Source organism: Jaculus jaculus, chromosome 7 (genome assembly GCF_020740685.1).
Source record: "Jaculus jaculus isolate mJacJac1 chromosome 7, mJacJac1.mat.Y.cur, whole genome shotgun sequence".
In the NCBI taxonomy this organism is placed as follows: domain Eukaryota; kingdom Metazoa; phylum Chordata; class Mammalia; order Rodentia; family Dipodidae; genus Jaculus; species Jaculus jaculus.
In genome coordinates, this window is record NC_059108.1 from 107,276,484 (window position 1) to 107,348,572 (window position 72,089).

The 72,089-nt window shown below is 40.5% G+C and overlaps 2 protein-coding genes across 4 annotated transcripts; one reads left to right on the forward strand and one right to left on the reverse strand.

Moving 5' to 3' along the window:
• The first annotated feature begins 570 nt into the window (after window positions 1–570).
• On the forward strand, window positions 571–37,827 carry Styx (serine/threonine/tyrosine interacting protein). The gene is made up of 11 exons (XM_004649189.2): window positions 571–859; window positions 8,277–8,309; window positions 9,974–10,027; window positions 13,233–13,330; window positions 21,340–21,400; window positions 22,227–22,263; window positions 24,834–24,873; window positions 24,957–25,007; window positions 27,444–27,516; window positions 32,048–32,141; window positions 34,211–37,827. Exons 1-11 carry the CDS (start codon window positions 803–805, stop codon window positions 34,282–34,284), a joined length of 672 nt encoding a protein of 223 aa, XP_004649246.2. The 5' UTR covers window positions 571–802; the 3' UTR covers window positions 34,285–37,827.
• A 1,840-nt stretch (window positions 37,828–39,667) lies between these two features.
• On the reverse strand, window positions 39,668–53,422 carry Gnpnat1 (glucosamine-phosphate N-acetyltransferase 1). 3 transcript variants are annotated; one of them, XM_004649190.3, is made up of 6 exons: window positions 53,275–53,422; window positions 47,952–48,119; window positions 46,524–46,586; window positions 43,006–43,133; window positions 42,339–42,400; window positions 39,668–40,831 (listed from the first exon to the last, which is right to left on the reverse strand). In XM_004649190.3, the coding sequence occupies exons 2-6, from the start codon at window positions 48,103–48,105 to the stop codon at window positions 40,684–40,686; spliced, it is 555 nt and encodes a 184-aa protein (XP_004649247.1). In that variant the 5' UTR covers window positions 48,106–48,119; window positions 53,275–53,422; the 3' UTR covers window positions 39,668–40,683. The 3 variants fall into 3 exon arrangements, with proteins under 3 accessions (XP_004649247.1, XP_045009692.1, XP_045009693.1); XM_045153757.1 differs by having other exon boundaries at window positions 53,230–53,376; XM_045153758.1 differs by lacking the exon at window positions 46,524–46,586.
• Between the last annotated feature and the right edge of the window lie 18,667 nt (window positions 53,423–72,089).

A 72,089-nucleotide genomic window follows, 5' to 3' on the forward strand; every position in this document is an offset into this window, starting at 1 on the left:
TCTCCCGCAAGTATTAAGAGGCCACCGTTTCAATTATTTGAAGGCGATAGGTGTTTCCTTTTCGGTGTTGCCTAACATGACTTTTAATTGACTACAAGGGTAGTTTTAGTGATAATTTCCCCTACAAACTGATGAGCATTCTCAACAGGGTAAAAAGTAATTTTCCTTTTGAATGCCAGTTTCTAGTAGTCTGAATATTTTTCTTGGCTTCACCTGAAGAAGGGATGAGTCCTGTCTGGGAAGATGCGAGCTGTCTATGACAGCTCCACTGCCTTTCCCAAGACCTTCTCTCCTCCTTCCTGCCGCAGCCCCGCCCCCTCCTCCTGGGTGAGCTGCGGCCGAGGCCCCGCCCCCCCGCGTCTGCGCTCTGGCGGAGGGGCGTGGCGGCGGCGGGGGACGGAGTGGGCGGGTCCTTAGCCGAGCGTGGGTCGGGATTGGCTGGGGCGGCGTGGGCGGAGGGGCGGGACGCAAGAGACGGTTGTAGGGCTCGAGCCCGTGGCGGATCCCGAGCTTCCTGAGGGGCGCGGAGACTCGGCGGAGGGAGACGGCGGCAGCATGGCGGCCGTGTCCGGGCCGCCCTGCCCACCTCTTCCCGGTCGTCGCCGCCGCCGTCACCGCCGGAGTCGCCGGGATCCTCTGGTCGGCGAGTGTTAGTTGCGAGCCAGCCGCGTGTCTGTCGGCCCAGCTTCCTGTCGCCGCGGCTGCCAGCTCGAGGGGCGGGTCGCGTCGGGCTTCCTCAACCCTCACACCCCACCCACCCAGCCAGCCAGCCGGTCACCCGCCCGCGCGCGGCTCGGGGGCCATGGACGACATGAAGCTGGAGTTCCCCTCGCTTCCACAGTGCAAAGACGACGCCGAGGTGAGTCCGCCAAGCTCGGGCCTCCGGAAGCTCCGGCCCGGGCCGCCACCACGGCCCCGCCGACAGCGGCTTGCGTCCCGAGGGCGTCCCGGGACCCCGGGGCGGAGCTGCTGCGGCAGATCGGGCTCGCCGGCGTGGGCTGTCCACCCCCACCACCACCCGGACCCGGGACCGAGTCCTCTCGACTCCCGTGGAATGACGCCGTGGCCCCTAGCCTCCGCGGTCACCATTTACTGACATGGCCAAAAGGCACGCGAAGGTACAGGTAGTTGTCTTTTTAAATCTGAGTTTGAGAATTGTTTTTTGATGTCTTCAGTTCGCATGTGGGACACATGGCCCCACGTGTGGAATAGACCTGGGACCTGAACTGTGGAAGCAAATCACAAATAGCTTCTGAAAGTTTGTTTGCATTTTAGGGAGCAATAACAATGACCAAGAGCGTAAGATGTCACTAGGGTTGCTCATTTGAATCTGAAAACTTGAACCAGAAATCTTGCATTTAGAGGAAAGTTGAGAACTGTTGAGAACAAAATGCTGGAGACCTTGCTTGGTCTCCTGCTTTACTAATTAAGGTTGCCTTTTACTCCTTGGTTCCTGCTTGCCTATGATAGTAAGATTTTCTTTATCAACTGTTGCATTGCATTTTATGTTTGAAATGGCTAGGTTACATAAATTAGCTGTAGACAAGAATTCTCAGTTGTGCTTTAACAGGATCAGGAAAGAAGTCGAAAATTTCTCTGGAGTTTTAAGTGAAGGTAATTGGAGCTAGGCGAGGTGATGTATGCCTTTAATCCTAGGGTGGTACTGAAGTGGGAGGATCAAGAGTTGAAGGCCAGCCTGAGCTACTTGAGACCTTGTCTTAAAACAACTGTATTGAGAGGGGGAATAAAGCTGTCTTTGAAGGATTTAACTAATCCCAAATACTTATTTGATGTTCACTTCCTTTTAAAAAACGTTTTAGAGCCAGGCGTGGTGGTCATACCTTTAATGTCAGTACTTGGGAGGTAGAGGTAGTTGTAGGAGGATCACTGTGAGTTGAAGACCTGCTGAGACTACACAGTGACTTCCAGGTCAGCCTGGGTTAGAGTGAAGCCCTACCTGGAAGTGAAAAGAAAAAAAAATATATGTGTGTGTTTGTGTATATGTATGTATGTACACACACACACACACATTTGTTTACAAGGAGAGAATGAGAATAGGTGCCTCAGGACCTCTTGCGCCTACAAATGAACTCCAGATGCATGCACCACTTTGTGCATCAGGCTTTACTTGACTACAGGGGCTCGAACCCAGGCTGTCAGGCTTTGCAAGCAAGCACCTTTAACCGCTGAGTGATTTCCCCTGCCTTTTTATTCTTCTGAAACGGGCTTATGTACCCAGGCTGGATTCTTACTCACCAATAACTACTGATCATCCTTCTCCTCTCAAGTGGTTGGATAGTAGCAGATATCTGAAGTTTCCCCTTTTGCTTATGGTAGTGATGTTTGAGCCTTGCATATGTGGAATAGAATTATAAATATTGAAAGTAATTTTGTGTTTTTTTACATACAATAAATAATGTGAAGTGTGTTTTTTTAAATTTTTTTTGTTCATTCTTATTTATTTGAGAGTGACAGAGAGAGAGAAAGAGGCAGAGAGAGATAAAGAGAGAATGGGTGCACCAGGGCTTCCAACCACTGCAAACGAACTCCAGACGCCTGTGCCCCCTTGTGCATCTGACTAACGTGGGTCCTGGGGAACCAAGCCTTGAACCGGGCTTCACAGGCAAGTGCCTAACCACTAAGCCATCTCTCCAGCCCTGAAGTATGTTTTTTATCCCTACAATAACTTAGTTTCTGGAAGCAACCTTGGAAATAATGAAATATATTTCCAACTGTAATAAATTGCAGTTTACTTAAGATCCAGTGAGAAATGTAAAGTGTCAAGTGGTCTTATAGTAGGCTGACACCCAGCACTGTTTCCTCAAGGAAATATATATATATGAAGCACTACATGGAAAGCCAGATTACATTCCAAATCTTGCATTTGTGAAAGTGAAATTCGAGTAGAGATTTGAATGGATTCTTTTTAATAATTAATATGATCAATCTGTAATAATTTGATGATTCTGTACTTTCAAGAATCTTTAAATATTGGTTAGGCATTTTTAAAATGGAACAGTACTGTCAAAAATTTAGCCACATACTGGGCATGGTGGCGCACGCTTTTAATCCAACACTTGATCTTAATCCCAGCACTTGTGAGGCAGAAGCAAGAAGATCAGATCACTGTGAGTTCAAGGCCACCCTGAGACTACATAGTGAATTCCAGATCAGCCTGGGCTAGAGTGAGACACTAACTCGAAAAATAAAACAAAAAAAAATTATTTAGCCATGAGGTGGCCATGGTGGTGCGTGCCTTTAATCCCAGCACTCAAGAGGCAGAGGTAGGGTTGCTGTTAAGTTGAAGGCTAGGGTGAGACTACATAGTGAATCCCAGGTCAGCCTGAGCTAGAGCCAAATCCTACCTTGAAAAACAAAACAACAAAAAAATAAGTAAAAATTAAAAAATAGCCATGTAGTTCTGTAAGTTTGCTAAAAGAGTGTCAGTAAACCTTTTCTGTGATTTCTCATTGTTTTGAGGAAGGAGTTCAAACCGGTGTGTGATCTGGTATCTGCCTAGTGCTTAGCGGTTAAGCGCTTGCCTGTGAAGCCTAAGAACCCTGGTTCGAGGCTCGGTTCCCCAGGTCCCACGTTAGCCAGATGCACAAGGGGGCGCACGCGTCTGGAGTTCGTTTGCAGAGGCTGGAAGCCCTGGCGCGCCCATTCTCTCTCTCCCCCTCTGTCTGTCTTTCTCTCTGTGTCTGTCGCTCTCAAATAAATAAATAAATAAATAAATAAATAAATAAATAAATAAATAAATAAATAAATAGCTTGCCGTGCACTGATCCTAGAATGTTTTCATCACTCTGCCTCTCTACTTTTGTGCTTACTATTTTCTCCTGCCATGCCTGTCAGCTCCCCTTTCACCTCGGCTTAGATTTAGACAACATTTCTACAGAGAAACTTCTTTACTGTTTTTCCAACTCTTTCCACGCCTCTCCTGTTCCTAGACTGGTTTTATCCCTCAGGTACATGGTCTCTTCTCTCTTGATTCCCATAGTATATAATCTAGCATAGGAATTACTTAATATATGGCTAAAAAATCCCTCTTCTAGCTTCTTTCTTTAAAGAAACTCTTTTTAGTGATAACAATAGAGCAGAGTCACACACAAAAAATTTTCTTAAGTACCAGTGCCTGGACCCTACCACCTCAGATTCTGATTTAATTGTTCTACATGGAGCCAAACAATATTTTATAGTGTCACATGCCTGAAATCCCGGGACTTGAGTGTCAGAGCCAGGAGCATTGTGAATTCATGGACAACCTGGGCTATGTAGAGAGATCCTGTCTCAAATAGAATGAACAACTAAGGGCTGGAGCCAAAGGACCCAAGTTTGATTCCCTAGGACCCACGTTATCCAGATGCATAAGGGGGCGTATGCATCTGGAGTTTGTCTGCAGTGGCTGGAGGCCACGATGCGCCCATTTTTTCTCTCTCTGCCTCTTTCTCTGTCAAATAAATAAATAGAATATATCAGAATGAACAAATAAGCCAAACAAAACAAGTCACTGATTTAGAAAACTCTTACTTGAATGTTCTTTGCTATTACCCCCACCCCACACCAATTGGTTTTTTGTTTGTTTGTTTGTTTTTCAAGGTAGGGTTTTGCTCTAGCTCAGGCTAACCTGGAATTCACTATGTAGTCTCAGGGTGGGCTTGAATTCATGGTGATCCCTCCTACCTTTGCCTCCCGAGTGCTGGGATTAAAGGCATGCGCCACCACGCCTGACTCAGTTCTGTCTTTTTAACTTGAGTAAAAATTTCCTTTTGTCTTTTAGTTAAAGCAAAAGTTCAGTGTGGGGACTAAAGGAAAAGGCCACTGGAACACTGCCTTTTTTGGAGGCGAGAGACTATACTACTGTTCCTGTTCTGTGAATATCCCAGCTCAAGTATTCTGTTGAGCCCCACCACCAGTGCTGCTCCTCCACTTCTTCACCAATGTAAAATGTGGATTCTGTCTTGAGAATTAGGTGCTTTAATTCACCTGATTTGAGACTAAGAATTAAGCTTCTACTTTAGATAATGGCTATAACCTGTCTCCTTCATTGGTGCATTTATTTGAGGGGTTTTGACCATTTGTGTAACAGTTTTTTCTTTCTTCCAAATGCAGTTTTGTAAATCATGTAACTATTGGTATGAGGAACGATCCTGTAGGATGCTCTAGTATATGACACCTTCTAGCTCATATTGAAGATTGAAAGGTTTTCACTTGTGAATTGATTTCTCTCAGAAGCATGGTTGTGAGCTGGTCTGGTGGAATAGGCCTGTAATTCCAGTTACTCAGGAGGCTGAAGCAGTAGGATCACTAGTCCATGGCCAGCCTGGGCAACTTAATGAGACCTATCTCAAAATAGAAAGTGAAAAAGAGAGCTAGGAAAAAGAGGGACAGCTCAAAAGTAGACTCCACACCTGCTGTGTGAGACCTTAGGTTCAGTCATCAGTACCACACACAAAAAAACTGTGTAGCTCACAGTTATGGGTGTTTTGGCTTATCTGGCTTGCTTTGATTTGATATATGGTTATATAGCTTGGATAAACAGTAAAGTTTAAAAATTCAGTTTTACTAATTAACTATAATAGTAACTTGAAATAAAGAAGAACCACATGAATACAATTTCTGAAGGGATAGAACTTAGGAATAGTATAGGACAGAAATTTAATAATAGTAGTGGAGGGCTGAAGAGGTAGCTCAGTGATAAATAGCTTACTGAGCAAGTGTGAGGACAAAACAGCAGAAAACAAAAAGAATGAGGAATGGAAAGCCAGGCATGGTAGTAAACACCTGTAGTTGTGGCAGTCAGGAGGCTAAAGCAGGAGGATCATGAGTTTTAGGAAATCCTGGACTATGTATATAGTAAGACTCTGACTTTAAAAAGAAAAGAAAAAGAGTAGTCAGTCACGATGGTTCATACCTAACTTTAGCACACATGAGGATGAGGCAGGAGGAGCACCACAAGTTTGAGGCCTATCAGGACTAAGTGAGTTTTAGGCCTGCCTGTGCTATAATGTGAGACCTGATCTTTATAAAAAAAAGAGTGCAGTTGGGCCAGGTGTGGTGGTGCACGCCTTTAATCCCAGCACTCAGAAGGCAGAGGTAAGAGGATTGTCGTGAGTTTGAGGCCACCCTGAGACTACATAGTGAATTCCTGGTCAGCCTGAGCTAGAGTGAGACCTTACCTTGAAAAACCAAAAAAAAAGTACAGTTGGGATAAAGATATAGTTCAGTATTAGAGCACTTACCTCACATGCATGAAACCTTGAGTTCAATTCCTAGCATTGCAGGGGTGGAGGGAAAGAGTATATAATAAAGACAAGATTTGGTTATTAGAGACATTCAGACAGATGGATGTCTGGTAAAGCTAAACTGTGAGCATGCATAACCAACTTCATGCTGTGAGCATAACAACCAACCAATCAGTTATCTAGTCTTCCTTCTCTTCAGGATACAGAGGCTTTACCCTAATGACCTTGTCTAAACCTACTCACTTTTCAGAAGCCACACCTCTGTGTAGTTGGATTAAGTTTCCAGCTGCTGATATCTTTTATTTTTTAAATTTTATCTATTTTTTCTCATTTATCAGAGACACACACAGAGAGAGAATAGGCACGCCAGGGCCTCTAGCCACTGCAAATGAACTCTAGATGCATGTGCTACCTTGTTCATCTGGCTCACGTGGCTCCTGGGGAATTAAACCTGGGTTCTTTGGCTTTGCAGAATAGTGCCTTAACCACTGAGCCATCCCTCCAGCCCCTGTTGATATCTTTTAATGGGTCTAACTTTTGACATTTGCTTCTTGGGAGACACTCAGTCTGTAATCAAACCATAAATGTATAGTAAGGCCACAAAGGCTGTGGTCTCTGAGACCAGGTGTTGCAGTCCGGTTCGCATTGCTGGTAGAAATCACCCAACCAAGAGCAGCTTCTGGGAAAAAGATTTATTTTGGCTTACAGGCTCGAGGGGAAGCTCCACGATGGCAGGGGAAAACGATGGCATGAGCAGAGGGTGGATATCACCCCCTGGCCAACATAAGGTGGACTACAGCAACAGGAGGGTGTGCCAAACACTGGCATGGGGAAACTGGCTATAAAACCCATAAGCCCGCCCCCAACAATACACTCCCTTCAGGAGGCATTAATTCCCAAATATCCATCAGCTGGGAACGTAGCATTCAGAACACCTAAGTTTATGGGGGACACCTGAATCAAACCACCACATCAGGGTTTGAAGAAAAGTTACAAATGAAGTTTTCTAAATTTCAAAGATCCTGTACTTACTAAATTGAGACCTGATACTCCCTAAATAAGGCTGCATACTTTTCTAATCTGTGAATGGCACTAATGTTCCATCCTGTTTTACAACTTTCTTTTTGTTCTTACAAGAATTTTTTGTATAGATACAGAGACAGGCCTTCATGTTCCAATGCCTGAAACCTTATGCAAGGCTTGAAATTTCTTTCAGGTCTTGATTATGCTTAAAAATTGAGGTCATATTTACATTTTATATTTACATTCATATTTGCTTCAACTTAAAAGGAGCAAAGGCCTGTGATCTGATTTCTGTCTCCTTATCTGTTATTTTTATGGCTTTATAAGACAAGGTCTCGTGATGTAGCTCTGGCTGGCTTGGGATTCAATATATGGGGCAATCTGGCTCCAAATTTGTGGGCAATTCTGCCTCTGCCACCTGGCTTACATTACCATATCCGGATACTTTTTGAGATGTATTTATTTATTCATTTTATTTTTTTATTTGCACTGCTGGGTTTCAAACTCAGCCCATGCTAGGCAAGTGTTCTACCATGCCCATCCCTATAGAATAGTTTTAAAGTATAATTAATTTTGGGGGATTGTAGTTTCAGTGGTAGAACTCTCATGTTAGCATACTTGAAGCTATGGATTTGATCACCAATACCACACACATACAATGTAATTAAAATTTTTATATTGACAGCTTCCATAATTATAGGCAATAAATCATTCTAATTCCCTCCCCTACTTTCCCTTTGCAACTTCACTCTCCATCATATCTCCCACTCTTTGAATCAGTCTTTTATTTTGATGTTCACATCTTTTCCTCCTATTATGATGCTCTTGTGTAGGTAGTGTCAGGCACTGCAAGCTCATGGATATCCAGGTCATTTTGTGTCTGGAAGAGTGCATTGTAAGCAAGCCTACCCTTCCTTTGGCTCTATAATTTTAAAAATCTGTATTTTTATGTCATGTCTTTGATACTTTTTATGCTATTTACTTTCATTTTTTGTTTTCTTTTTTAAGGAATGGACGTACCCTATGAGACGAGAGATGCAAGTATGACAACTTTTTATTTGTTCAAGCCAATCCAACTATTATTATCCAAAAACTTATTTCACAAATGATTTGGGACAGGCTGGTTCATGGTTTATAGGTTCATAATATTTTCCCAGTTTTGAGTAGTATACTGTATATTAGAACATCAGATAGTAAATATGTATAATATTTATGTCCATTAAAATTTTAATATGAGCAGTGAATTGTTTTTCTGCCTAGGATTAGATTCAGGAAGATGTATGTACATACATGTATGTGCTTAATGGGTCACTGTTTTTCATTTGAAAAATGAAATGCTTCACTTGTATTCCTCTTGAAAAGCAATTTGCTTTCCTATCTGGTTTAGATAAGATTAGGAGAATTGATTGAAAAGCAATTCGAGTTTTTAAATTTAAGTTTACTATTTTTTGTGTTTGATTTTCAATTAATACCCATAAGTAAGTCCTCTAGAAAAGTGAGTTGAATACATAATTTGGAATGAATTCAATTTCTTTTACCTTTTTGACTGTTGGCTGCCAACTCTAATAGTCACATGATAAGTGGTGCTTCTCATTCCTAGAAATCCTTTCCAAAATTCCACCTTTTTCTCTAAATGAAAACTCACTTTCTAAAAATTTGTGAGTATGAATGGGCATTTTATTTTATTTTATTTGGTGCTATGGGTGATATAAAGATAAGTCAAATGTAATTTTTGCTTATAAGAAGCTGAAGGAGCTAGGTTTGGCTGCATGTTACTCTAACCCTGGCTCTCTGGAGGCTGAGGCAGAAGTTTGATTTTGAGGCCATCATGGGCTACATAGTGAGACACTATCTTAAAACACCGCTCCCCCCCAAAAAAATGGTGGAAGAAATGAGTCTCCTATACAAATGACTATAATTAGATAATTTGCTTCTGTTTGCTGTAGGTAATAGTTCTAATGCTGTTAAATGTTTTGTGCTGCTTTGTTTGAGGCAATAGCACGCAGGGAGGTTTTTTTGGTTGTTGTTTGTTTTTGAGACAGGTTCTCACAGTGTAGTCCAGGCTGGCTCAAACTCATCATTCTCCTGCCTCAGCCCATGTGCTAGAATTATAGGCAATTATCACCATGCCCTGCTCTTGTGATGTTTTTGATTGTGCCTAATAAAGTGTATAATTCAAAAGGGAAGCTGGTTTTTATGCCTATTTTCTTTTAGAATGTAACTGGGAAGAAAAATTAGAGAGGTCTAAGAGTTAACAATGTAGTTCAATGACTATAAAAAGCACTATGGATTTAAACATTTGACTTTTCAGATTACATTTAAATTTGGAATAGTACATTTGCTGCCATAAAGGACACCTTTTCCCTAGGTAATTTTTAAAGCAAATCATTCTTTTTTTAAATGTACTAAGTACACAAACTGTTAAGTATGTGCTGTTTTGAGTTTTTTTTTTTTTTTTTTTTTTTTTTTTTTTTGGAGGTAGGGTTTCATTCTAGTCCAGGCTGACCTGCAATTCACTATATAATCTCAGGTTGCCTTGAAGTCACCGTGATCCCCTACCTCTGCTTCCTGAGTGCTGGGATTAGAGGCGTGTGCTACCACTCCTGGCCTCAAAGCTTATAAAAACAAAAATTATGGTTATATTGTATGTATTAGGTATAGATTTAAATTATGAATTTGTATCTTATTTGGTTTTTGTGTTCTAGGAAATTTTACCTGGATTGTTCTTGGGTCCATATTCTTCTGCTATGAAAAGCAAGGTATGAACTTTAGGTTACATTCTCCAAGAGACTTTAGGAACCAGTTTGTCTCAGGTAGATGCATCTAGAGTTCATTTGAAGTGGCTAGAGGCCCTAGAGTACCCATTCATTCTCTCTCTCTGTCTCTGTGCTGCTCTCTCTCAAATAGATAAAAATATAAACATAAACAAAATTAATTTTAAAAAAGTATTTCTTTTTTTTTCTATTTTTACAAATATTTTTATTTGAGAGACAGAGAGAGAATGAATGAGAGTGGGTGCATCAGGGCCTCCAGACTGTCAGGGCCTCTGCTAGATAATACTATATATGAAAAAAGACTTTAGGGGGGAGGGAGAGAATGAACATGGTTTACTGTCTACAATTATGGAAATTGTCAATAAAAAATTAATTAAAGTTTTTTTTTTTAAAAAGTATTTCTTAATGCAGGGCTGGAGAAATGGCTTAACGGTTAATGTGCTTGCCTGCAAAACCTAAGGACTCAGATTTGATTGCCTAGTACCCATGTAAACAAGCTGCACAAAATGGCACATGCGTCTGGAGTTTGTTTGCAGTGGCTAGAGGTCCTGGTGCATCTATTCTCCCTCTCTATATCCTTTCTGTCTCTCCCTCTCCCTCCCCCCTCTAAATAAATAAATAAATACACACACACACCCGCACATTTTATATATGTGTGTGTGTGTGTTAATGCAAATAAACCTAAAAGAATAAATTCATTTTTAAAGATTTATTTACTTAAGCATATCTCTTACTACATTCTAATACTGTTTAAATAAAAGTGACACATCTAGGCTTTTTGTAACTTGTGTTTGATTTCTTTTTGTTATTTTTTCTTATTTGTAGGTTTTTGTTGTTTTTGTTTTTTGAGGTAGGGTCTCACTCTAGCTCAGACTGACTGAAATTCACTAGGTAGTCTCAGGGTGGCCTCAAACTCATGGCAATCTTCCTACCTCTGCCTCCCAAGTGCTGGGATTAAAGGCATGCACCACCATACCCATCTGAATTTTTGCAGTTTAAGGTAAGAACAAAATTTTATATAAACACATCTGTTGAAAGGTCCAGAATATTCTCTTTACTATTAGAGTTCTATTTTAATAAGGTTTGCTTTTCTTTTTTTTCTTTTTTGGTTTTTTTGAGGTAGCATTTCACTCTTAACTCAGGCTGACCAGGAATTCACTAGGTAGTCTCAGGATGGTCTTGAACTTGTGGCAATCCTCTTACCTCTGACCCTGAGTGCTGGGATTAAAGGCATGTGCCATCATGCCTGGCTAGGTTTGCTTTTCTTAGTTTAATATACTTTCAAAGCTTTAAAACAAGTTTTTGTGTCCTTTTGTAGTTTCTCACAATAAAATAGGTGTGAGAACTCCCATCTAGATCAAGTATAAATGGAAGAATGGATGTTGAATATATTTGGTGGTTACCACATTATGACTATAGAACATTGTTTATTATTAATCTTACTGAACACCTCTAAGTATACGACAGGTTGTCCTCAGGAAATACAAAAATATAATTGAATTTATACTTACAAATTTCTGTCAACATTAACATTTAAAACTTTTTTTCTCCAAAAATAAAAACCTTTTTTTGAGGTAGGGTCTTGCTCTAGACTAGGCTGTTCTGGAATTTGCTATGCAGTCTCAGGGTGGCCTTGAACTCATAGCAGTCCTCCTACCTCTGCCTTCTGAGTGCTGGGATTAAAGGCGTGCACTCTCACGCCCAGCTTAACATTTAAAACTTGGTATGTGTGTGTGTGTGTCAGTCAGGATTTCTCACTGAACCTGTAGCTCACCAATTCAGCCAGGCTAGATAACTCAGATGATCCTTCTGTCTCTGCTTCCCCACAGGTGGGTATACAAGTGTACACCACCATGTTCTGCTTTTATTTGGATGCTGAGGATTGATTTCAGAGTCTCATGCTTTACCAACTGAGCCGTTCCTCCGGCCCCACTTAAAAGTTTGGAAAGGGACTGGGGAGATTGCTCAATGGTTAAAGGCACTTGCTTGCAAAACCTGCCAGCCTGGGTTCCATTCCTCAGTACCCATGTGAAGCCAGATGCCTGTAGTGGCACATTATCTGGAGTTTATTTACAGTGGCAAGAGGCCATGGCATGTTCTCCCACCCTCTCTCTCTACTCACAAATAAATCAAAATACTTTTTTTGCAGTGTTTGCAAAACCTTATTCTTAGTCAATTTGGGGACTTCTGCCATAATATGCTGTAGCCTGGATGGCCTCAACGGACTTGCTCATACTTGTGGACACTGGGCAATCTGAGATCAAGTGCCAATATAATCCACTTCTGGATAACGAGAGCCTTCTTTTCTTTGGCTTGCAACATGGAAATTCATTTTATAATATATATTTAAATTCTACTTTGTGAAGTGAGGATTGTAGCTAAGTGGTAAAACACTTGCCTAGCATGTATGAGTTTAATTTCTAGTGTTTAAAAAAATACATAAATTGACCTCACTCATTATTATTACTAATTTATTTATTGGTTTTCCAAGGTAGGGTTTCATTCATTCTAGTCCAGGCTGACCTGGAATTCACTATATAGTTTCAGGGTGGCCTTGAACTTATGGTGATCCTACCTCTGCCTCCTGAGTGCTGGGATTAAAGGAGCGTGCCACCATACCTGGCTGACCTCACTCAAATTATGAGCATTGTTTTGAACAATACATGATGAAGAAAGTATGAATGCAAAAATAGAATTATAAGGCAAAAATATTTTTAAAATTCAAGATTATTCTGATTTATTATGTGGGCATGATTTGTTCATTTATTGAACAAATAAGTATTTGATTTACCTGTAGTAAACATTTTTATTTTCTTATATAACTATCATAACCCTCCATTAATAGTAATGTTTCTCTCAGTTCTCATATGAGACAACCAAAGAGCTCAGGTAAGTATCAGTGGTGGGATTTCTGGATTAGGTTCTCATGACTCCACATGCTTTTGGCCACTGTTTATATTGGTTTCTAATCAAATAGTCTTTCAATTCTCATCGAGCACTAGACTTACAGAGGACATTCTGTGTGTTATTGAATGGTGTTGATCACTTCAGGTAAATTATAAAATTAGGTGTAATCCTGTACTGAGAGCTTAGATATGGGTCCTGTCTATTTTTACACATCTGTGTTAGAATGAGATGTTTTGTGTATTATAAACTATTTCTCTTTCCTGTCCTTCCCCATTTTTTACAGCTATCTATACTCCAGAAACATGGGATTACTCATATAATTTGCATACGACAAAATATCGAAGCAAACTTTATTAAACCAAACTTTCAACAGTTATTTAGGTAAGAGTGATTACTATGATATATTTTAAAATGTTAAGGACACATGGTATATACTGTTGGGGCTTTGCCTGCAAAGCCTAATGACCTGACTTCAGTTCCCTAGTAACCACATAAAGCTGGATTCACAAAGTGGGTGTGTATCTGGAATTTGTTTGCAGTGGTTGGAGGCCATGGCGTGCCTATTCTCTCTGTCTCTGTACTGTCTCTCTCTGCTTATATATATAATTTTTTTTTTTTTTGAGGTACAGTCTCACTGTAGCTCAGGCATACGTGGAATTCACTACGTAGTCTCAGAGTGACCTTGAATTCATGGCAATCCTCCTACCTCCATCTCCTGAGTGCTGGGTTTTAAGGTGTGTGCCTCCATGCCCACCGATAAATGGTATTGTTTTGTTACTGTTATTTTTTTAATTTGAGAGAGAATTGATGTACCAGGGCCTCAGCCACTGCATTCACCCTGCAAATGCTTGTGCTACCTACTGGCTATGTGCAACCTTGGGCTTGCCTTACCTTTGTGTGTCTGGCTTATGTGGGATCTGGAGAGACAAATATGGATCCTTAGGCTTTGCAGGCAAGTACCTTAACTGCTAAGCCATCTTTCCAGCCCGGTGGTTTTTTTTTTTTTTTTTTTTTTTGGTGATGCTCCGGATTGAACCTTAAACACATTAGGCAAGCTCTGTACCACTGAGCTGTATCTCTAGTCCTGTAATGTTTTAATTTCAGGTTTTCATTATATAATCACACTTGTGTATGTATTTAAATATGCTCCATACAGTATATAATTTTATTTATTTTATTTTTTTAAATTTTTATTTATTTATTTGAGAGCAACAGACACAGAGAGAAAGACAGATAGAGGGAGAGAGAGAGAATGGGCGCGCCAGGGCTTCCAGCCTCTGCAAACGAACTCCAGACACGTGCGCCCCCTTGTACATCTGGCTAACGTGGGACCTGGGGAACCGAGCCTCGAACCGGGTCCTTAGGCTTCACAGGCAAGCACTTAACCGCTAAGCCATCTCTCCAGCCCCAGTATATAATTTTAAATAAAATTTATAAAAAAACTTTTTAAAATGTTTTGTTTTTTATTTATTTATTTGAGAGTGACAGACAGAGAGAGAAAGATGCAGATAGATAGATAGCGAATGGGCATGCCAGGGCCTCTAGCCACTGCAAAGGAACTCCAGACACATGTGCCCCTTGTGCATCTGGTTCACGTGGGTCTGGGGGAATTGTGCCTTGAACTGGGGTCCTTAGGCTTGACAGGCAAGCACTTAACCGCCAAGCCATCTCTCCAGCCTGAGAAAACATTTAAACTATGCCCAAAGTGCAGAAATCTAGAGACTTAAAAGCCTCTATGCCAAAAAGTAGGTTTCCATACTCTACTTCTTAGCTACTCAACTCCCATCCCTAAAGGCATATACCAGTACTACTACATTGAGCTACAAGCATGTGCCTGTAGTTCTAGACAAACTTGTGTTTTTTACATTGGCTTTTTTGACTTAAAGTATTTATCACTACTTTGTAAAAGCACTAATGTGTGTTGTTAACTTTTCTTATTGCTATGACAAATTACCTGAGAAGAAGCAGCTTAAGAAAGGAAGGCTTAAGGTTTATTTTGGCATGACAGCAGGAGTGATGGACAGCTGGTTACGTCACATATGTAGTTAGGAAGTGAGAGAGATGAATGCTGGTGGTCAGCTCACTTTTTTTTTATTGGCATTCAGTTGTTTTACTTTTTTTTTCTTTTTTTTTAAAATTTTTATTAACATTTTCCATGATTATAAAATATATCCCATGGTAATTCCCTCCCTCCCCATCCCCACACTTTCCCATTTGAAATTCCATTCTCCATCATATTACCTCCCCATTACAATCGTTGTAATTACATATATACAATATGAACCTATTAAGTATCCTCCTCCCTTCCTTTCTCTACCCTTTATGTCTCCTTTTTAACTTACTGGCCTCTGCTACTAAGTATTTTCATTCTCACGCAGAAGCCCAGTCATCAGCTCACTTTTTTATTCACTCCAACACCAAAGCCCTAGGAATGGTGTCACTTCAACCCAATGTTCCCACCTTAACCTAATCATTTAGAAACTTCCTCACAGATATGCCCAGAAATTAGTTTGTCCCCCAGGTTTTTTTAGATGCTATCAGGTTGACACTATTCACTGTCTTTCTCTCCTTTCTTCTCTCCCCCTCCTGTTCTGTTTGTCCCTCTGTGCCTCTTCTCACCCCCAGCCAGTTCTTAATATGTAGCTGAGTCTGGCTTTGAATTAATGATTTTTCTATCTCAATCTCCTGAGGGCTAGGATTAAAGATGTGATCCACCATGCCTAGCTCCAATCAGTCTCTCATTGTTGGGCATTTAGATATGTCTATACTTTCATATATACATGTGTATATGTTTGTGTATAAAGAAACATACTGTGCATGTCATTTAATTCATATGTATTAATAGGATAAATTTTGTAGTTGTAGAATTGCTGGATCTAAATATAGAAGGGTGCCACATTTTGATATTGCAGATTATCCTATGGTTACATAGTTTATATTCCTACTATCAAGTGAGTAAGAGTACCCTTCCCTTTGTACTTTGCCAAGGAAAAAATTATAAAATACTTTAAATTTTTGGTGGAGTAGAAATTGTGCCTCATGTAATTTGAATTCTCTTGTTTATCTTCTGATAAGTACAGTTGAATATCTGTTTCAGTGTTCTTTGTTTTTTTTTTTTTAATATTTTTTGTTCACTTTTTATTTATTTATTTGAGAGTGACAGACAGAGAGAAAGACAGATAGAGGGAGAGAGAGAGAATGGGTGCGCCAGGGCTTCCAGCCACTGCAAACAAACTCCAGACGCGTACGCCCCCTTGTACATCTGGCTAACGTGGGACCTGGGGAACCGAGCCTTGAACCGGGGTCCTTAGGCTTCACAGGCAAGCGCTTAACCGCTAAGCCATCTCTCCAGCCCTCTTTGTTTTTTTTGAGGTAGGGTCTCACTCTAGCCCAGGCTGACCTGGAATTCACTATGGAGTTTCAGGGTGGCCTCAAACTCATGGCAGTCCTCCTACCTCTGCCTCCCGAGTGCTGGGATTAAAGGTGTGCACCACCACGCCTGGCTTGTTTCAATGTTCTTTAATTTGGATTTATTTTAAAAATAAAAAATAAGGGCTAGAGAGATGACTTAGCTGTTAAGGTGTTTGCCTGCAAAGCCAAAGGACCTAGGTTCAATTCCCCAGGACCCGCATAAAGCCAGATGCACTAGGTGGTGCATGCTTCTTGAGTTTGTTTGCAGTGGCTAGGGGCCCTGGTGTACCCGTTCTCTTTCTTTCTCTGCCTCTCTTTTTCAAATAAGTAAATAAAATATAAAATATTCAAAAGAAAAAAAGAATAAGCTAAGCTTGATGGCACATGCCTGGAATCCCAGCACTCAGGAGGCTAAGGCAGGAGGATTGTGAGTCCATTCTAGCTACACACTTAGATCCTGTCTCAAAAATCAAATAATAATATAAAGTATATATTATTTGGGTTGGAGGTGGCTCTCTTCCAGTTTCCAGCCAGTCACTCCATGTTATGTGTCAACCACATATGGTGTCTTCAGCAGTAGGGTCTTACCATTAACCTTAGGTGGGTCCTCAAGTACTCTAACAGAAATCTGCCATTCTTTTAGGAAACCTTGTAGGTCTCTCTGATCCAAAGCTCATTGTGGATGATAGCCACCTGCTGGTACTCTGAGTTAATTATAGGTCAGTGCCCACTATGAGAAGGAAGAAAAAGATAACTAATATAGAAGAGTTAGAGGGAGGGAGGGAGGGAGGGAGGGAGACGTTATAGAAGATTAAGGTCAGTCTTCAGAGAGAGAGAGAGAGAGAGAGAGAGAGAGAGAAGCTGTAGAAGATTAAGGTCAGCCTTCATTGTACCCTCTCCAGTGCCTTGTGACTCAGGTGTTCCCTCTAAGGGCTTGGTGAAGGTTCAACCATTTGGTCTGCCTTTTAGGATGTAGAATTTTATGGTACCATTGCTATTTGGGTCTAAATTTGTGTCTCCCACCCCCTTCTTTGCCCTCTCCTCCCACCCCATCCACCCTATTGTCTACTCCATGAGATGCTTGCTGGGTATGTTGGCATCTTTGGGTAGATAGAGGTTAGGTGCTGTAGGTGAGTGAGACTATGCGGCGATTATCTGTCGATTATCTTTTTGTGTTTGGTTAAGTTTACTGAGAATGATCTGTTCCAGGTTCAACCATTTTTCTTCAAATCTCATTGTGTTTTTTTTTTTTTTTTTTTTTTTTACTGCTATGTAGAATTCCATTGTGTAGATATACCACATCTTAGATAATACTTTCTTGAATATATCTTCATAAAGATAGTCTGTATCTGTATCAAAGCATTTGTTGGGGCTGGAGAGATGGCTTAGTGGCTAAAGGCACTTGCAAAGCCTGCCAGCCAAAGTTCAGTTCCCCAGTACCCACATAAAGCTCGATACAAAAAGTAGCACACGTGTCTGGAGTTCAATTGTAGGGACAAGAGGCCCTGGCTCACTCATATACTCTTTCTGTCAAAAAAAATATTTATTTTATTTGGGTTTTTGAGGTACGGTCTCACTCTAGTCGAGGCTGACCTGGAATTCAATATATAGTCTCAGAGTGGCCTTGAACTCATGGCAATCCTCCTACCTCTGCCTCCTCAGCTCTGGAATGAAGGCGTGTGCTACTGTGCCTGGCTTAATTTTAAACGAACATTTGTTGCCTGGCATGGTGGCATATGCCCTGAATCCCAGCACTCAAGAGGCTGAGGTAGGAGGATTGCCGTGAGTTTGAGGCCAGCTTGGTATTACTTTCTCTATCTGCCTCTCTCTCAAATAATAAAAAGTTAAAAAAATTTAAATAATTGCTTAACTTTTATCTAAAAGTTCCTTCAGAGCTGGAGAGATAGCTTAGCAGTTAAGGTGCTTGCATACAAAGCCTAAGGATCCATGTTGGATTCACCAGTACTCATGTAGGCTAGGTGTATATCACGGTACATCTGTTTGAAGTTTGTTTGTAGTGGCAGGAGCCCCTGGCATGCCCAGTATTTGTTTATCTGCCCGTCTTCCTCCCTCCTTCCCTCCCTCTCTATCTCTGTCTGTCTCAAATAAATAAAATTTAAAATCTGAGGAAGCCCTTGATACCACCTAAAGCATTTGCAAATATGGACAGCATGACAAGATTTTCATTTCAAAAGATCCTGTTGAAAATGATAAATAAAAGATGAGGTCCCACTCCTAAGTGGCAGTGGAATCCTCAAGGAGCAGTGTTCATAGAGTTAGAATGATACTGCACCATCTAGAATTTATAGCCTAATGCTAAACTGAACTGGAAGGAATAAGGTCCAACCAGGTAAAATGTCCCAAATTAACATTCATGGCTGGGTTCCCATGTTGGATTGATAACATCGATATTTCTGTCCCACTGGCCTGTAAGACTCATATCTGCTTTCTTCTTTGTTTTATCACATGGCTATCTGGAAGCCATCTTTGAATGAAGCATGATATGGGCTGTGACCAGTGGGGATCTAATTTCTACCAGATCATATGTGATTGAGCTTTCAGTGAGAATAGCTAATAGGTATCCGTGAACCTTGATGCCACCACAGTAAGTTATGATATAAAGGAATTCAAAGAAGTCCTGTTTCATGAATCAGACACGGCAGCCATATTTTAGGAGTAGCTTTTGTTTGGCTGAGATTTCAGGCTTTCCATTGTAGGCATTTGTCTCACTTTGGCCTGGAGCCAGGTTGCAATACACATTATAACCATTGTAGCAAGACCATGACTAGCACAAAAGGCATGAGATGAGGTGCCCTCTTCCTAACACACAAAACATCAGCCTATGAGCTCACAGTAAGCAAGAAATCAAAGAATATTTTAAAATTCTCTGGCTCCATGGTTAAGGTTCTTGCCTGCAAAGCTTAAAGGCTGGGGTTGGATTCCCGAGTATCCACATAAAGTTAGATGCATAAGATGGTGCTTGTGTTAAGTTCATTTGTTGTGTGGAAAGAGGCCTTGGTTTCCCCACCCTCTCAAATGATCCAAAAGCCATTTTAAATTTAGAGAGTTGTACAGGCTACGGGTTAAAGAACGACATTTGGATCAGTCCTTGTCTTCTCCTTTGTTTGGTTTGAGGTAGGATTTGTTGTTCATTGCTCCATTCATTAGCTTCCAGAAAATTCTCTAGTCTCTGCTTCCATTTACACTGTAGGGCAACAGGAATACTACAGCTTCCACTGGTGAAGGCAATCTGGGAATCTGAGCTCAGGTACTTAGAGTTGCACAGCAAGTAGTTTATCTACGAAGTTTCCCCAATGTCTTACACATTAATAGATCTTTGTAGCTACTTAGGATACAGTCATCATCAGAATCCTTGAGATTATAAATCGAGTTTTCCTTTGCTCTTGAGCTATAACTTCTGTATTAAGACCTGAAGTTTTTAACCACTTAAGGAATCATTGAATAACTATAATTTTGAAAGCAAAAATATCTTTAACTTAGCTATAGTTGTGTTCATAAACAAGTGATATTGGATAGATTGAAGACAGAAGGTTTTTACTAAATAGACTTAAGGACAGTATATTGATGATGTTTTACTTTAAATGTCCTTTTTTTTTTTTTTTTGCTGGGCATGGTGGCGCACAATTCCAGCACTCGGGAGGCAGAGGTATGAGGATTGCCATTGAGTTCAAGGCCACCCTGAGACTATATAGTGAATTCCAGGTCAGCCTGGGCTAGAGTGAGACCCTACCTCAAAAAACCAAAAACTAAAAAAAGTCTTTTTTTTTTTTAAACAAGCTCTTACTATATATTTTAGGCTGGTCCTGAACACAAAACAAGTCCTCCTACCTCAGTGTCCCAAGTAATGATATTATGGCCAAGGCCACGACACCTGGTTTTCTTCTTTCTGTTTTTTTTTTTTTTTTAATTTTTTTGGTTATTTTTATTTATTTATTTGAGAGAGACGGACAGAGAGAAAGAGACAGAGAGAGAATGGGTATGCCAGGGCCTCCAGCCACTGCAAACAAACTCCAGACGCCTGTACCCCCTTGTGCATCTGGCTAACATGGGTCCTGGGGAATTGAGCTTTGAACTGGGGTCCTTAGGCTTCACAGGCAAACGCTTAACTGCTAAGCCATCTCTCCAGCCCTGGTTTTCTCCTTTTATAGTGAATTCCAGGTGAGCCTGAGCTAGAGTGAAACCCTACCTCAAAAAACAAACAAAAAATGTTTGTGTGTTTACACACCCCAGGTTCTCCCGCTGCTGCAAATGTGTGCCAGATGCATGTGCTACTTTGGATCCAGTTTATGTGAATGCTGAGGAATTGTATCCTGAGCTGATAGGCTTTGCAAGCAGGCACCTTTAGTCAATGAGTCATCTTTCCAGCACACAAGGCTTTGTTTGTTTGTTTGTTTATTTAGTTTTGTTTTTCAAGGTAGGGTCTCACTCTGGTCCAGGCTAACCTGGAATTCACTGTGTAGTCTCAGGGTGGCCTCCAACTCATGGTGATCCTCCTATCTCTGCTTCCCAAGTGCTGGGATTAAAGGTATGTTCCACCACACCCACTTCTCCCAAGGATTTTTAAATACATAAAAGTGTTATCTGATATTATATGTGTTGGTTAGTCTCAGTTAGCTTTACAGGATTTAGAATCTGCTGTGGAAACATATCTCTGGGCATATCTGTGAGGGATTTTATAGATTACATTAATTGAGATGTAAAGGTCCACCCCAAATGTGGGTGGTACCATCCAGTGGGTTTGGTTCCTGGACAGCAGAAAATGGAGAAAGCTTTCTGAGCACTAGAATTCATGTCTCTCTACTTCCTGATTGTGGACATGTTACCAATGCTTCAGCCATGATGGTCTTGAACTATAAGCCAAAATAAATCCCTTTAACTTGATTTTGTCAAGTGTTTTGTTGCACGAGTGAGTAAAGCAACTAATATAGTGTACTCATCATAAAATATTCTATTTTCAGATATTTAGTCTTGGATATTGCAGATAATCCAGTTGAAAATATAATACGTTTTTTCCCTATGGTAGGTATCAATATTTTAATATCATTTAAAATTTATTTTAACTTGGTTGTGTACCTTTACTTTGTCATAACTGAAATTTTGTAGGATTATTTGTAAAAGGAAGTGAATTATTTGCATAACTTTTTTACATAAAAATTTGCAGCATTTGGAGTTTTGTTTGTTTTTACAAGACCAGTAATTTCTTTGTAGATCAGGCTGGCCTTTAATTTGCAATCCTCTTGCCTTAGCCTTCTCAGTGCTAGGGTCATAGATGTATATACCATCACACCCAGTGGGAATTTTGAATGCAGAAAAATTTTATTGAAGTATATTAGTAAGATGTTTTCAACAAGCCGGGCGTGGTGACACTTGCCTTTGTGTGTGTGTGTTTAAACACAGACTTTAATGGTAACAATTCCTCTAAGCTCAATTAACTTTAGCTATTACAAGTCATATGCAGATGTCACTATTAGACAACATTAAGTGACTTCCACTTGTTCCTCATAAAATAGAAGACAAATTCACTTAAGTGTAATCAATAATCATTTAATAGTTGTTATGCCAACACAAAACATGGCTAATTTGCCACTTCTCCCCCCTCCCCAAATAACAAACACAGCATGACCAATGTCTCAAGTATACTTCAACTAAGTCATAAAAAAGTGAGTGCTTCACTACAACTGAGAGTTGCCTTTAATCCCAGCACTCAGGAGACAGAGGTAGGATGTTCGCCATGAGTTCAAGGCCACCCTGAGACTACATAATATCTTTTCAATATATTTCATTTTGATTATATGTTCTTGTTAATCTATGTGTTTTACTATAACACATTGTCTTTTGCCTTCAGACTAAAGAATTTATTGATGGAAGCTTACAAAATGGAGGTAAATAGTATTTCTATTATTTATAGGAGTTAATGGCAGTAATCTTTAGTTGATATTTGTTTAAATGTAGAATATGGAAATTGTAGTTACATATCACAGATAATTCCAAAATTTATATTCTCCCAACTACATGTTTTATTTGGTTAGGCTTTTTAAAAATCTTTCCATTAACTATTTTCTAATTCTCTGTGACCTTTAAATTTCTTTAAAAATATGTTGTATTATTGTTGTAGTTACCTTCACATTGCTTTGATAATATACCCAACCAAAAGTGACTGATGGGAACATAGGGTTTATTGTGGCTCACAGTCTGTGGGGAATGCAAGGAAAAACTAACACGAGGAAAAGGCTAGATATCACTTCCACCTCAGCATGTGGAAAATAGCAGCAAGAGAGTGAGCTGAAGCTAGGTGTGGTGGTGTATGCCTTTAATCCCAGCACTTGGGAGGTAGAGGTAGGAGGATTGCCATGAGTTAAGTTCAAGGCCACCTTGAGGCTACACAGTGAATTTCATTCAGCTCAGCCTGGACCAGAGTGAGACCTGACCTCAAAAAAACAATAAAATAACAATAATAAATAAGAGAGTGAGCTGTGCTCTGACAAGGAGGAAACTACACTATAGCACCCCAACCCTGCAACACATCTCCTCCAGGAAGATTCCATCTCCCAAATTGCCACTAACTGAGGTACTCTATGTTCCTGGCTCCCATAAACTCATGACCTTCTCATCATGAAAAATGCATTCAGGGCTAGAGAGAGAGCTCAGCGGATAAAGCACTTTGTTGCAGAGCCTGATGGTCGGGATTTGATTCCTATAGGCAGGCATGGTGGCACACTCCTTTAATCCCAGTACTCAGGAAGCTGAGGTAGGAGGATTGCTGTGAATTTGAAGCCACCCTGAGAAATACATAGTGAATTCAAGCCTGGGTAGAGTGAGCCCTACCTCAAAAAAAATTCTTCCCCTCCATGTTCAGCATATAGAACAGTGACAACATCTGAGGCTCTCTAGCTGCGCTGCTCACAGCCCAGGTAAAATCCATCCTGAACCAGTATCTCTCCTTGGTAGCCATTGCATAGTCCAGGCATCTCCAAAACCCAGTGTAATTCACAATTCATCCTTATGGCAGTCCCTTGTGGCCTCTGTTAAGGGACTGACTCAGCTTCACATCACCTAGAGGCTATCTCCAAAAAAGTGATGCTGCAAATCAGTGACCTTCTCTTTCCTGCATTTGCTATACTTTTGTAGCACCTTGTGGGCTATCAAACTTGCTATTGGGGGTGGGGAAACTAAAGCTGACTTTGATGAACAGCACAATTCCTTCAGCATTCTTCCTGCTGTCCCAGTGCAGAACAGCTGGCCCAATGGTGGTGATTTCTCAAACAGTTGCCACTGAACTGAGATGCAGTCTCTAGCCCAAAACAGTCATTTCTTTATTCAAGGTAGGATCTCACTGTAGCCCAGGCTGACCTGGAACTCACTCTGTAGTCCCAGGTTGGCCTCCAACTTACTGCAATCCTACTACCTTAAGTACTAAGCCATCTCTCCAGCCCATCAGGCATCCTTTTTATCATTTCAATGTAATGCTGTTGAGTTTAATCAACCAGTCTCAGTGTCAGTAATTCTTTTTAATTTCATATCTTAAACTTTTCAGTACTGTATCTTTAGCCAAGTACATGCAGCCAACCCTTATATCAGTAGCTCAGTTCCAACAAACTTTTTTGTTGTCTTTTCCTTAGAAAGTTTTAAACAAAGCCTCCAATTGGGGGATGTTAGTTCAGACTACCATACTGGAACATAATGTCCAAGAAAAAATAGCTTATGGGAACAAAGTGTTTATTTTGGCTTACAGCCTCAAGAGCAAGTTTCATCATGGCAAAAGATGGTTAGAGCAGAGGCTGGACATCATGATCTCTGACCACAGCAGGTGGAAAATAGTTGCAAGAGAAAATGGGACTATTAAACCTCAAGATCTGCCCCCAACAACAGGCCTCCTCCAGCAAAGCAGCACCTCCCAAATTGCCACTAGCTGGGGGTCAAGCATTCAGGATACATGAGCTTATAGGGGAATGTCTGATTCAAACCACCACATTACAGTGTCTTGTAGTTGCCTTCATGTTGGGGGTACTAAATACCTGACCAAAAGCAGCTGATACAAGGAAAGGGTATATCTTGAGGGGAAACTCCATGATAGCAGGAAAAGGCTGGTCATAGTGCTGGACATCACTTCTTGCCACAGCAGGTAGAAAATAGCAGCAGGAGAGTGCACTGGGCTTTGGCAAGGGGTAGTCTGGGCTATAACATTCCAGAGCCTGCCCCGAACAACACATCTCATGCAAGCCTCCATCTTACAAATTTCTACGAGTTGGTGATGAAGCATTCAAAACACATGAGTTTATGGGGACAGCTGATTCAAACCACCACAATTATCTATATAATTATAGCATATTTATAAATTAATAGCCAGTATGCATATAATGTATAAGGAAAGGCTTGCTTTGGTTTGATAAAATTTCAATATATTTCATTTATGGATTCAAGTGTTTTTCTAATAAATAACTCATTTTTTCAGGAAAAGTTCTTATCCATGGAAATGCAGGTATCTCCAGAAGGTATGAAGCTAAACTTAATCTTTTTCTCGTGAGAATAAATTAATGAGTTGTGTTTTATAAAAAAATGTTTTCTCTGTCTTCAGTGCTGCCTTTGTTATTGCATACATTATGGAAACATTTGGGATGAAATACAGGTAAGAAAATACACTGAAACTTAGCAACGGTTTAAATCTCATTAAAATGTAGCTTAATAGAAATGGCTTGGATGCCGGGCATGGTGGCTCACACCTTTCTTTAATCCCAGCACTCGGGAGGCAAAGGTAGGAGGATTGCCTTGAATTCAAGGCCATAGTGAATTCCGGGTCAGCCTGGGCTAGAGTGAGACCCTAATATAACATTTTTGTTCATTTTGTCATAATTGATTAGGCAAAACTAGAGAATTATTTATTTGACAATAGGGAATTGGATAGTTCCAGTTTTTAAAATGTTAACTTAAAAGGTTAATATATAATGGGTGTGTTAAAGTATACTTGTAAGTTCAGTATGCATCTGGAGTTTGTTTGCAGTGGCTGGAGGTCTTGGCATATCCATTCTCTATCCCTACACTTTATCTGCATCTTCTACCCCTCAAATAAATAAAATTCAAATATTTTTTAATAATTAAATGAAAATTATCTAGGTGTGTAGCATATGTTTTTAATTCAGGATGTCTTAGTAACAATTGTCTGTTATAAACATGGTATGTAGATTTTTAAAGAGGTGAAATAATATAAACTTCTTGACCTAAAACAGACCAAACCAGGGTACAGTATTTACCTTCTTCGGAAAAGTTGGAAGTTCTGTCTTTATTAACTATTCTATTTCAGTCCCAAATAAAGAAGTTTGATTAAGCCAGGCTTATGATTACATAGCTTTTTTTTTTTTTCTCCAAGGTAGGGTTTCACTCTAGCCCAGGCTGAGCTAGAATTCACTCTGTAGTCTCAGGTGGCCTTGAACTCACAGTGATCCACCTACCTGTCTCCTGAGTGCTGGGATTAAAGGCATAAGTCACCACACCCAGCTCTGGGTGCACATCTTTAATCCCAGCACATGGTAGGCAGATGTAGGAGGATTGCCATGAGTTCAAGGTCAGCCTGAGAGCACATAATGAGTTCAAGGTCAGCCTGAGAACACATAATGAATTCCAGGCCAGCCTGGGCTAGGGTAAAACCTTACCTCAAAACAAAAAGAAGTTTGATTAAAAAATCAGTTCTTGGCCTGGGGAAATGGCTTAATGGTTAAGGCGTTTGCCTGTGAAGCCTAAGGACCACTGTTAGATTCCCTAGGACCCACATAAGCCAGATGCACAAGGGGGCGCATCTGTTTGGAGTTTATTTGCGGTGGCTGAAGGCGCTGGTGCACCCATTCTCTTTCTCTTTGTCTCTTCCCCCCCAATAAGTAAATATTTAAAAACATATCAATTCTTAAATATGATTTAATGTGCATTGATGAATGTTGCAGTTAGCTTCTCATTACTGGAGATGACACTGACCAAAAGCAGTGTATGGGAAGAATGGGTTTATTTTAGCTTACATTTGCAAGCAAAACCTTCATCATTTCAAGGAAGAGATGGGCATGGGCTGGAAGCTCTAACATATATATATATGTATGTATGTATGTATATACGTATATGTATATATATATACACACACACATACATACATACACACACACACACACACACACACACAGGTAGAAGAACACTCAGTACTGGACTTGAAGGTCAAGGTCTAACCTTAGTGACAAACCTCCTGCAGTAAGGCTCTACCTCCCAAATTGCCACTAGCTGGGGATCAAGTAAAAGGCTTAATCACAAACACATGAAGCTATGAGTGACACTTTAAAATCAAATACCACAATGTACTTAACAGTTACCATCTTTATTATTTGAAATCTTGTCATTAATATTAATAGTGAAGATAAATTCCTTAATTCTTTCCTGTGAGGTTCTAGGCAATTGCATTTTATTTTAGCCTTAACAAATCAAGGGAATTACTTCTCATTTAATCTTTTAGCTTGTATTGTATGACAAATGCACTACTTGTACAAAATATTTTACACTTTTTTTTTTTTTTTTTTTTTGAGATAGGGTCTCTACTGCAGGCTGACCTAGAATTCATTCTGTAGTCTTAGACTGGCTTTGAACTCATCCTTGTATCTCTGCCTCCTGAGTGCTGGGATTAAAGGCATACACCACCACACCTGGCCAAAATGTTTTACACTTGTCTCTATCTTCACAGTAATCATGAAAAAAAAAAGTGTTATAATATCTTGTCTTGCCATTGAAAAGAATAAACTTTATAAACGTTGAGCAAATTCTCCTAGAACAGACAGTTGGTTAGCAGAGAGACTGTTTTATTCTGCCTGATCTCTTTCTACTGGTACTCATTCTTTGTAGGTGGTTTTTTTTTTTTTTTTAAATTTATAGTATTAGGGATTGATCCCAGGACATTGCATTTGGTAGGCAAACATTCTGCCACTGAACTATATACCCTCAGGTTTGTTGCTACTTTAGGTATATTGTCCAAAAAAGATTTTTAGACTAATTCATGAGATAGTGCCATTGCAATAACTTCCTTTATTTATTTCAGAGATGCATTTACTTATGTCCAAGAAAGAAGATTTTGTATTAATCCTAATGCTGGATTTGTCCACCAACTTCAGGTAACAAATTTCTCTGTTCATTCTCTTTTTGTTTCTTTTTTTTTTCACTCTGGTCCAGGCTGACCTGGAATTAACTGTAGTCTCAGGGTGGCCTTGAACTCATGGCAATCCTCCTACCTCTGCCTCCCGAGTGCTGGGATTAAAGGCGTGCGCCACCACGCCCGGCTTGTTCATTCTCTTTTAAGACAGTCAAAATGTGGGATAGTTAAAATGTTTTGTCCATATAGCTTGGTTTTGGGATTTGCTTTGTAAACACTTAATACTCCATAATCAGAGTTTGTCTCTCTGTTCAAAAATATTTTTTTAACAATCCTGGTGACTTCTGCCTATAGTTCTAGCACTAGGCTGAGGCAGAAGGATTGTTGATTGAAGTTGAGGCCAGTCTGGACTACTTAGTGAGTTATTCCAGGATAGCCTGAGAATGAATGAGACCTTGTATTAAATATATCAGTCTTCCCTATTCTGTATATTTTATTTTTTCTATGCTTCAAATTTTGTTGAGCCTAGCACTTGTGCTTTTTTTTTTTTTTTTTTTGGCCTTATTTTTTTAGCCTTGCACAGTGCCACATGTCTTTAATCCCAGTACTTGGGAGGCAGGATAGGAGGATCATCATGAGTTCAAGGCCACCCTGAGATGACATAGTGAATTCCAGGTCAACCTGAACTAGGGAAGACTCTACCTCAGAAAACCAAAAAGAAAAAAACATTCATTTTAAGCACATTTTTGTATTTAAAAGAACAATGTGTACTTATGGTTTAAAAATTGAAATTCAGCTGGGTGTAGTGGTGAACGCCTTTAATCCACACACTTGGGAGGCAGAGGTAGGAGGATTGCCATGAGTTCAAGGCTACCCTGAGATTACAGTGAGATCCTACCTAGAAAAACAACATCAACAATAAAATAATAATAAATAAATAATGGGTCACATACAGTAAGGATTCCATAAGACTGTAATAGAGTTGACAGTACTCTTTAGCATCAGGACCTTATAGTTGTAATAACAGTCTAGAATATCTTGTTACTCTTGTGTTTGTGATGATGCTGATACAAACCTTCCTACCACAGCTTACTATAAAATAGAATTGATATCATATTAAAGCCTCACACATCTTGTGTTATCTCTTGTTTGCAGTTTTGCTTGTCCTTAATTTAGTCCTATTTTGTTTATCATGGCCCTGAGTGTTAGGCTAAACCATATATATAGTTTATGTGTATAATAGGTTATACCTTCTCGATGTGTAAGTACATTGATGCTCACACAGTGGAATTACCTAAACACACATTTCTCAGAACATATTGCTGTTAAGCAGAGTATTAACTGTTAAGTGTATCACAATGTTATATAATTAATTCCTTACTCATGAGCCTTTCATAACTATAATCAGCATTAGAAAAATACTCTGATATCTGTGCTTATGTGAGTATATTTGAAAGGTAATTGAAGAGCAGTTACTGAGTTATAGCATATTTGAAATTTGATAGACACTACCTAATATCAAAAAAGGAGGAAATAAATTATGCCACCAGGAATGTCAGTGCCTGTTTTTACCAATAGCCTCTAATACTTGTATGCTGTTTTATTTTTACTTATTTGAAAGAAAGAGGCAGAAAGAAAGAGTAAGTATGGGTGTGCCAGTACTTCCTGTCACTGCAGACAAATTCCAGACACATGAACTAGTTTGTACATCTGGCTTTTGTGAGTATATGGGAAGTGAACTCGGGCTGACAGGCTTTCAGACTTTACAAGCAAGTTCCTTTAACAGCTGTACCATCTCTACAGCCCTTGTATACTTTTTTGATCATTGCCGTGGTAAAAGTGACAATTCCTGTGGCTTCAATTTGCTTTACTTTGACTGTTTGGAACTCTTTTCCCATGGTTAATGTATTTATATTTATTATGTCGATTGATTGATTGTTGTGTTAAAAATATTTTTATGAGAGAGAGAAAGAGAGAGAATGGGTGTGCATCTGACTTGTTTGTTTGCAAGCAGAGAGAGAATGGGTGTGCCAAATTCTTCGGAAACAAACACTTTGTGCATCTGGCTTTAAGTGGGTACTGGGGAATTGAACTAGAGATGTTAGGCATTGTAGATAAATGCCTAAACCACTGATTCATCCCTTTGGCCCCAACAGGTACACTGCCCGCCCCAAATAGTTTATTTTATTTATTTGAGAGAGAAAATGGGCTTGCCAGTGCCTTTAGTTGCTGCAAACTAGCTCCAGAAGCATGAGCCACTGTGTGTGTGTATGTGCCTTACATGGATCCAGGGGAATTGATACATACAAATACAAAAGCAACACTCATGCACTCATATAGATGTTGGGGTGATGTGTTAGCAAAGGAATTTGGTTGATAAGGAATGGCCAGTGAGGTAGGAAGAAAATCAAGATGGTCTGGTTTCAGAGATTTTGGGTAAAGAATGAAAAAGAAAGGAGTGATCCAGTGTGTCAAAGAACTTGAGGTTTTCAGTGTCAGTGTCCTTGACAAAGTATATGTGGATTGGAGAAGATAAATACAATTTTTTAAATAGGGAAAAAAGAAATTTGTGCAGTAAGAATAAAAAATTCTGGGAACTTTACCTTGAAGGGGAAAACAGAAATGAAGCAGTAGCTGGAAGCATAAGAGGAAGTTTTATTTTCTCAGGTAGGAAGCAGAATAGTCATTATCTGCTCCTTGAAACAATCCAAGAGAAAGATAGAAATGGTTGTTTTGCTTGTTACATAGTATGGTGTTTTCTCCATTGTTATCATTATTCATTATTTGTGTGGTTTTTTTTTTTTTGTATTCTATTTCTTTGAGCTTGATTATGTTGTCTCCTTCTGTTATATTCCTTCATGATAAGTCTTATCTCTTCTTTGAACCCATTTCAGAAATGCCATTGCAGCTTGGGCAGCCACAGCAAACTACGATAGGTTAGATGGCTTCAAAAACCACATTTATTTCTTCCAGTTCTTTATAGACTGGGTAGTCCAAAATGAGTTTGCTAATTAAAAGTGCCTCATGATTTTCTTGTCTTACCAGGCCTTGGAATTATTGGGCCAGCTTTTTACTTTTAGCTGACCAAGATCAGCAGATGCTTGGTTACATGGAACTCAGTTTCTCTTCCTCTTTGCCAATCTTAGAGCTTGATTCTCTCAAAAATGGCATGTGGGGAAGAGGGTGGGTGTGCACATCTTCCTTCACGAGCCCTGCTCCTTCGTTATCCTGCTCACTCTTCTTGCTTTAGCACTTAATACTTGTTGAATCTCTTCTAAATCTGCCACCAATTTTGGAATAATACTATGACTTGAACATATTCTGCATCAGATAGGCATCTTTTGTATTTAAATTAGTTTAGACCCAGTTTTTAAAATTTACTGTGAAATATAGTATTAACATTAAAAATAGAAAAAAATATGAATAAAAACTCTTATAACCATTAACCAGATCAAGAAAACAAATATTTGCCCAAATCCCTGAAGTCCTTAATTTCCCTTCTTTGTGAAGGGAACATTATGTTAACCTGCTTGATTCTGTACTTTCCTTCATTTGTCTCCTATGTCAGGTGTCCTGATTCATCACATATCTTTCAGAAAGGGGAAAGAATAGAAATACCTTTATTCTTTCACCTTAACTGGAAGCAAGGATTATTGGGTAGTTGTTTGTTTGTTTTTTCAAGGTAGGGTCTTGCTCTAGCCCAGGGCTGACCTGGAATTCACTATGTAGTCTCAGGGTGGCCTTGAACTTATGGCGATCCTCCTACCTCTGCTTCCTGAGTACAGGAATTAAAGAAGATTACTATTTTTAATGAATCAAGGGGGAAAAAAAACCCTGTACTTCCTTTTTTTAATTAAAAATTTTATTTATTTATTTAACAAAGAGGGAGGGAGAGGGAGGAGAGAGAGAGAGGACGTACCAGAGCCTCCAGCCATTGCAAACGAACTCCAGATGCATGCGCCACCTTGTGCATCTGGCTAATGTGGGTCCTGGGGAATCGAACTGGGTCCTTTGGCTTTGTAGGCAAATGCCTTAACTGCTAAGCCATCCTTCCAGCCTTTCCTTCCTCTCTCCCTCCCTCCCTCCCTCCCTCCCTCCCTTCCTTTCTTCCTTCCTTCCTTCCTTCGTTCCCTCCAGCCCAAAAAAACCTGTACTTTCATATACCAAATTATTTGTTCTGATTTTATAACGGCAAAGCATAGTTTTTACTAAATTTTATTCATTTTATTCTTAGAACCATTAATGTGATTTCTAATTTAAGTTTTTGGGTTTTTGTTTTTTTCCTCTTTGCCTTGTTGGAAAAAGTGTTAGAGATCACTATACTTGATGCCTTAGTGGCAGAGGAAACATTGTCAGTGGGTTATTGGAATGACTTGATTAATAGGTACCATATATTGGCAGTTACTCAAAGAATATTATGCCTTCATTGACTTTACAACAATATGGTGCCAGCCCTTTCATTGTAAACTAGTAATACTAATACTGTATCTATAAATCACTGTTTGAATGCCTAAGAATATAAATATATCTAACCTAATTGAAATCATTTTCAGGAATATGAAGCCATCTACTTAGCAAAATTAACAATACAGATGATGTCGCCACTCCAATTGGAAAGGTCCTTATCTGTTCATCCTGGTACCACAGGTAAGTTTTCTGAAGATTTGTGATGTATGTTGTGTGCTTCTGCTGAGTATATACTGCTCTGCTTAGTCAATCAGATTATTCGTTGAAGATACCTACTTGGTTTAATTTTCAGTCTCAAATAATATAGGTGTTTCATAAAGATTAAAATAAAAAGCTGGGGATGGTGGTGCATGCCGTTAATCCCAGCCCTCGGGAAGCAGAGGTACGAGGATTGCTGTAAGTTCGAGGCTGCCCTGAGACTCCATAGTGAATTCCAGGTCAGCTTGGGCTAGAGTGAGAAACCTACCTCAAAAAACCAAAATAAATAAATAAAGCCCATTCTCTCTATTTTATTTCAAATAAATAAATAAAATATTAAACAGTGGAGGGCCCTGAAAATATGGCTCAGTGATTAAGGCATTTGCCTGCAAAGCCAAAGGATGCCGGTTCACTTCTCCAGGACCCATGTAAGCCAACTGCACAAAATGGTACATGCATCTGGAGTTCTTTTTCAGTGGCTGGAGGCCCTGTTGTGCCCAGTGTCTCTCCTTTTCTCAAATTAATAAATAAAATATTTTAAAGAGTAAGATAAGAGCAGTCTGGATAAACTGATTCTATTAAAAATAAAAGATGGCTGCTGGCTATGGAGACATAATGTTTATAATCTCAACATTGGAAGACTGAAGGAAGAAGATCTGTAGCCTCTTAACACAAGTGGTGAAATACATAGTCCATAATTCGCTAGTTTTTCACTGTTGAAAGTGATAGATTAAACATTTATCCCTCAGGTTCAACTTCATAGTTGTCCTTAACTCTTCTTTCCTTTTGTGACCTCTATCTGAATCCTGTAGGGTCTGTTTTCTGTACATTTTGGCCAGACTTATTTTATTATGTATTTGCAAGCAGAGAAAGAGAATAGATAAGCTAGAGTTTTGTGCCATTGTAAACAAACTCCAGACACGTGCTCCATTTTGTGCATTTGGCCTTATGTGGGCAACAAGTTTGTGCTTTGTCATCACAGGCCTTTAACCATTGAGCCACCTCCCCAGCCCCGGACTTATTTTTATTTTTTTTCCTTTTTGAGGTAGGGTTTCCCTCTAGCCCAGGCTGACATGGAATCTTTATGTTGTCTCAGGGTGGCCTTGAATTAATAATGGCAATCCTCCTACCTCTACCTCCCCAGTGCTGGAGTTGAAAGCATATGCCACCACACCTGGCCAGAGTTATTTTTTTTTAAATATTTTTTAAAATTATTTATTTATTTATTTGAGAGCGACAGACACAGAGAGAAAGACAGGTAGAGGGAGAGAGAGAGAATGGGCGCGCCAGGGCTTCCAGCTTCTGCAAACGAACTCCAGACACGTGCGCCCCCTTGTGCATCTGGCTAACGTGGGACCTGGGGAACCGAGCCTCGAACCGGGGTCCTTAGGCTTCACAGGCAAGCGCTTAACCGCTAAGCCATCTCTCCAGCCCACCAGAGTTATTTTCATAAAAATATTAACAGGGCCAGCAGTTGGGAAGCAGAGGTAGGAGGATCACCATGAGTTTGAGGCATAAATAGTGAATTCCAGGTCAGCCTGGACTAGAGTGAAACCCTTTTTTGAAAAACAAACAAATGAACAACAACAAAAAATACTCTTGGGCTGGATAGATGGTTTAGCGGTTAAGGGGGTTGCCTGTGAAGCCTAAGGACTCAGTTTTGAATCTCCAGGTTTCACGTAAGCCAGATGCACATGGTGGTGCATGTGTCTGGAGTTCGTTTGCAGTGGCTAGAGGCCGTGGTGTGACCATTCTCACTCACTCTCTTTCCCTCTAATAAATAAATGAATAAGTTGCAAAAACAAAAATTTCTGTTCATTATACATAATATAATAATAAGAAATGACTCAGAATAAAATAGATATATTGTTATGTATATCATGTCGTGAAGATTAAAATGTTATTCAGGGAAAGAAACTCAAAACTACTCCATAAATAGTATTAGTTTATGAAAACATTTCTACTAGCAGCAATATTCTACTAGGAGATTATACATAAAGTCTCACTTTATTTTATATTTACTCTAACTTTATATTTACTCTAACTTTTAGGAAGTTTGAAAAGAACACATGAAGAAGAAGATGATTTTGGAAATATGCAAGTAGCAACTGCACAGAATGGCTGACCTAGAAGGAATATTACAGAGGGTGTGAATTTCTTTTTGGAAAGGAGAAAAATCCTAGAGATATTAATGAAAATGGCAAGAAAAACAAGTAGTTTCTTTTCAATCACATGTTGCTTCCAGACGTTTCTGTACAACTTGTTGGGCAACATTGTAAGAAGATGTTGTTGGACTTCTACAATAGACAGCACTGATGGTTTGACTTTAAAAAAAATTTACAGTTTTATTATAAACCAAGAATTTTGGACTTGCAAAGAGGTATTATTGCAATAATGCACTTTTCATACTTGAAATTTATTTGTATGATATAAAGCTATTAAACAAAATGCAAGTTAGGGGGGATTTGTTTATAAATTTTGGGTAATTTATAACAAAAGAATTTCCTAAGGTTTGCTAAAATTTCATCTTGTGTTCTGTATATTAATTACATTTTAAAAACAACTTTACAGTTCAGTTTTATGATGGAGCCTCTTACAGAAACATAGGACTCTGCTACATTTTAGTATGATTTAGTAACTTAATTACCATTTTTTAAAACTTACTGGCCCTTAATATCTTTAAATCATGACATTAGCCAACTCTCCTAATTTTACTAAGTCCAACTAATCCAATTAATGCTTCTTAATTTATAAGAGAAAAAAGTTTAATGATCAGAGAAAATGGCTGTACTTGGTAGTACTAAATGCTTAAAGTAAGGACAGTGCTATATTTCTCAACTTTTTTTTTTGTAACACAAATATGTTGCTTTCGGAATTGCCTGGTCCTTTTTAGCATTAGTCCAAAATGATTCTAAATAGATAACCAGTGTAGCACTATTTTTTTCCCAAAATGAAGTCCCCCACAAAAGAAAAGTGCCTTGCATTGTTAATAAATGAATTAAATCCTCATGACCTGTAAATTAGTATATAGAACACCAACAAGTTAACATTTTTCTCTGTAGTTTGTTTTGTTTTTTTAACCATAAGTTTAGTTTAAAGTGAATGTGTGAGGCTTTAAGAAACATTACTAAGATATTTGGAATATGGAACATATACTTCTTTTGTCTTCATGATTCTGTGAGGTTGTTACAGCTTAGATAGAAGCTGTTGTTTGAAGATGCATTTATTGAGAAAACAATGTGTGGGTAGCTTTATCATTTCAATCAGTTCTTTAATCCAAATTTCCCCCATAATTTGCATTAGCAAAGTCACTTTATGGGTCTTTAGTTTTCCATGTTTTTATTTATATACACACATATATATATATATAAGTTGTAAGAAAAACATTTTTACTATTTTAAGTATGATATGAGGGAAGACAGGAGAGTGTTTTTAACTTTTTGTATTGATGACTTTAGGGGAGCACAAACATAACTCCTTACTTTTCTCAGTCCTCTCTCGAGCTTTTACTGATGGGAATGATATCCATATATTTCCTTATTACCAAAAGGCACTATGCAAAGTAACTTGTTACATCATGTTACTTGCTTTGCTTTCCTCCTTATGATGCAAAGTACAGGAAAAGCTCTTCGACCTGGCGTACTGGGAGAGTAAAAATGAGTATTAAGAGTTGATTCTTGTTGGCTCATGTGGTAGTCCTCTTCTGATTTCCCATCCCTTTTCCTATCTTACCCTAAATACAGCAATGTAAATCCCATTGTTAGCCAGTACTTAGTTGTATGATTAGGACATTGGTGTTGTGGTTTAGTGGAGTCAAGATTGCATTGAGCATTCAAAAGTTCTAGCTGGTAAAGAACCAGATAGCACAGCTTTCCTATATATACACATCACTATCAGACAGGTCAGCAAAGAGCTCTTACATTATGATACTTCTTTAAGCAGAAATTCTGCTTAAAATAATAATCATAAAGGAAAATTAAAAAATTTAAATATGAGACTCTTTTTTTTTTTTGGAGGCAAGGTTTCACTGTAGCTCAGGCTGACCTGAAATTATTTGTGGGTTTTTTGTTAGTTTCATAAAAATACATATTCTCAGTAATGTTCTGACCAAAAATACAGAGTAGGTTATTGATAGCAATTTGTAACTGGTAATTTTCCACTTTTTCTAATCACTATCATTTTTAGGTTCTCACTTAAAGTGCCTACCCAGCTCTAGACACTGAAGACAGTCTCACACTAGGGACTGCCATCATTTTGAGTACACTACTGCTGTGGACAAAACACAAGGTCTATTATCACAAGTTTGTTTCTCCTTGGATCTGTTTACTTTCTGTTGAAGTAGTTCTTCCTATTTACTCTAGTTGGCTCCATTTCTGTGACTCTTATTTCCAGTAATGTTTTGTGATAGTTGTGATAAACATGACCAATCATGATTTATTTTCTATAGGATTTGAATGGCATGGGAAATCACCCAGTTTTAACATAAGTATGAAATCTAGATACAAAACCTAAAGTGATATTGTGTTAAAACAGGGAACCTCATTACTGTCCACTTTGAAAGTATGAAACATACTGAAAATATTCAAGATGGAATGGCAGTATTAATCCAATTTTAGCTAATTGGTTCATTTTAACTTCAGATCTGTTAGATGTATAGACAATAGTTAACTTCGTTGATTTGAATTTATCTTATGGTGGAAATGGTAAAAGTGTGATAGCTTTTGATACCAACTTTTAACCACCTAACTTCTAGAGCAGACTGTTCATTTTAGGGGGATTTTGTGCTTAATATGTGTTTAGAAGTAATGTATCAAAATGTTAAGCATGTCCTTTGTAAGAAAATATAAGGCTCCTATCTAATTACCATGGTAATTCAAGTGAATCAGAAACCATTAATTACAACCTTGAATTATAAAGTTGAGATGTGTGTATTAGGATCTCAACTTGGTGTAAAGTAAATGAGCAGTTACCTGGCGGATTTTTTTTAAAGTAATTGTTTTAATCCGCAATTCCATAACAAACATAGCTTCATTTCAGTATTTACATTATTTTTGTCTGTTAAAGAACACTCCAGTAAAGAAATGATAGCTTAGAATTACTTTATTTTTTATTTTTTTAGGTAGGGTTTCACTCTAGTTCAGGCTGACCTGGAATTTACTATGTAATCTCAGGGTGGCCTCAAACTCACAGTGATCCTCCTACCTCTGCCTCCTGAGTGCTGGGATTAAAGGCCTGTGCCACCATGCCTGGATCCTGTTTATTAATTATTATTTTTTTTTTTTTTAGAGAAATAAGGTTCTAGGGTCTTGAGTGCTAGATTTTCTTTGTCTTTCCCATCCATGGCAGCTAAAAAAAAAAAAAAAAATCACTCAAAAATTTGAGGTTTACATGTTAAGCTCTCTCACAGGGAGTTGCCATACCTCACAGTTCAAAGGGTATTCTATGAATCAGTAACATAATACTGACATGTAATTGCAATTTACTATGCAGCAAAAATGATTCAAGAAGAAAAATAACGTACAGTGTCTATTTACCTTTGTATAGGCAATTGGTTACGTTACTCTTGCTTTTAACATTTGTACTTGGATAAAATGCTCATGTATGTATAGGAATGTCACAGTGCAAGATGCTGCTACCAGGCACAAAGTATTAAAAGTTATTTTGTGAAGATTGGTGGTTGTATTAAAACAGTTGTGCCATTATACCTCAAAAAAGATTGAAAAGCTCATTCATACTGCTTATGTCTCAAAATGTCTCTACTTATCTTCTGGGTAAAAGTAGCCCAGATTAAGAAGGGTGAATGAACAGTCAGTACTGAGACTGCTCCTCAGTCAAATCACTGTTACATATACTTGTTTTCTAGAATGCTGTTTCCTATAGGCAGGATTTAAGAAAAGACCTTAGAACACAACTAAGAGGGATTTACTGACACTCCAACCTTATAGACAGCCTATACTTAGTAGTAAGACATGCTTTTTAAAAATAGTTTTGTTTATTTGACAGAGGGAAAGAGGGAGAAGGAGGGAGGAGGTAAGGAGAGAATAGGCATGCCAGGGCTTCCAGCCACTGCAAATGAACTCCAGAAGCATGCGTCTCTTTGTGCATCTGGCTTATGTGGGTTCTGGGGAATCGAACCGAGGTCCTTTGGCTTTGCAGGCAAGCGCCTTAAACGCTAGGCCATCTCTCCAGCTGAAGACATGCTTTTATTATAGGTTTATTTAACATGGGCTTGCTTTTTCATGGTAGGGTACTGTACAACTAGTGAGTAGGAAAGCCTAGAAGGAAAAGTCAAATTTCTGGACACATATGACTTAACTCATTGAAACATGAGGATGTGAAAACCTGAATACCCTAATAAAAAAAAAAAAAAAACACTAATTCAGTAAGAAAATCTTCAAGAAGAAAAGCCTGGGATCAGAGTACTTGCTTTCTGAATTTTACCAAAACTGAACTGCTAATTATTTTCAAACTGTTCCAATTGAATAGGAAGGAAGAACTCTTATAAACTCATTCCATTCCTTTTTTTTTTTTTTTTTTTCCCTCCTTATGTAGGGCTTTACTCTGGGCCAGGTCAACTTAGAAATCACCCTATAGTTCCAGGCTGGCCTTGAACTCACAGTAATCCTCCTTCACTCTGCCTCTGGAGTGCTGGGATTAAAGGTATGTGCTGCCACCTGAATTTACCTACTGCTACTTTAGCCAAGCCAAAGTTACAGGATTATGTAAAGACAGAATTAATGTTGTCATTTTCACTAGAGAGAGATCAGCTCATTCATACAGTCTGTCTAGAGATACATAGTCCACTCTTCACTATTAATGGATTTCTTTTATTTGTTTTGGAAGACAACTTTAGCTGACTGGAGAGAAATATAAAATCCAGTTAAGTAATACAAAAAGCATATATGGCCGGGCAAAGGTGGCACACACCCTTAATCCCAGCACTTGAGAAGCAGAGGTAGGAGGATCGCCTAGAGTTCGAGGCGACCCTGAGACTACATAGTGAATTCCAGGAGACTGGGCTATAGCAAGACCCTACCTCAAAAAAACAAACAGGGCTGGAGAGATGGTTTAGCGGTTAAGGCACTCGCCTGAGAAGCCTAAGGACCCAGGCTTGATTCTCCAGGTCCCACATTAGCCCGATGCACATTGTGGCACATGCATTTGGAGTTCGTTTGCAGTGGCTAGAGACCTTGGTATGCCCATTCTCTCTCCCTGTGTATGTAATAAATAAATAAATGATAAAAAAACATTTAAAAAACAAAACACACACAGAGGACTGCAGGAGAGATGGTTCAGCAGTTAAAATCCTTAACTATAAAGCCTAAGAACCCAGGCTCAATTCCCCAATACCCACATAAAAAGCCCAAGGTAGTGCAGGTATCATGAATTTGTTTTCAGTAGCTAGAGGCTCTGGTGTGCCCATTTCTCAAATATACAATAGTATGTATTTTTTAAATGCTAAAATCGAACTATCTCAAATGCACAAGCAAGAGACTAACATGAGAGACTTCATATAAACAGGTTTAATGTAACATGGAATGCAAAAGATTAGAACCATTGATAAAGTATCTAATTTTTCAACTTTAAAAAAATCATTAAAATAAATAAAACAACAACAACCAGAATAATAGTATCATTACAATCCCATTAGATAGAAAAGCTTTCATCATCACTTCAAGGATGTGCAAAGGCATTACTACACATTCTTAAGCAGTCCACTTAATTCTGTTAGTTCACTCAGAAGAATGGCTTCGGGTGCCCATAGTATGAACAAATGGGATGAAAGTACCTATGCTGAGAGCTGCTAAGTCACTGTTTTAAAGTACCTCAGGCTGCCCCACTCTATATGCTGTTAGGTAATTTTAATAAATTCTTACACGTGACATGAGATGGTGGTACATTGTCTACAGATAAAAACCTTTAGTAAAACATTTAAGTTGTGGACTTTGCACCCTCTCACACTTTACAAGTTGTTTCTTCTATTTAAAAAGCTACCCAGGTTGCCAATATTAGGATCATCAAATATTAGAGTCACAAATTCATAGATAATTTTTCCAATTTTGTGTAATATACGAGAAATTACACTTAAATATATGTAGATGTTACTTTCAAACAAAAATACTTAATTTTATGAATGTAACAGGAAACAGCCTTATTCAACATATACTTTTTTAAAAATCATGAGTAGCACAGACAGCAGACATGTAACCCTTCACTACCCATACTCTTGACTACCAGGAAATTAAGCCGAACTTTAGAAAAATACAATGCAAGAAAAGATTCAAGTTAAAAATATATTCCTTTGGTTAAAAATCACCCCTTTTATAAGTCATTTGTAATCGAAACTGACAGCATGTCCCACCAACCCAAGGCAATCTTCTAATAATACAATTATAATATTACAGTGTTTCTTCAGTCCAGAATTTATGAATGTCACTGGGTTGCAGCAACAGAAATGTTTTAACTAGGAACAGTAAGCCTTACAGCATTAACTCCTTTGATGATTCTCTTTCTTGTAAGATTTTTACTTTAGGAAACGCCGACACATGTAGTTTTCTTCAGACACTGTATATCCAAACTTTTTATAGAAACCAACATTTTGTGGTAGACATTCAAGGGTAATCTTGTAACAGTTCAGTTTCTTGCTTAGCAACGTAAGAGTTGATAACAACCTAAAATTTAAAAAGGGAAGGAAGTATGGGGAAACAAAACATTAATCAAAATAGATCTTATAAACTGTATACATATAAACAGGATTGGTTTAGATTGTGGCCTTTTCTACTATGTTCATTTTTACATGTTCCAATTATAAACTGAAAAACAAATAGGACAAATAGTAAACTTACCCTAAACCCTCAAGTCATATTAATGAGGTGTACATAGTGGCACAGACCTACAATCCCAACATTTGAGAGGCAAGAGGGCTTTTTTTAAAAATATTTTATTTATTTATAAGAGGAAGAGAGTAGGCATTCACCAGTAAGGTGTAAATATGCCTTTACTCTGTACCTATCCCAATGAGTAGTTACCATGTTCACATAAAGGGCATATAATACTTTGTTCTTTAATCATTTCAAGTGAAACTACAGATCAGATAGTATGAATAATATACAGACAGAAAGCAAAAGTACTTATTTACAAACTGATAAAAAATCAAAATCCTGCAAAATTAAAAAAAAAAAGTGATCTTTGGTCTGGGGAGTTGGCTTAGGTATGAAGCCTAAGGACCCAGGTTCAATTCCCCAGTACCCATTTAAGGTAAATGCACAATGTGGTATATGCATCTGGAGTTTGTTTACAGTGGCTAGAGGCCTTGTTGTGCCCATTCTCTCTCAAATATATTTTTAAAAATGAATAAGAATTTTTAAATGTGATCTAACTGCTTTCGTTCAGGAGTAAAACCTACAAAAGTGCTAAGTGAAGAGTTTTTCTAGCATTTTCTTTGTTTTGTGCATTTGTGTGAGAGAGGGTCTCACTGTGTAGCCTAAGTTTGCCTTAAATTTGATGTGATACTTCTGGCAACCTTCTAAGTGCTGGAATTACAGGCGTCTATCACCACATTGAACTCTCCTGACTTAAAAATCAAACCGTCATTGGGGTGGGAGGTTGATATGAAATTACAAATGATGTGACTAGAAAACCTGTCTATTTCCTTGGCTGATGTATTCCAGATTTCTATAATAGTACTGGTACTTAGCTGATATTTAATATTTACTGAGTTGGACTCCCTTAAAATTCAAGATTTTTGCTGGGCATAGTGGCACATGTCTTTAATCCCAGCACTCAGAAGGCAAAGTAGTAGGATTGCAGTGAGTTGGAGGCCAGCTTGGAACTAGAGTTCCATGACAGCCTGGGCTAGAGTGAGACCCTATCTTGAAAACAACAACAAAAAGAGGGTCGAGGACCCTCTTTGTTTTTGTTTTTTGTCTTTTTGTTGTGTTTTGTTTAGTTTTGTTTTTCAAGGTAGGGTCTCACTGTAGCCCAGGCTGATCTGGAATTCACTATTGAAGTCTCAGGGTGGCCTTGAACTCAAAGAGATCCTCCTACATCTGCCTCCCTCCCTCCTGAGTGCTGGGTTTCCAGGAAAGCTTTTTAAAACAAGTATCTTGACAAGAAACTGTACTGAACCACAAAAGAGTATCTAATTTGCCCAGGGTTACCTTGTTGCTGCTTACTTACAGTTTGCCAAGCTGTTTTCCTCTGCATTCATCACTAACAACGACATCTTCTACTCTTCCTCTCTGAAAATGTTGACAATATTTAAAGGAGTGACCAAAGTTTTGTTTTCAGCCAAACCAATGAGTGAGTTGATACATATTTTTTTAACTTTATCATAAAGGAAACAATGAAATCAACTTGTGGCTTAAGTTAGTTATATTCCAAACTCCCCACTCCAGTATCTGAAAGGAAAACCCAGAATCCCTAGCACCAAAATGTACTCTTGTTATAAAACAGTATGCCCAACATTTGACTGCTTGCTTAAAAACAATGTATTTCACATGTCCAAGCAAAACTTGCATACTTTCTGGGGCAGAAATCTCATAAAAATCTCATGTTTTTATCTCATTTTCATTGGATTATGTAGTAACTTTTTTTTTTCTTTTTACTATTTCACATGAATTTATTACGGGTGAAAGTTAGAAAATTACAAGTATGAGTAAAAAGTGTGCATACTACCTGTCACTACAGAACAGTCTTGTCAAATAATTTATATTTTAATGTATTCCTTTTGTAACTCAGAAATGCATCAGAACAGAAAACCTAATTTGGCTAATGAAACATCAAAATTCATTTTGTTAGAAAACTCTTGTACATTATATTCATAAGCATTAATGTGAGCACATACCTTAGCACAGGAGTGGATAAATTTGTGCTCAATTATCAAAGTTGCTGTAGCAACAATTTGTCCTAGGGTTACATCTTCCACAACTGTAACATAATAATCCCCAGATTTTTTCATATGCTCAAAAGATTCTGTGGAAATTTCAAAGCAAAATGTTATATAGTGTACATTCTATTTTCATTGGATACCAGAAAAACACTAGGGTGGGTAGACTTTATTACTGAATATCTAAGGCTAGTTTGTCATAGTACATTACTTTCCATTTCTAAAACTACAGTATTAAAAAATCATCAGGGAGTTGAAAAAACAATGTCAGTACTGGTTAGACTGTACAAAGCATATATTTAAAAGGCAAAAGACATCTATGAACTTTACAGAAACCAGAGTCTAGTCCATACATTTAAAGTTATCTGTTAGCACAGTCTCGAGTCCTAGCTCAGTCAGTGGTACAGTTTGCCTAACTGCAGTTATCTGGGTTCAATATCACAAAAAGAAAAGGGAAAAAAAAACCTGTTAATAATTTTAGATAACATAGGTAAATTGTACATATTTTCATTTCTATGAATAATTAAGTAATCTTTCTTTAAAGTTAAAGAACTTTCTTGTGAATTTTATTTATGGGGGGGGGGGCACAGATAGAGAATGGGCATGCCAGGACCTGTAGCCACTGCAAACAAACTCTAGATGTATTAGCCACTTTGTGCATCTGGCTCATGTGAGTATTGGGGAATTGAACCTGGCTCCATAGGCTTCTTAGGCAAGCACCTTAACAGCTGAGCAATCTCCCCAACCCTGTAGTTAATCTTTCTTTATGTTTCTTTAACCTTTATACTCAACAAATACTCAGAAAATACTCCAAATTTTAATAAGTGCATATTTAATCTTGTTATCCAGTCTTGGTTTCAAAATATTTTGATAAAACAAGTTTTTGATTTTCCTAGAGATTCCAGTGTTTCATGATTACATATTTGTTCTCTTAGAAATGCAATCATTATTTTTGTTTACACTGAAAATACCTTACAAAGGTGAAAGGTATGACCTCATTTCAGGTTATTTTTCTAAAATCACATAAATAAGAGGCAAAGCTACTTTTCTCTCCAATGATATTCAGTACTTAAGTTGCTGATTTCTCATCTAAAATGTTGCACAGAAAAACTCATCATAGAACCCATTGTAGAAGCTCTCTTATATTGCTAATTATCACAGTCTCATTCTGCATAGATCACTGAAGGAAAATGACTGTAGAATGCTCTTTATTCTCAGCAAGGTCAGAGTACAAAATATTTACCTACTAAAGAAAACAAGGTAAAACAGGAGCAGGCAGTGTTAGCGCTGGATATGTTTAAGGGTCTAGTTCTTTTCTACCAATAATTAACTGTGACCATGTATAAGGCTGGTTCTCTCTGGGGACCCATTTTCTTATGCCTTGAAAATGGGAGGGGATTGTTGGACTAACTGTAAGGTATCCGCTAACTTTAAAATTCAGTAAGAGTTAAAAAACAAAAACCTTTTATTTATTTATTGATTTTCATGATAGGGTCTCACTCTAGCTCAGACTGACCTGAAATTAACTCCAAGATATCTGGTAACCTTAAAATTCAGAGAGTAAAAAAAAAAACCTCTTTATTTATTTATTTTCACGATAGGGTCTCATTGTAGCCCAGACTGACCTGGTATTTACTCTATTTTGTCAGGGTGGCCTTGAACTCTCAGCAATCCTCCTACCTCTCCCTCCCAAGTGCTGGGATTAAAGGTATGTGCCACTACACCCAGCTAAAAAACTACTTTTAAAAAAAGATTATTTATTTATTTATTTGAGAGCGACAGACACAGAGAGAAAGACAGAGGGAGAGAGAGAGAATGGGCGCGCCAGGGCTTCCAGCCTCTGCAAACGACTCCAGACGCGTGCGCCCCCTTGTGCATCTGGCTAACATGGGACCTGGGGAACCGAGCCTCGAACCGGGGTCCTTAGGCTTCACAGGCAAGCGCTTAACCGCTAAGCCATAAAAGTCTGGAATATGCTTTTGCATTTTTTTCATTTGGTAGTGAAATTCTGAGACCAGCATAACCACACAGAAGGACGTACTACAATAAAACATGAAAAACTGGGCTGGAGAGATGGCTTAGCAGTTAAGGTGCTGGCCTGCAAAGCCAAAGGACTTAGGTTCAATTCTCCAGGACCCACATAAACCAGATGCACTAGGTGGCACATGCATCTGGAGTTCGCTTGCAGTGGCTGGCAGCCCTGACACACCCATTCATTTTTTCTTTCTCTCTCTGCCTTTCTCCCTCTCTCAAATGAAAAAAAAAATTCAAAATTAAAAAAAAAAAACAGCCAGGTATAGTGGCACGCAACTTTAATACCAGCACTTGGGATACAGGTAGGAGGATTGCCATGAGTTGGGGGCCAGCCTGAGACTACATAGTGAATTCAACATCAGCATGGGCTAGAGCAAGACGCTAACTGTGGGGGGGGGGGAACCTCTAGTGTTGTCCCCAGTAATTATCTGAAAATAGCCAAATTATTTACCAAAACAAAGTTAATCACTATGCTTAGATTATTTTTTTAAATGCTTTTTTTTTGTTCATTTTTTATTTATTTATTTGAGAGCGACAGACACAGGGAGAAAGACAGATAGAGGGAGAGAGATAGAATGGGCACGCCAGGCTTCTAGCCTCTGCAAACGAACTCCAGACGCGTGCACCCCCTTGTGCATCTGGCTAACGTGGGACCTGGGGAACCGAGCCTTGAACCGGGGTCCTTAGGCTTCACAGGCAAGCGCTTAACCGCTAAGCCATCTCTCCAGCCCTTAAATGCTTTTTTTTTAAAAAAACTATTACACAGACAGAAAGGGATAGAGTGTGAGAATGGGCACACCAGGGCCTCTAGCCACTGCAAATGAACTCCAGATGTATGTGCCACCATATGCATCTGGCTTACATGGGACATGGAAATTTGAACCTGGGTCCTTAGCTTAAAGGCTATCTCTCCATCCTATACTTGGGTTCTGAAACAACTCAGCTACATAAACATTTAAACAAAACAGCTAACTGTATATTGAGTAATTTCCTGCTATTTGGAAAAACAGAAGCAGTTATTAAACAAAGCTTTAGCCCCCCCCCATGCACATTCATGTATGTGTGCATGTGTGTTTATATTATAATGCTCACAAGTGATACATGCATGTATGTACAGAGGCATGTGCCTCATGAAGAGACCTCAGAACATTGGGTGTCCTCTTACTGCTCATCATTTCCTTCCTTGAGACAGGGTCTCTGTCAGCCCAGGGCTGGTGTCTCTCAGCAAGCTCTAGCAATTGTCCATTCTTGACCACACTATGAATTGGGGTTAAAGTGCATGACCAAGCCTAAGTTTTTCAGTGTGGTTTCTGGGAGACAGAACTTGGTGGTCACTGGCTCAAGAGGCCCTCATGCTTAAGTGGAAAGCACTTTGAACTGCTAAGCTACCTCCCCCAGCCCCTTTATTTCTCTTCATTTAGTAAAGAGTCCATGGTACTTACTCATAAATTGTTCAGGGTTGACAACTCCAGTCTCTGTCAGCTGACCCAGTACCTTAAAAAAACCTAATTTTAAAACAGATTTCAAGTCATGATAAGAACAGAACAAGATATAAAAGGAAGTAAAAGCACTTCCCTGGGGTGGGATAAGGGGTTCTTTCAAAACTTTCCGTAGACCCTCTATTTCTTGCTAACATGCTGCTTCTTTTTTTCACGTGAGATGTGTATGGGTGTCTGTGTGCATGTGGATGTACAGAGATCAGGGGTCTATACTGGGTGCCTCCTCAGTCACTCCTCACCTTATTTTGAGAAAGGAGAGTGAACCCATAATTCATCTGTGTCTTCACCTCCCCAGTGCTCGGATTCATGTGTGGCAAGCATTTTACATACTAAGCTATTTGCCAGTCTCTAAACAGTTTTAAAAAATAACAAACTTTATAATTGTCCATACTGCACATTGTACTGTGTCGTGTTAAGGACATTTTCATACAGTATAATATATATGTTATAGATAGTGCAGATATTTATATCCAATAATTATACAGCCAACATAAAACATTTTTCAATTAAATTCCTGTGAAGTTTAATAAAAGGGATGCTATTTGTTAAATAACATAATTTGGCTTAAAGTGCAAGATTCACACCACATCAAAATACGTTTTTAAAATAAAGCATAAATAATATATCATTGTTGAGACTCAATTATGTTCATTTTATGGGCGATAAAGATTATTCCACAGTTAAAGGCACTTGTTTGCAAAGTCTGCAGGCCTGGGTTCATTTCCACAGCACCCACATAAAGCCAGCAACACAGAATGGTGAATGCATCTGGAGTTTTACAGTGGCAAGAAGCCCTGGTGCACCTATATTCTCCCCTGTTTTTCTCAGGTGGATACAAATATTAATTTTAAAATTCACTTTACTAATGTATAAAAGCATATTTAGAACTTCCAAAGCCTTAATCATTAATTCTGAACAAAATTCATTTCTTAATATTTCTACTCAGAAGAAAACTGAGAAGTAAAATGTTAGTTTATTACCAAAGTTTAAAAAATATTTTGTAGGATTTAGATGTTAAAGAAATACACATACGGAAAGACAAAACAATGTCATTGTACCTAAGAAAATTCTCTCTACTCTCATTACCCATCCAGCATCTTAAAGAAAACTCAGTATGTGTTATAATTTCACTCTTCCTTACAACTGGGGCCAATCCTTCTGAAAGGAGCACTACTGTATTGAAGTCATTTGAAATACTTCGGAGTAACAGGTGGTCTTAGTCATGATATATATTCATTGGAATTGAGTACCCCACTCAGTTTAAAATTTTAAATACAAAAACTAAATATTTCTATAAATTAGCCTTATAATGTTTTTGAAGAAACTAGATCTAGTTCTAATCAGGATTTGTAAACTAAAGTGAGGCCATACCTCTATTCAAGTCAGCAGTACATAGAGGCCTCAAAACCAGGCCTTCTCCAGGATGTGTTGGAGAAATGGCTGGAGAAAATGTAGCTGTGTTCTGACTCCAGTCCACTTCTTTGAGTAAACTTGGGTCAAACATAGGAGTTTCATCAGGTTTCATCTTTCCAATGAGGTCTAAAATAAAAATGTAAAATGTTAAGGCACTTTAATAAAAGGAACATATGCTTGATGAGAAAGGTAACTACTTCACAGAAATAGATTCAGTACCGATTAGGCAAGCTGTTTTTTTTTTGTTTTGTTTTGTTTTTGTTTTGTTTTGTTGTTGTTTTGAGGTAGGCTCTCTCTCTAGCCCATGCTGACATGGAAATCCCTTGTAGTCTCAGGGCAGCCTTGAACTCACAACGATCCTCCTACCTCTGCCTCCCAAGTGCTGTGATTAAAGGAGTGCACCATTACACTGGGCTAGGCTAAATTGAGTTTTTTTCTTTTTCCTGTTTTTTTTTTCAGGTAGAGTCTCACTCTAGCCCAGGATAACCTGGAACTCACTCTGTAGTCCCAGGATGGCTTCAAACTCACAGCAAGCTTCCTACCTCTGTCAAGCTATTATTTTAGCCTACCCAGAATTTACCATGCTACAACTGCAAATACACAGAAAAGTCCTGCTTTCTGTCAGATGAATAACTGAGTGACTAAAAAGTCTTCAACTTTTAAAGCCCCATTGCTCCAGAAACTCTTATTTTTTTTCTTTACATTTTCCCATTTGCATACTTGCATCTTATCCTTGGGCTTAGAAATCATTTGTTAGTCCCACTTCTCATGGAAAACTGACTGAATATGAAACCTGTTTTATATAAGCCATGAAGAGAACTGAGGAGTTATTCAAATTAACTTAATTCTCTACAGTCATAGTAATATTTTAACTAAGTGGTGACAGGTATACACTAGGAGTGTCTGAATTTTGTTTTCATAGGCTTTGGAAGAATGATCAATGTTGGGCTGGGGAGATGTCTCAGTGGATAAAGTGCTTGCTGTACAAGTTTCAGGACTGGAGTCTGGATCCCCAGGTCCCACAAAAGCTTGTCTGCAATCCCAGTGTTTAGGAGGTGAGATGGAATCCTCAGGGCAAACTGGCCAGCTAGATTAGCCGAGTCAGCAAACTTCTCTCAGCAAATAAAGCAGAGGCGAGTGAGGAAGATACATGTGTCAAACTTGCCTCCACATGCACACAAACACCTGAACACAAGCACATACACAACACACAACAGAATAGGGGCCGTTTGTGATGTCAGCACCAAAGTTACTAGCAAAGCAAAAATACCTGAAGCACATAAACATGACTGATGCATTATATGTTGTAATGGGAATATGTAACATGTCAGAGATGTTTCTTTTTTCATAGAAATACAAAAAAGTATTTAATAACCCTGTAAATAGCTTTTAAAAATAAAATGAATTGGATAAAAATAAGAACCCACTAACCAACCAACCAGACAATCAGAAATTAATATCTAAATATTTCTTGTGCTATTTCACTTAAGGCTCACTTGATCTTACTGCCCTTAAAACACAATTTTTCTGGTGCCCAACTAAGATGCTCAAAAAAGATGTGATTTAATACCAAAGTTCAAATGGATTTTCTTTTCTTGAGAAAGAGTGAAAGAGGCAGAGAGAATGGCCATGCTAGGGCCTTTAGCTGCTACAAACGAACTCTGAACACATGAGCCTCCTTGTGCACATTGCATGCTTGCCTCACTGTGCGTCTGGCTTACATGGAACCTGGAGATTTGAACATGAGTTCTTAGGCTTCGCAGGCAAGTGCCTTAACTGCTAAGCCATCTCTGCAGCCCTAAAGTATTTTCTTTAAAAAAAAAAAAAGCTGGGCATGGTCGTGCACGTCTTTAATCCCAGCACTTGGGAAGCAGAGGTAGGAGGACTGCTGTGTTTTCAAGGCCACCCTGAGAATACATAGTGAGTTCCAGGTCAGCCTGGGCTAGAGTGAGACTGTACCTCAAAAAACAAACAAACAAAAAACAAAAAAGGTCATTTTAATTGGTTTACAAAAGAAGTATTTTTAAAAAAATATTTATTTGAGAGAGGGAGAGAGAATGGGTGAGCCAGTGCCTCCAGCCACTGCAAACAAACTCCAGACAGATGCACCACCTTGTGCATCTGGCTTACATGGGTCCTAGGGAATGGAACCTGGGTCCTTTGGCTTTGTAGGCAAGCACCTTAACCACTAAGCTATTTCTCCAGCCACCAAAGAAGTATTTTTTAAAAATATTTTATTATTATTCTAGAGTCTCACTCTAGCCCAGGCTGACCTGAAATTCACTATGTAGTCGCAGGGTGGCCTTGAACTAATGGCAATCCTTCTACCTCTGCCTTTTATTCATTTTTTTTTTTTTAATTAGAGGGAGAGAATGTGCACTCCATGGCCTCTAGCCACTGCAAATGTACTCCAGACGCATGCACTATCATGTGCATCTGGGTTATGTGGGATTTTGGAGAATCAAACCTGGGTGCTTAGGTTTTGCTCATAAAGAAGTATCAAGAAATTCACTAAGGCCAGGTATGGTGGTGCATGCCTTTAATCCCAGCGCTTTGGGAGGCAGAGATAGGATAACCATGAGTTTGAGACTATATAGTGAATTTCAGGTCAGCCTGGGGTAGAGCGAAACCTTACCTCACAAAAAGAAAAGAAAAAGAAACTCATTAAGACTGCACTGTGCTTGAATAAATCTCATCAATTTCATCACTGCCTTCAGGTTAACTGTAAAGAGTAAACCCTGCACCTTGTACACAGCTAAGTACATGGAGGCTCCACCGTGCACAATTCTCCTCCCTCTGTATCTTCTAAGAGAGACTAGTACAGTAGCCACGCTGAAAATGCCACGGGTCCCTTAGACAAGCTGTCATAGTAAGGTCAGAAGCCCAAGGGGCAAACAGAAAAAAGCAAGTTGTAATTGACACTATCATTTCCATCCTCATTCCACTGCTCAACCACCCATGTCCAAGGTCAACAGGGAAGAAAGCGTATTACAGAGAAGCCACACACATGCAAAAGGAAGAAAGAACTGCAAACACCAGCACCACTTTTCAGGAACCAGGAGTTAATAATTATGTTTTTGTTTTCTGTTTTGGTTTTTTTTGGGAGGGGAGTGGGTTAAGACAGGATGTCATCATGTAACTCAGATGGACCCCCAACTCTTGATCCACCTGGTTCTGCATTCATAGCACTAAGATTAACCACCATGTCTGGCTACTTAAGCAAATTTACATTCGTTTCTAACACTAGCTACTAACTAGATGGAGGCAGTCACGGACAAAGTAATTGATCCAGTTAAACACAAAAGATCCAATACTGTTAGTGAAATTTTTTATGTGTATTTTTATTTACTTGCAAGCAGATTGAGGAGAGACAGAATGGGCATGCCAGGGCCTCCAGTTGCTCCAGATGTGTGTGCCACTTTGTGCATCTGGCTTTATACATGGATACTGGTGAACTGAACCCAGGTTGCTAGGCTTTGCAAGCAAGGGCCTTAACTGCTGAGCAATCTCTCCAGCCCCTAAATTAAATTCTTAATAAGGTTTACTAAATGGAGCAAAAGGGGAAGAACCTTCTTTCTAGTCATGAATGTGTGCTTTATGAAGTTGATAAAGAATTTAAGCCTAGCCAAAACCTACTCATCAATCAGGTGAGATATCAAGCACTTGTGATCCCAGTGCAATGGAGACTGATACAGGTATTAGGAGTTCAAGGCCAGCTGGGCTACACAGTGAACACAGAACTACACACACAAACTTATCACAGAAACTGTAGTTGACATATAGAGATCAAAAATGGGCACAATTGGGCCTCTTTTCACTGCAAATGAACTCCAGATGTAATGCACTATGTTGTGCATCTGGCTTTACCTGAGAACTGAGCGACCTCAACCACTGACCATATCACCAGTCTCTAATATCTAAAAAAAATCGCTAAAAAGTAAACCCTAAGAGTAACCCACACCCAACTTTTTTTAAACTACTAAACTAGCATTCATTGCCAAGGCCAATATACTGACCCACCCTAGCCCAATAAATGTCTAGTGAATGAATAACAACATAATACGTTATCTGGAGGTCACATTTCACAAGCGGTATCACAGGATGATACACCAACTTATACTACTATTGAGAGCGTTTTCCTCAACTGAGTATTTTTTAGAGACAATTTCAAAACCTATCTTCCCAGCATCTATATTACATTGGAGCAGCCAATCAGAATGGGGAGCAGCTGCTTCTAGAAAAAACTGAGCAACAAGTAATAGACACTATATAGGAAGATTTACAAAGTTCATAAACAAATTTTAAAAACACTTTGCGCCAAATAAAAAACCCAGATAGGCAGGCATTACTGGTGAATGAGATTAATGTGCCCGAGACATTCTGATTTGTCTGTACACAAAAAAATTAAGCAATTTAACGATAATTTGAATCTAATGAACACTTAATTTGTTGAGAAATTTCTGTAACCTCCTCAATTTGCAAAAATATTTTCTAGCGGCTCACCCCTGTCATCACAACACCTAGGCTGAGGTACGAAGACCACCGTGAATTCAAGGCCAGCCTTGGTTACAGAATAAGTTCCAGGTCACTATGGGCTTGAGTGACAGACCCTGCCTCAAATAAGTGAGGTAGACTATAATCTTGAGCTCTACAACAAAATACTCAACAGATACCAATCTTTGTGCCATGATATTTGACAAGTGGCTCTGTCTCCCCGACCCCCCCCCCCGCCCCACAATTCAGCGATTCCTGCCTAAAGCATCTAAATTCCCTTACACCGATTCTTGGATTTATTCAGGAGTGATCCTAACAAAACGAATTCCATGGCCTCCCCTTCAATTTTACAAGAAAAAAAAAACCCTAAATATTAATACTCATCTGCACTAGAAACCGCTAGCCAGCGTTTCTAGGGATAGACTTCCGACAGAAGACAAAGCCCCTCACTGCCCAGGTAAGGCCGAGATACGGCCGGCGCAGGCGGTGATCTCCAGGGCAGAAGGAGCGCGCCCTGGGCCTCCGACCACCAGGCCCCCGGGCTCCCGCAAGCCTCCCTCTGCCAGTCCCACGGCACAGCCCGGCTGGCGGAGTCAGCTTCGCCTCCGGCCAGGCCAGTTTCTCGGAGCCCTGCCCCCGGCGCCGGGAGCTCGGCAACCCACGCGCCCCAGCGGGCGCGGATTAACGCCGACTCCCAGCAGAGACCCCGGGTAGGGCCTAGGGCACCCCCGCGTGCACGCACCCCGGAGGTGGGACCCGCAAGCCCCGATCCCCGGCCGGTCCTCACCGCACAGGCCCGGCAGACGGCGCTCCCCTCCCGGCGCGTCAGATTCTCCCCGAGCGGGCACCCAGCACCGGATCCGGATCCGGCTGCAGCGCGCGCCCCACCTCCTGCTCCTCCTGCACAGCCCACGTCGCAGCCGGGAACGTGGCGGGGGCAACGCCTCCCTCCACCCCCGCCCCTGCGCTCACGCAGGCGGCGCGCTGGACACGCGGAGGCCGGGGCGTCACCTGCCGACTCCGCGGGGCGGGGCCTTGGACCAAGGGGCGGGGCCTTGGGCTCGGGGGCGGAGCCTCGGGGGCAGGGCAGGGTCGGGGCGCCCGGCGGAGTTAAGGGTAGCCATGGGGCCCATGCGCGTGTTGCTGGACGTGTCCGCGTGCGGGGTACCGCGGATTGCCTTCCCCACGCCCTCCTTACTAACTTTGCGTCATTGTCAGGTTTGTCTGGAAATCCATCTCAGCAGCGGAAGTGGTGAGCCTTCCTGAGTCAGAGTCCTAAGGCTCCAGCCTTTGCATTCGTCCCTTGTGAATCCCTTTTCCTCCCAACTCAACCCAGAGTAATTTACCCAAGCAACGTGTTTGCCCCCCTTGTATAAATTAGGAGTTCAGAGACCTTCAAGTATTTTACAAAGTAGCTCCTCTTGCTAAGAAGGGATGCTCGCTGGGAGTTCCCTCGTCTGTTTGTCCAGAGTCACAGGCAGACCTTTCAGGTGACCATGGTGTGTTGGAGTAATGACAGCAGCACTTGGCCTCCCACGTCCTGGGGCATTTTCGGCTTCACTCTGCAGAGGAGGTGGCACTGCAATCTCCAGGCACAGGTGGATAGCGCCAGTACTATATATATAATTTATTTGTTAGAGAGAGAGGCAGATAGAATGGCAACAGAGAGAGAAAGAGGCAGAGAGAGAGAGAGGGAGGATGGGCACGCCAGGACCTCTAACCACTGCAAATGAACTCCAGACACTTGTGCCCCCTTGTGCACTGGCTACCGTGGGTCCTGGGGAATTGAGTCTTGAACGGGGATTCTTAAGCTTCACAGGCAAGCACTTAACCACTAAGCCATTTCTCCAGCCTTAGGTTAACTTTTTTAAAAAATTGATTTATTTGAGGGAGAGAGAGAAGCAAAAAGAGAATGGGCATGCCAGGGCCTCCAGCCACTCGATACTGGAGAACTGAATCTGTGTTCTTAGGTTTTGCAGGCAGGTGCCTTAACCGCTAAGCCATCTCTCCAGCCCAGGATGACCTTCTTAACAAAGAAGCCCTGGCTTGAAATGTCAGGACTCCTGAGATTGAGAAACCCTGGTTATAAGAAGAAAGATGACATTTCTGTAAGCTCTCATTTCCAGAGCAATATACCCAAGCAACATTTGTCCCCATTGTATAAATTGGGAGTCAAAGGTTCAGAGACCTTCAAGTGTTTCACAAAGTAGCTCCTTTTACTAAAATTACAAGATACTGGGACTGGGAAAATGGCTCAATGATTGAAGGCACTCCCTTGCAAAGCTTGCTGGCCCAGGTTCAATTCCCCAAAATATTACCATGAGCTGGACACAAAAAGCTTCACAAGCAGCAAGTGTTCTTTTGCAGTGCAAGAGGCTCTGTTGCACATGAGCAGCACAAACACTTTAAGTAGAAGACACATTATTTTTTTTTAATTTGTATTTATTTGAGAGAGAAGATACAGTATGGGTGTACCAGGGTCTCTTGCCCTGCATATGAACTCCAGTCACATTCAACACTGTGCCCCTGGCTACTAGGGAATTGGACCCAGCTGGCAGACTTTGCCAACCAGCACCTTTAACCACAGAGCCATCTCTGCAACCCTGTTACTTTATTCTCAACAAATAGTGTTCAGAGAATATACACCATAAATTACCAATGAGAAATTATGTTTATTTCTCATTCAAGTGACTTAAATTTAGGTTAATTTTTCAAATATTATTTATTTATTTATTTATTTGAGAGAAACAGAGAGAGAAAGAGGCAGAGAGAGAGAGAGAGAGAGAGAGAGAGAGAGAGAGGATGGGCACGCCAGGACCTCTAGCCACTGTAAATGAACTCCAGACGCTTGTGCCCCCTTGTGCACTGGCTAACGTGGGTCCTGGGGAATTGAGCCTTGAACGGGGATTCTTAAGCATCATAGGCAAGCACTTAACTACTGAACCATTTCTCCAGCCCTAGGTTAACTTTTTTTTTAAATTGATTTATTTGAGGGAGAGAGAGAGAGAAGCAAAAAGAGAATGGGCATGCCAGGGCCTGCAGCCACTGCAAACGAACTCCAGACACATGTGCCACCTTTTGCATCTGGCTTATGTGGGTTCAAGGGAATCTAACCTGGATCCTTTGGCTTTGCAGGCAAGCACTTTAACCTCTAAGCCATCTCTCAAGCCCTAGATTAACTTTTAAAAAATATTTATATTTTATTTATTTATTTGAGAGAGAGAGAAAGAGGCAGAGAGAGAGAGGATGGGTGTGCCAGGTCCTCCAGCCCCTGCAAACAAACTCCAGATACATGTACCCCCTTCTGCATCTGGCTTATGTGGGTTCTGGAGAATCAAACCAGCTTTGCAGGCAAATGCCTTAACCACTAAGCCATTTCTCCAGCCCTCTTTTTGTTTTTAAACGAATAATGGCTGATGGTTTTTTTTTTCAATTTTAACTTATTTTATTGTATTTATTTGAGGGAGAGAAAGAAAGAAAGGGAGAGAGAGAGAATGGGTGCACCAGGACCTTTAGCCACTGCAAACTCTAGGTGGATGTGCCAACCTATGCATCTAGCTTACTTGGGTCCTGGAGAATTGAACCTGGGTCCTTTGGCTTTGCAGGCAAGCACCTTAACCATTAAGCCATCTCTCCCGCCCTAGATTAACTAGGCTACATAGGATCCCAGCATCTTCCTACCTTAGCCTCCTGAGTGCTGGGAATGCAGGATTAGCATTCTCATAATCTTAGACAAGAATGAAGTTGATGACATCCACATTTCTGGTTCTCTATCTTACCCCCTTTCACACAAAGAATATATAATGCACAAATAAAAACAAGCACCCATTGCACATACTACTAACCTTAAACACATGGCTCTATTTTCTTAAGAGATTACTGGCCTTATGTTTTCAGGCAGTTTCTCCTGAGCAATAGATCACTATACATCTTGCAGTTTAGAAGAGTGAATTATAAAATTATATGCTAAAGCTGGGCATGGTGGTTCAAGCCTTTAATCCCAGCAATTGGAAGACAGAGGTAGGAGGATGGCCATGAATTTGAGGTCAATCTTGGCTAGAGCAAGGCCTTACCTTGAAAAACCAATATCTATCTATCTATCTATCTATCTATCTATCTATCTATCTATCTATCTATGTGATACAGAGACCTAAGAGGTACTTCAAGAAAGAATGCTTGCATTCCAGAAATATCCTGTTCAGCTGCTGTGTCACAGACACCAAGTTTTTCCTTAATTACCAAAATTAATCAGTAGCCAGTCCTTAACTCCGTTTCTGGCATTTGGTTGACTTGCAATGGGAAGCCCACAGTAGCTAAGTGACAGTCTCAGTGTTTGATCTGTTACAATCATTGATGTGTCCTTTAGGGATACTTCATGGATTCCTTTTTAGGGGGTGGGGATGACGTGCGTGTGTGTGTTTGTGTGTTTAAGTGTGGGCATGTGCATGCCAAGGCCCACATGTGGAGGTCAAAGGACAACCTCACGACCTTGTCGTCCTAGCCCTTGAGCTTAGGTAGAAAGGGATCTTCCTGTCTCTGTCTCCTATCTCACCGTAGGTATCCTGGCGTTACAGACAGATGCCACAGTAACCAGCTTTTCCTTGAGTTCTGGAGATGTAAACTCAGGAACTCATGCTTTTATGGCAAGCACTTTATCCACTGAGCATCTCCCCAGCACCTACCTTATGGACTCTTATAAGAAATGCTATATCAAACCGGGCGTGGTGGCACACACCTTTAATCCTAGCACATGGAAGGCAGAGGTAGGAGAATTGCAGTGAGTTCAAGGCCACCCTGAGACTACGTAGTGAATTCCAGGACAGCCTGGGCTAGAGTGAGATCCTACCTCAAAAAAAAAAAAAAAAAAAAAAAGAGGCTGTATCACCAATATTCTTTTTATTTATTTTTTTTATTTTAGTTTTGAGGTAGGGTCTCACTCCAGCCCAGGCTGACCTGGAACTCACTATGTAGTCTCAGGGTGGCCTTGAACTCACAGTGATCCTCCTACCTCTGCCTCCTGAGTGCTGGGATTAAAGGTGTGCTGGTTTATTACCAATATTCTTGATTGCATAGATAATGGCATCATGTGGGAATACATGGTTGTCAATGACTGAGTTGAGGCATTATTCAGAAATGTTGGACTTGGGTTGGAGAGAGATGGCTTAGTAGTTAAGGTGCTTGCCTGCAAAAATTAAGGACCCAGGTTTGATTTCCCCAGTACTGATATAAGCCATATACACATGGTGGCACATACGTCTGGAGTTCATTTGCAGTGGTTAGAGGCCCTGGCATGCTCATTCTTTCTTTCTCAAATAAATGAATAAATAATGTTGGACTCAATGAAAAGCTTAAGAATATATTAACCAGGGCTGGAGAGATGCCTTAATGGTTAACATGTTTGCCTGCAAAACCAAAGGATCCCAGTTCCTCTCCAGGACCCTTGTAAGCCAGAAACACAAGGGGACGCATGCATCTGGAGTTCATTTCCAGTGGCTGGAGGCCCTGGTGTGCCCATTCTCTCTCTTTTTCTCTCTGTCTATTTCTGATTCTTAAATAAGTAAATAAAATATAAAAAGGAATAAAAGTCTTATAAAAAAAAAAAAAAGAATATCTTAGCCAGGGACTAGGGGAGGATGTAGATCAATGGTTGAGTATGTCCCTATCACCCCTTATATTTTTTTCAGGTAGAAACTCACTCTAGCCCATACTGAGCTGGAACTCACTCTTTAGTTCCAGATTGGCCTCAAACTCTTAGAAATCATTCTACCTCTACCTCCTGAGTACTGGGATTAAAGGCGTGAACTACCACACCTGGCTCCTGAATATTTTTTCAAAGAATAACTTAACCAGCTGGGCAGATGGTAGATGCCTGTAATCTCAGCACTTGGGAGACTGAGGCAAGAGGACCAACACCTTAACAAATTTATTTCATTCATATTTTCCTCTGCATAAGTATTAGAGCTAATAATTCCTGCCCAACTAAATGACAAAATGCTCTTTTACAAAACACTAAACAGCCGGGCGTGGTGGTGCATGCTTTAGTCCCAGCACTTGGGAGGCTGAGATAGGAGGATCACCATGAGTTCGAGGCCACCCCACAACTACATAGTGAATTCCAGGCCAGCCTAGGTTAGAGTGAAACCCTACTTTGAAAAACAAAACAAAATGAAAAGAAATGATGATAAAGTACTAGTTAGTCACATTCTATGTTTCTTGGTGATTTATAAACAAATAGTGTGACATATAATAGATGTGTCTAAGTCTTGATGAACTGTGGTGTACACCTTTATGTAATAATTTGCAAACATGTTCACAAATCATGTTATCTTCATGGGAATGCTGTGAGATAGGATGGGTGTTGTTTCCATTAGTATGCCAGTGGTTTGAATATAAATGGTCCCCCATAGCCTCATGTATTTGTGATTAAGCCTCATACTCAATCCCCAGCGAGTGGAGCTGTTTGAAAAGTTTGGGGAGTCTTTGGGAAGAGGAGCCTTGCTGGAGGAAAGATGTCACCATGGGGTGTTATATAGCCCAGCCCCACTTGCTGCATGAACTCAATCTTCTTTCTCTGTGCTTAAGAGATGTGATGTCTTAGACCAGCTGACAGAAAGCTGGAAGAAGCCATTCTACATGTAGTTCAATGGGAGAAAGAGATACCACCAGTGAAGATACTCAACAGTGGACACTGCAAGCCGCATAATTGGCCAGTCAGGCCAAATGAGCCAATGGGTGCAATAGTGGCACGTCTGTCATGGTGGAAACCAACTACCCTCTAATTGGACTGGAGGCCTGCTCCATGGGAAGGGAATACATCCCTGATACTGAAAACTTAAAACAGGAGTAGTCATGAGCCCTGGGGGTGTAACAACTGCTGATGTCTGGAAAAATGTATATATTATGCTTATCAAATTTCCCAGTAAACACTTCTCTTAATATTCATACCTTTATATTAACGCTACTCTCACTTTAGGTAGAGAATCTTCTCTTTTCAGATGGCAGTGACCTTGGAATGACTCAGAAGGTATCATAGTGCTAGAAAGAAGCGACTGGAGTACTGAATAACATCTTGATCACACCTTCCAAGGCTCAGGGTCTAATGTGGAAGAGGTGTCGGAAAGAATGTAAGAGCCAAAGGAAAGGTAGGACTCCTTACAACATGCTCCCTCCAGACATAGAATGGCCTGGATATCCATGACCTCATAGTGCCTGACACTACCTACTCAACACCATCATAAGAGGAGGAAAAGATCATGACATCAAAATAAAAGAGAGACTGAGAGATGGGGAGGGGATATGATAGAGAATAGAATTTCAAAGGGAAAAGTGGGAGGGGAGGGTATTACCATGGGATATTTTTTATAATCATGGAAAATGTTAATAAAGATTGAGAAAAAAGTTAAGAAGTAAATAATCAAGTAAGCAAAAAATAAATAAATAAAAATAAAAAATAGATGTGATGTCTGACTGTCTGCTCCTGCCATTAATGAAACTTCCCCTCAAAACTGTAAACTGGAAATAAACTCTCACCTCTTACCTTCCATAAGCTTCTTTGGGTCAGATGTTTTGTTACAATGAGAAGGTGACCACTGCATATAGCCAGTAAAAAGGGAAATTTTTCATCTTTTATGGGTAAGACTTGAATATAAGAACTTTAGTAAAATGGCTCTGAGCCAGGCATGGTAGTACATACCTTTAATCCGAGTCCTTGGAAGGCTGAGGTGAGAAGATTACAGTGATTCTGAGGCCAGCCTGGGCTACAGAGTGAGATACAGGTTAGCCTAAGCTAGAGCTTTCTTAATTTTTTTTCAAGGCAGTGTCTTACTCTCGCTCTAGCTCATACTGACCCGAAACTCACTCTGTAGGCCCAGGCTAGCCTGAAGCTCACTCACAGCAATCTTACTGCCTCATCCCCCAAGTGCTGGGATTATAGGAGTGAGTATCCATACTCAGCTCAAGTTTATTGTTTAGGCCTCAGTTTCTCTCAGGTACTCTGCCTTCAAATTACTGTATATAGCTGCCAGTAGCTGCTTCTTGGTAGTCAAGTTCTTGCTTCCATGCCATAAAAAAAAAAAAAAAAAAAAAAAAAAAAGGCTGGAGAGATGGCTTAGCAGTTAAGGCATTTTCCTGCAAAGCCAAACGATCCCAGTTCAATTCTCCAGGACCCATGTAAGCCAGATGCACATGGGTGCACATACATCTGGAGTTTGTTTGCAGTGGCTGGAGGCCCTGGCATGCCCATTCTCTCTACCTCTCTCAATATATATATATACATATATATATATATATATATATATGTATGTATGTATGTATGTATTAAACAAGACAAAAAAGTAAACAAAAAAGCCTCTGGAAGAATGATTTACAGAATACATGGGAAGTTGAGAGAACAAGGCTCAGAGAAGTGGTAATAACCAAGTGATGCTAGGCAGACATGACAGAGACAATGTCATGTAATGGCAATAGCTTGATTACATTGTCACTCCAGAATATTCACCTGCACAGTACTATATCCAGGTGACAGACATTCTACTTAGCCTCCCAAATCTGGAATAGCCAATATTTTGGGCTTCCTCCTGTCAAGAATCATACAGTAGGGCTGGAGAGATGGCTTAGTGGTTAAGGCACTTGTCTGCAAAGCCAAAGGACTCAGGTTTGATTCCCCAGGATCCACATAAGCCAGATGCACAAGGTGGCACATGTGTCTGGAATTCATTTGCAGTGGCTAAAGGCCCTGGCATGCCCGTTCTCTCTCTTTCTCTCAAATAAATAAAAATATTTAAAAATTTTTAAAATATTTGTATCTGTAATTTGGGGTAAGCATCATTATAAACATTAATGGAAACCACCCCCATTTTTTTCTACCAAATGTTCTCAGAAACAATGCTTTAATCTGCTTGTTTCTCCATCTTCTCACTAACTCTGCTGACCAAGGTTGCTGGTTTTTATCACATAGTTATGGGCATGCTAGTCTTATCTTTTCAATTATTTGCCAAATTCTTGTGATGTCTTATTTTAAAGTGGTTAGGTATATAATGAGTTCTCAATTTAAAATATGTATTGAGAAAACTTACTGGTGACTATTAAATTTCCTAATAATGATGCTTTTTATTTTCTTTTTTTAAATTAGTTATGTACACAGAGTATATACAGTCATGTTGGTACCATCGTTGGTCTCTTCTCTGTCTCCCCCTCCCCGCACAGGGACCCTCCTCGTTGGGGAATATGGGTCATGCACTGTGGGGTTGCCATCAGTTATGGGTAAGAGGCAATGTCTTTGTGCGTAATGACCCAATGTGTGGCTCTAACATTCTTTTTGCCCCCTCTTCCACAAAGTTCACTGAGCCATGTTGGATTCATTTTAGGTCTGCTTCAGTGGTGAGGTCTTGGGAGCCTCTGTGTCTCTGGATATCTGGTTTGGTAGGAGTTGAGTGTTCTCTGTGTCTGTCTCCTTGTGCTGGTAGCAGGTTCACCAAGAAAATAGCACTCTTGCTTATTTCCCCAATTACTCTTAGTTTCAGCTGGGGCCCCTTTTGACATGTGATGGGCAGTTCTTTCCTTAGGATCTGTATCCATGTGAAAAAGAGAAGCAAATTCTCCAACAGGGAGTGAAGTTAGTGCCAGATAAATGGGATAACCATTGTTTTTTTTAGAGAGAATTTAATAGGTGTAGGCCCTCTTGTAGCCCACAGTTGGTAGGAGCTTGATAATGGAGAGCAGGCTTGTTTTTTGGATATGGTTCTGACTTGTTTCCCAGCTCCAACTATGGGTTCCATTCAACTGAGTAGATCAGTTAGCTAAATCAAGAGCAATTGGTTTCCTACAATGGGTGTGCACCAATATTGCACTTGTGTGAGCCTTACCTCGGGATTTTTGCTGTTGAGTAGCTTAGACCATGAGTTGCTTGGACAGATGTTGGTCATTTCCTCCCAGTCACTCACATAGCACCTTCTGGCACTAGACAAGCTAACTGTCTGGGGACTGACTCTCTTCTGATTCCAGCCAGGTCACTCCTTGTTCTGTACCAATAGCATATGGCGTCTTCAGCAGTAGGGTCTTAACACTAACCCTTTTTTTTAAATTTCTTTTTCTTTGAAACAGTGTCCTACTGTGACTTCTGGCAGGTCTGGAATTGTCGATGTAGACCAGGTTGGTCTTGAACTTCCCCTGATCCTGCTACTCTTGCCTCTCGAGTGCTAGGATGTCAGGCATGCATTGAGAATGTAAAAGAAGAAAGAGTAAGCTGCACAAAATATACCCACAAGAATTTGAAAGTTTTGAGTGTGAAATAGGTGGTTCAAAAATACAGGGTGGAAGAGGATGGCTCAGCGCTTTAAGTGTCCTTCCTGCACAAGCATGAGGGCCTGACTACCTGAGTTCCAATCTCCAGATTCCACATAAACAGCTGCGGGTAGCTATGCATGTCTGCAACCCCCATCCTGCAGGAGAGTAGGGCCCTGAGAATCATAGGAACCCCTGAAGCTCAGGACTCCTCAGGTGGAAGGGATAGAGCAGCACACAGCACACCTGACGTGCGGCTCAGGCCGCCGAAGGCAAACAAACACCACCTCTGCAGGGGAGGGCACGAGGTGCCGCACCACACGTACCCAGGCAGAAGAGAACCAGAAAGAAAAGAAAAGGTTTACATATTCTTTCAGGTAATTTGACTGATATGAGGTACAATTTGCATTTTTTAATATTTTTTGTAGGGAGCTAATGCAGACGCCATTACAAGATGGCGCTGGCTTCCTGCCAGTCTTGAGGTAAACAATTCCTTATTTAGGCAGCGCCTTGGCGCCAACCTCGCTTGAGGTTGCGCATGCGCTTGACGCACCTTGTCCCAAGCCTATCCCGTGGCTCCTGTGGGCGGGTGAGCCTATGGCAGCCAATCAGCAGGCGCCCCATAGTATTCTGCCCTATAAAAGCAGCTACACTCCTGTGCCCCTCGCCCCTTGCCATCAGCTTTCCTGTTAACCAAGAGGCTCTCCAATAAAGTGTGATCAAGAAGGATCTTCGTTTGGTGGTCGTTCTTCTCCTGCAGGACAGGGGGCTCGCCCCAATTTTTAATTATTTATTTGCAAGCAGAGAGAGAATGAGCTCACCAGGGTCTCTTGCCACTGTGAGAAAACTCCAGATGCATACACCACTTTGTGCCTCTGGCATTACACGGGTCATGGAGAATCAATCCCAGGTTGTCAGGCTTTACAAGCAAGCTCCTTTAACAGCCAAACCATCTCTCCAGCCCCTCAGGTACAATCTGAAGAGAAACTTCTCAGCCACACATCCATGAGTCTTCGGTGTTGAAATGTGCTTTCATTATTTACTTTCTGTTGCCACAGAAATCAGCCACATCACACAAACATGTTGGTAGCTCCCATCATTTTTGGCTGAAAAAAGGGTCCCAATAGTGGGATGACTGTGGTTGAATCATACAGTGGACTCAGTGGGTTCAGGCCCCAGGAGCACTCAGCTCTGACTCCACTAAATGGTGAGGTCACTTCCAAACAACTTTGGGAGTGTCTTGGAAAGATCACTCTCTCAGAACCACCCAGCTCTTAACGGAAATGGTGACAGTCGGGTCATTCAGTGAGGAAGAGCTTTAATCACAGTGTTTAGTCATGAGACCAAGACATAAAGAGAAAAGGAAAATGCATGACACTGCTGTGCAGCTGAGGAAGAGTTGTGGTAAGTCAAAGGAGTATCTTAGTGGTAAAGTGTCTGCTAGCGTGCATGGGTTTCATCCCCTATGAGAGAGGAGAAGGAGGGAGTATGTAGGAGAAGAGGGAGAAAGGAAGAAATACAGACAAGGTGCACTTTCATAGCATGGATACCATGAAAATCTGATATTAAAAAATACTCTGAGGGCTGGAGAGATGGCTTAGTGGTTAAACGCTTGCCTGTGAAGCCTAAGGACCCCTGTTCAAGCCTCGGTTCCCCAGGTCCCACATTAGCCAGATGCGCAAGGGGGCGCATGCGTCTGGAGTTCGTTTGCAGTGGCTAGAGGCCCTGGCGTGCCAATTCTCCCTCTCTCTGACTCTCTCTCTCTGTTGCTCTCAAATAAATGAATTAAAAAAAAACAAATAGAAATAATCTGAGTTTTGTAATTCTATTCATTCTAGTGAAATCTGTTTTGTTCCCTTTTTTTGAGGTTGGATCTTGCTGTAGCTCAGGCTGACCTGGAATTCACTATGTGGTCTTAGGGTAACCTCAAAGTCATGGTGATCCTCCTACCTCTCTGTCTCCTGAGTGCTGGGAGTAGAGGTGTGCACCACCACATCCGGCTTGCAATCTGTTTTGTATGAGGGAAAAAAAATCTCTACTTGGAGAGTGTTGTTACCTTAGGAAGGAACAATTAGTGCAGTATGCTACCATTCAATTGAAAACATTTTTAGGATTTGGAATGATTGATTTTTTTTTAGCATCTGACTAATCCTAATCTTTATATAAAACAGGTTTTTAAAAATCATTTTAAAAATTATTATTATAAAAACAGTTTTGAAATAGTAGCCAGATTTCAATGTCAAACACAGGAAACATAGCATCACAATAGCTCAAACATCCTGCAAACTGCCTTGAAATGAAATTTTTTGTGTGTTTATTTTAAAATATTTTTATTTGTCAGGAGACAGAATGAGAATGGTACACCAGGGCCTCTTGCCACTGCAAACAAACTTCAAAAGCATGCACCAGGGCTGGAGAGATGGCTTAGCGGTTAAGCACTTGCCTGTGAAGCCTAAGGACCCTGGTTCGAGGCTCGGTTCCCCAGGTCCCACGTTAGCCAGATCCACAAGGGGGCGCACGCGTCTGGAGTTCGTTTGCAGAGGCTGGAAGCCCTGGCGCACCCATTCTCTCTCTCCCTCTATCTGTCTTTCTCTCTGTGTCGGTCGCTCTCAAATAAATAAATTAATTAATTAAAAAAAAAGCATGCACCACTTTGTGCCTCTGGCTTTACATGGGTACTGGGGAATAAAACCCTGGCCATCAGGCTTTGCAAGCAAGCACCTTTAGCAGCTGAGCCATCTCTCCAGCCCAACCTCAATGTTTTATTTAATCTAAAAAAAATGTAGACACAGTCTATATTCCTTCTGTATTTTGTTGGTATACTTGAATGTGTTACACAAAGATCCTTAGTCCTTCAGAGCAAAGGGAGAAATAAAAATAATTAAAGGGCAGGGTGTGGTGGCACACGCCTTTAATCCCAGCACTTGGGAGGCAGAGGTAGGAGGATCTTTGTGAATTCAAGGCCACTCTGAGACTCCATAGTGAATTCCAGGTCAGCCTGGGCTAGAGACCCTACCTCAAAGAAAATAATAATAATAATAATAATAATAACAACAATAATAATAATAATAATAATAAAGTGGCTGGAGAGATGGCTTAACCATTAAGGTGTTTGCCTGCAAAGCCAAAGGACCCAGGTTCAACTCCCAGGACCCACGTAAGCCAGATGTACAAGGGAGTGGATGCATGTATCTGGAGTTCGTCTACAGTGGCTGGAAGCCCTGAGTGCCCATTCTCTACCTGCCTCTTTCTCTCTCTTTCTCAAATAAATAGATAAATAAATTACATATATGCATACATATGTGTGTGTGTGTGTGTGTGTGTGTGTGTGTGTGTGTGTATAAAATAATGAAAGAAGTCGGATGGTGGTTGCACATGCCTTTAATCCCAGCACTCAGGAAACACAGGTAAGAGGATCTCCAAGAGTTCAAGGCCACCCTGAGACTACATAGTGAATTCTAGGTCGCCCTGGGCTATAGGGAAACTTTATCTTGAAAAACGAAAATAGTAACAATAAAAGAAACACTTATGGTACTCTCAAGTACAATGTCAATTTGAACCCTCCTCCCAGAGGAGAATCTCCTCGTTTCTCCCTGAGAACCAGAAAGCCCTCTTGTCCTCTAGCACATCCCAACCCACGGCTCAGTCATCACCTCGTGAGGCTATCATTGGCCAGAATGAACGTCTTACCATGGGTTGGCAAGATGGCTCCGTGGGAAAAGTGCTTTCCATGCAAGCCCGAATACTTGAGTTTGGATCCCTAGAACCTACATAAAAGCCATTGGGAGCCGGCGTCACAGGCTCCCTGGGGGAAGCTAGCTAGCTACCCTGGCTGAATTGGCAAGCCCTGGGCTCAAGTGAGAGACCCTGTGTCAGTGAAGAAGAGGGTGATCAAGGAAGACACCTTTGCCAACCTCTGGCCTCCACCCACACGCCCGCGTGCACCCCGCACACATACGTACCCATACCATACACACATGCATTAAGATAAGAGGCTCGAATAAGCAAAATTAGTTAGCTAGGCATATATATCCCTTAGATAGCCAAGAGAGGAGTGTGGGCAGAGAAGCCCGGAGTGGATTTGGAGCACCGAAAGGAAAGCCATTGTGGCCATGTTGTGGAGAGGCAAGACCCGCTTTCCTAAGCTCTGCTATTGCTCTTTATTTGGAAGCCATTGAGGATTTCTGTTGGTTTGCTTTTGGGGCGTGTGTGTGTGTGTGTGTGTGTTTATACCAGGAAGTGGCATCGTCGCTTGCATTTTTCAAAGGTCATTAAGCACTGAGTGCAGAATGAAGGAGGTGATGGCACGCAAATAATAGGCGTCTGAGGAACAGGAGGCAATTAGAGCGGATGAGTTAAGGGGTTGGCAGGCAAGATGAGGGAAAAAGCAGACTGTGCAAGAGATACTTAAGAAATAGAACGAGCCGGGCGTGGTGGCGCACGCCTTTAATCCCAGCACTCGGGAGGCAGAGGTAGGAGGATCGCCGTGAGTTCGAGGCCACCCTGAGACTATATAGTTAATTCCAGGTCAGCCTGGGCTACAGTGAGACCCTACCTCGAAAAACCAAAAAAAAAAAAAAAAAAAGAAAAGAAATAGAACGAGTATATGTAAGTACAATGATTGAGATGGGAGGTAATATGATGGAGAATGGAATGTCAAAGGGGAAAGTGTGGTGGGGGGAGGGAGGGTATTACTATGGGATTTTTTTTTTATAATCATGGAAAATGTTAATAAAAATTAAATTAAAAAATTAAAAGAAATAGAACGCGTAGGATTGGCATGTGAGGGGCTGTGATTTAAGTGTGCCCCAAGGTTTCATGTGCTGAAATGTACTCCCAGCGGGAGGTAGTTGGCTGTGGAATTTAGAGGGTGGGGCACTTGGGAAGTGATTAGAATTAGATGGATCATTGGTGGTGGGGAGAAGCCCTCACGCTTGAGTCTTAGAGGTTTTACAAGTAAAGGGAGGGCCCAGCACTAGGGAGGCAGAGGTAGGAGGATTGCCGAGAGTTCGAGTTCGAGGCCACCCTGAGACAACATAGTGAATTCCAGGTCAGCCTGGGCTACAATGAAACCCTCCCTTGGAAAACCAAAACAAAGAAAAGAAAAGAAAGGGGAGAGTGACAGACACGCATACACATGCCTACAGGCCCGTGTGTGCTCCTTGATATTGCACTGTGATGAATGTTGTGTTCTGTGCTACCTTGGAACTCTGTGAGTTCAAGGCCAGGCTGGGACTACAGAGTGAGTTCCTAGGCTAGGGTGAGACCCTACCTCAGAACACTACTACTACTACTACTAATAAGCTTAGTCTGTGGTAGTGTGTTTTAAAAAAAAAAAAGACTAACAATGCTTGCGGGACAAATGATTGAATCAAGGACAGCTTCTAGATTTCTAGCTTACACAAATGGTGGCTTCAATTTACATAACAAAGGGATAAGGTCATACAGGAGGAATCAAAATGGATGCCAGAGGACAATTTACACGTAATGCATTGTGAAAGTTCAACACTGCCTTACCTAAATGAAGAGATATCACTGTCAATAACAAAATTCTGCATGAGTGTGTGTATACATAAACATGTATATACATGTTTATGTTGTATGGACACACATATATGCAGGTGCATGTGTGTGCACATGCATGTGGAGGCAGGCATTAGTTGTCTTTCTCAATCACTTGGCACTTTTTTTTTTCTAGGTAGGGTGTCTAGCTCAGGGTGACCGGGAATTCACTATGTAGTCTCAGGCTGGTCCCTAAATAACAGCAATCCTCCTACCTCTGCCTCCTGAGTTGCTGAGATTAAGGTGTGTGTGTGTGTCTGTGAGAAAGAGAGAGAGAGAGAGAGAGAGAGAATATGGGTGTGTGTTAGGGCCTCTAACCACTGCAAACAAACTCCAGACACATGTGCCACTTTGTGCATCAGGCTTTACTTGGGTCTGGGGAATCAAACACGGGTCATTAGGCTTTAACAAGCAAGAGCCTTAACCACTGAACTCCAGCCCTCCACATTATTTTTTTGAAACAGAATCTCTCACTGTCCCTGGAGCTTACCAGTTAGGCTGAACCAGCTAGCAAGCAAGTCCCAGGTATCCAGTTTCCCCCTCTGGAGAATGTAGGCTTGTACATCTTTTACATGGGCACTGTAGATTGTACTCAGGTTCTCATGCTTGCCTGGCAAGGTCTTTACCAACAGCTATCTACCTAGCCCAGACACTCAATATTATTTTCAAAATCTAATTCTTCCCAAACTGTATTATGGACTTAATGTAATGTCAATAAAAATCCAAACCAAGTTTTTTGTTTGTTTCTGGCACTGTGGTTCAAGTCCAGAGCCTTGCGCATGCTGGACAAATGTTCTACCACTGAGCTCCATCCCAAGCCCCTTGTTTTATACTATAGTTTATATGTGAAGTCCAGAAAGAACAAGATGATGATTATTGGTTTTTTTCAAGGCAGGGTCTCAAGCTAACCCAGGCTGACTTGGAACTCACTTTGTAGCACTAGGCTGGCCACAAACTCACAGTGATCGTCCTACCTCAGCCTCCTGAGTGCTGGGACTAAAGGTGTGTGCCACCACACTCAGCTTAAGAATATTTTTGTTTTATTTAATTTAATTAATTAATTAATTTATTTTATCAAAAAACACCCATAGTAGCACAGAATAGACATTCACACTGCAAAAGATGACATTGGGCATAGCAAGAAATATTCAACCAATACAAGATTTAAAACAACCAGGGCAAACATCAAACTCTATAAGTTTCAAGTCCAACAACTCTCGCAAGTGACAAATCTTCGAGTTTGATAATTTTAACCAGCAATAAGTCTCTGGCATTCCAATTCCACTCCTCCAGCTAGGCTACTCACAGTCCTGGAAAACTTCAGCCAGGGCTGTCAGCTCTCCTTGGCAGTATCTCATGGTCCTGGCATCTCCACTGGGTCTCCACTGCAACCCACAGTCCATCTTCACAGCCCATCGGGTCTCCATGTAGGCATCCAGCAAACCTGCTTCACACGGCCCATGGACATTTCCAAAATACAAGATCGTGTTGCAAACTCAATGACCCTCTCTTTCCTGCATTTCTTATACTCCACAATACCAAGTAGGGTGCTAATTTGTTAATCCGGGGACAGGGGAATAAAGCAGATTTTGAAGAACAGGACACTTTTTGAGCACTTAGGCCCCTTCAAAAGACTCTACTTTCTTCCTGTTGCCCCAGTGCAGTTCAGCTGGCCCAATCTCAATCTCAAAGGTTGTAATCTCTCAATTTCAGCTGAATTGGCAGCAGTTCACCCAAAGTTTTTTTTTTCTTTTTTTTTTTTCTGTGCCATATCCTTCTGCTCACACCAGTTCATTTCTATGCAACCTTGCACAACTTCTCAGGACATGGGCAGAACAGCAAGCTTCTCACACAAACTGCTAGCCCAGTCCAAGCAAAGCTCTTCCTCACCCTTATTAGCCAAACCTCACAGTCCATAATTCTTACTGCATTCAGGTCTTTCAACTCTGACCAGAATAACCCATTAAGCTGTACTTACAGCACTGCAAGGTGTCTCTCAGGCCAGTTTCAAATCCTTCCACATTCCTCTTGAAAATCAGCTCCAAAAGACTAAAGCCACACAGTCAGGTGTCCAGCAGCAATCCCACTCCTCAGTACCAGTTTACTGTTACAGTCATGTTCACATTGCTGGTAGAAATCACCCAACCAAGAGAAGCTTGTGGGAAAAAGAGGTTTATTTTGGCTTACAAGTTCAAGGGGGAAACTCCATGATGGCAGGGAAAATGATGGCATGAGCAGAGGATGGCCATCACCCCTGATCAACATCAGGTGGACAATAACAACAGGAGAGTGTGCCAAACACTGGGAAGGGGGAACTGGCTATAACACCCATAAACCCACCCCCAACAATACACTCCCTCCAGGAGGTGTTAATCCCCAAATCTCCATCAGCTGGGAACCTAGTATTCAGAACACCTAAGTTTATGGGGGACACCTGAGTCAAACTACCACAGGGATGACTCACTTACAGGGCAGAACAAGGTGGGATGGCATCAGATTGTACCTATCCATATGTCATGCTATTCATAACAGGGTGCAACTCAAAACTTGTGAGTTGTTTATGCCTGGAATTTTCCATTTAATATTTTTGGACCATGATCCACTATGGGTGACTAAAACCTGAGGAAAAAACCATGAATGAAGCTAGGTGTGGTGTCACATGTTTTTAATTTCAGGCTGCGCTAGGGGGATCACTGTGAGTTCAAGGCCAGTCTGGGACTGTAGAGTAAGTTCCAGGTTAGCCTGGGCTAAAGTGAGACCCTATCTCAAAAAAAAAAAAAAAAATGAGTGAGCCTTCTGTATGCTATCAAGAAAATGAAAAGAGAGTTGGATGTGGTGGTACAAATCTATAGTCTCAGCACTCCAAAAACTAGAGACAGGAGGATTACAAATTTAAGGCCAAATTGGACTACTGTCTCAAAAAAAAAAAAAAAAATCAGGGGGCTGGAGCGATAGCTTAGTGGTTAAGGTGTTTGCCTGTGAAGCCTAAGGATTCATGTTTGACTTTCCAGCTCCCATGTAAGCCAGATGCACAGTGACATAAGGTGGCATGTGCATACAAGGCGGCCCATGCATCTTGAGTTCAAATACACTGGCTGAGGTCCTGGTGTGCCAATTCTCTCTCTCTCTCACACGCATCCTTTTGCATAAGAAAAGAGCAATCTGTTAGGCTTGCCTCAAAAATAATGGAAAATGTCAGGTGTGGTGGTGTATGCTTTTAATCCCAGCACTTGGGAGGCAGACATAGGAAGATTGCAGAGAGTCCAAGGCTACCCTGAAACTACATAGTGAATTCCAGGTCAGCCTGGGCTAGAGTGAAACCTACCTCAAAAAAAAAAAAAATAAAATAAAAAGGGCTGGAGGGATTGCTTAGTGCACTTAACTGCAAAGCCAAAGGACTCAGGTTCAATTCCCCAGGATCTACATAAGACAAATGCACAAGGTGGCTCATGCATTTGGAGTTTTGTTTGCAGCAGCTGAAAGCCCTGGTGCGCCCAATCTCTCTCTGAAGTAACTAAATAAAAGTTTAAAAAGCTTAGGGCTGAAGAGATGGTTCAGTGGTTAAAGACACTTTGGCCTTGCTTGAAAAGCCTAACTGCCTGGGTTCAATTTCCCAGTACCCATGCAACCGCAGATACACAAACTGACGCATGCATCTGGAGTTCACTTGCAATGGCAGGAGGCCCTGGTGCGCCCATTCTCTCTCTCCTTCTCCTTGTCCTTTCTCTTTGTGTGTGTCTCTCTCTCTGTCAGCAAATA

Bases quoted from the DNA above. Each gene is read 5' to 3' on its own strand.
- Gnpnat1 (XM_004649190.3), bottom strand. From the start codon at position 48,105: ATGAAACCTGATGAAACTCCTATGTTTGACCCAAGTTTACTCAAAGAA. The intron at 46,587-47,951 runs GTATGGCCTCAC...TTTTAAAATTAG, and splicing joins TACTGCTGACTTGAATAGAG to GTTTTTTTAAGGTACTGGGT. The intron at 42,401-43,005 runs GTATGTGCTCAC...CAACATTTTCAG, and splicing joins TTATCCACTCCTGTGCTAAG to AGAGGAAGAGTAGAAGATGT.
- Styx (XM_004649189.2), top strand. From the start codon at position 803: ATGGACGACATGAAGCTGGAGTTCCCCTCGCTTCCACAGTGCAAAGAC. The intron at 24,874-24,956 runs GTATGAAGCTAA...CTCTGTCTTCAG, and splicing joins AATGCAGGTATCTCCAGAAG to TGCTGCCTTTGTTATTGCAT. The intron at 27,517-32,047 runs GTAACAAATTTC...AATCATTTTCAG, and splicing joins GATTTGTCCACCAACTTCAG to GAATATGAAGCCATCTACTT.